Source organism: Nannobrachium achirus (assembly GCF_963921795.1).
Source record: "Nannobrachium achirus genome assembly, chromosome: 15".
Classification (NCBI taxonomy): Eukaryota; Metazoa; Chordata; class Actinopteri; order Myctophiformes; family Myctophidae; genus Nannobrachium; species Nannobrachium achirus.
Genome location: NC_137822.1, coordinates 282,013 through 354,101, shown reverse-complemented (window position 1 = coordinate 354,101; position 72,089 = coordinate 282,013). Strand labels below are relative to the sequence as shown.

The 72,089-nt window shown below is 42.4% G+C and overlaps 3 protein-coding genes across 3 annotated transcripts in view; 2 read left to right on the top strand and 1 right to left on the bottom strand.

Moving 5' to 3' along the window:
* The window catches only part of agpat2 (1-acylglycerol-3-phosphate O-acyltransferase 2 (lysophosphatidic acid acyltransferase, beta)), a 32,543-nt gene extending 11,749 nt beyond the window's left edge, over positions 1-20,794 (top strand). Inside the window, exons 2-6 of the mRNA XM_080742703.1 lie at positions 1,726-1,859; positions 12,150-12,325; positions 14,858-14,953; positions 19,846-19,918; positions 20,610-20,794. Of these exons, the coding sequence (XP_080598829.1) occupies positions 1,726-1,859; positions 12,150-12,325; positions 14,858-14,953; positions 19,846-19,918; positions 20,610-20,782 (652 nt within the window). The 3' untranslated portion in view covers positions 20,783-20,794. The remainder of the gene's footprint in view (positions 1-1,725; positions 1,860-12,149; positions 12,326-14,857; positions 14,954-19,845; positions 19,919-20,609) is intronic.
* Positions 20,795-25,386: 4,592 nt separating this feature from the next.
* On the bottom strand, positions 25,387-57,406 carry egfl7 (EGF-like-domain, multiple 7). The gene is made up of 9 exons (XM_080743143.1): positions 57,161-57,406; positions 47,938-48,275; positions 44,682-44,804; positions 40,583-40,695; positions 39,467-39,562; positions 37,063-37,281; positions 30,069-30,145; positions 27,891-28,053; positions 25,387-25,872 (listed from the first exon to the last, which is right to left on the bottom strand). The coding sequence occupies exons 2-9, from the start codon at positions 48,018-48,020 to the stop codon at positions 25,853-25,855; spliced, it is 894 nt and encodes a 297-aa protein (XP_080599269.1). The 5' UTR covers positions 48,021-48,275; positions 57,161-57,406; the 3' UTR covers positions 25,387-25,852.
* Positions 57,407-63,770: 6,364 nt separating this feature from the next.
* Positions 63,771-65,042, top strand: LOC308299119 (uncharacterized protein; the record flags this gene model as incomplete). The annotated part of the gene is made up of 2 exons (XM_080742843.1): positions 63,771-64,479; positions 64,961-65,042. 2 exons carry the CDS (start codon positions 63,771-63,773, stop codon positions 64,999-65,001), a joined length of 750 nt encoding a protein of 249 aa, XP_080598969.1. The 3' UTR covers positions 65,002-65,042.
* Between the last annotated feature and the right edge of the window lie 7,047 nt (positions 65,043-72,089).

Below are 72,089 nucleotides of genomic sequence, written 5' to 3'. Positions count from 1 at the left end.
CCTTGACTCTTAATTACATGAAAAACATCAGATCATAATACGATACATAATTACAATCTAGCATATAATTCCACCACAAATCCTCCTCAGTTCCCTTACTGAATAGCGATTAAAGATGAGGTACAGTCTTACAGCTAAATCAATGTAATCAGAGGAGGAAGTGTGTGAGTGCATTTATTTTACGACGGTTTTTGAAATGTGCGTCAGATAAAGTTCAGAGTGACATTTTTCTGTGCAAAATGTTGACACAGAGCAGGACAAACTCATGTCTGTGTACTTCTATCATCCCTCTTGGATCATTGATTTGACAAATTGAGCAATCGAGACGGCTTATTAACTCATTAAGTCCTGAGGCTGATTCTGCAAATTTTACAGTTTTCTGAAGAACTTATGTTGCTTATCAGTGTTCTTTTTTTTCATGTGAAGGACCTCCCAAAAGTATATGTATTTGGCTACGGCCACGGACGCCGATCTAAAAAAATATGTTGTTCCAGTGACCCCCAGAAACAAAGATGAGTTAAAAATGTATATATTCAAAGATTTCCACAAATTGGCATGTTTTTTTCCCAAAAATGGCAGATCTATACAAGCTCATAGTGCGGCATGGAGTGACGCACTATGAGATGTCTATTTTTTTTTATAAAATAATGGTCAAAGTGTTTACACAGATGCTTTCCCATGACTTTTCTAAATCTTATAACATGGAGCCGGGCGTACGGGTTTGTAGTCCTGGGATTACTCACGGTTGCATGAGAGCGCTCTTAACCTAAAAAAGCAGAAAGGCGACTCAAGTCGTCCTTGGCGCCGGCTGTTGTCCTTGTTGGTGAATGAGTTGAATGAATCTTTTGGAGTTTTATTGCTGTAGCCTATATACTGTATGCTGTCACTGTGTCGGAATCGGCCTGCTTATTATAGTATGTGAGACAGATGGTAACACTCCTTTGATAAGACTCCTTGGAGCGTTTTGCTTTCTTCAGGCTAATCATTAACCAGCCAAGAAACAAACAGAAATGCTTTAGCCTAGATTTAGCACTCTGGTTTATCCATGCTCGCAATTGTATTTGTATCATATTAGGTCTAGGGTAGAAACTCAGCCACGCTTAATCACCTCCCAATGTTGGGGCATTTCATTATAGGTGAATTATTGTTTTAAACCTAAGGCTCGTAACGCTATGAGCTTGGAGATCGGCAATTCTTTGCTTTGTTGGCTTAAAGGAGTAGTTCACCCCCAAAATTACTTTTTTTCTATTGATTACTCACCCCATGGAGACTTGAGTTCAATAATATATTTTTGTATTTGTCACATTCCTAAGAGAAAAAATGTATTGTAGTAAATTAACCACCATTGATTCCGGATGGGGACCCAAATGCATTTGGTTCCCCATCTGGATTCAATGGGGTACATTTATTGTAATGATTGTCTTAGGAATGCAACAAAAAAAATATATATATTGAACTCAAGTTTCCATGCGGTGATTTTGGCGGCGAACTACTCCTTTAAGTAGTTAGTTTGTCTTCTGTATTTCTATGCCTTCTTACATTTTTATTGTTACTACGTAGCTTACTTTATTTGAAATAATATGTGAATATTTAATTAGTTATAACCTTGGCTCATACATAGGGATGGCAATGCTTTATTGCACTTCTACGAGGTTGTAGTGTACTGTTGTATTACACAATAAACTGTATGTTATCTCTACTCTAATGAGCCTTTTCCTCCCTCAGGTTAGTCCGCGGCCTGGTTCGTCACGTGAAGTACTTCCTGGGTATCCGCTATAATGTTAGCGGATGGGAGCATCTGCAGACGGAGGGACCCTACGTCATCATCTCCAACCACCAGAGCTCCCTGGATGTCCTAGGTGCGTATTGGGTTTCAAAATAAAAACGAATTGCATTTTTATAGCGTTTTTCCAAGTGCTCAAAGCGCTTTACGTTTGCGTTAGAGATGGGGCGATAAGAAAATGTCATGTCACGATTATTGTGACCAAAGAAATTGCGAATTACGATATTATCACAATAATCAAAATATCTCCAACATTGGGCGGAACATTTGCCCAAAAATGGCAGATCTACAAGCTACAAGCGTTGTGAGCTTGTAGATTTGGTAGAGAGTGAAACAAAAGACTGTATCAAGTACATTATTTCCAGGTAGGTTTATTGAGTGTTTTTGATCCCAGTGCATGACGGAAGATAATTTCACGATAACTGTAAATCTCCACAATACGATTATTGTGAGTGTTTTTTAATCACGATAAACGATAACTATTATCGTCCCATCCCTAGTATATGTGTGTGTGTTGCGCACGTGAGCTCGTAGAGCTTGTAGATCTGCTATGTGAGCTATATTATTAGTTTTCTGAAAAACGTATGTTGTTACATAAGTGGTTCTCAAAACCTTTTCATGTCAAGGACCCCCAAAATGATGTGTATTTGGCCGCGGACCCCCATCTCAAAATATTTGGTTGCAGCCAGGGATCCCCAGGAGAGTGCGTGCGTGCGTGTGTGTGTGTGTGTGTGTGTGTGTGTGTGTGTGTGTGTGTGTGTGTGTGTGTGTGTGTGTGTGTGTGTGTGTGTGTGTGTGTGTGTGTGTGTGTGTGTGTGTGTGTGTGTGTGTGTGTGTGTGTGTGTGTGTGTGTGTGTGCGCGAGATCCACACACTCTACTCCATATTTAACTTCGTATTTTCACATTCCCCTTTTGTGTACTTTAAAGATCCCCCTTTAGAGTACTTTGTAGACAGCATCAAGAAAAAGCTAAACTGGAATATAGATTTTTCCCTTTCCAAGAGTCAGACTCAATAAGCTTGTGCATAGCCATACAGTACATGATGATACTAAAGGATGAGATCAATCCAAAATGCATTATGCCTGGCATCAGGGGCTTCCATGAATTTGCACAAAACAGTGTGAACTGAATTCATAGCTGGCTGGTAGGTTACTGAATAGGGCTGTCATGATTATGACATTTTTTAATTGTGTTTTTGTCATTGATAATTACTTTTCTGTTTGGCTTTTAGGCTTTGAAGTTAACATGGTAGATATGACACATAACCTAAATATACAAAGAAATGACTGACATATTTGACAACCTTCTACTTAAAAAAGAACATTGATAGTGGAAATAGCCGATCTACAAGGTCACAACGTTGTGAGCTTGTAGATCTGCTATTTCCAAAAGGTTTACTTTAAAAAAATATATATGAGCATTTTTCAACATGGAAACAATTATGGCGATTATGAAAAATAATCACGATTATGTCAAATAATTGCGATTTGACGATTAAATTGTGACAGCCCTATTACTGAATGTTCATTTTCTTTGACTAAAACTATGAAAAAATGTTTGTCGTCTACCCCTTTTCACTGACAAAAACTGAATAATAGCTGAGCTATGATGACTAAAACGAAGACTAAATATATTGACAGTTTCATCAACAAATAGAAACTAGACTAAAATGTTGGAGGGACGAGTGGTGAAGAGATCAGTAGAACTAAAAGATGAGTTTTTGGTTGCGCTCGGGTTGTTGTGCTGACACGTGAGCTTGTAGATCTATTTTCAGCATGCAACCAAGTGTAAAATCAGTCATTACGATGCTGGGGCCCACCATAATACTCTTTTTCTGTACTGTAGATTTAGTCGACTAAAACTAGACTAGACTAATTTGTTTTCAGATAACTGAAATATGACAAAAATTTAATTTGATTCAAAAGACTGACAAAAATTGCTGTCAGAATTAACACTGACATACAGATGGTTGCATATGCTTGCATCGTTGCATGTTCTTCATTGTTTATTCAGCCTTCATATTTAGTCATTTGGAGGCTGCTAATTTGGTACAGGGCTAGTTTGTTTCTGTTGAGTTGTTCCGATACCAGCTTTAGAAACGCAGCCTCAAACCTTATGGGTCCATTTGGTTCCATTTGTACACTCTCAAGAGTTGAATATCTGTAAGGGTCCATTTGGACCCCCCTCAAGGAACCCAAAGTGTCTACTTTGAGAGCCACTGTCTGTCCATGATTACTTTTGATTTCAAGGTTCAAGTTTATTTGTCTCCCTCGGGAGAAATTGTAGACAGAGCCACATCTGCATTGTACAAAAAACACTTAAAGACAAAAAGACAAAAAAAAGACATATTGCACCCACCCCTATGGTACATTGCCTCTACTCAATCTATTGTTGTAACATTTTAATTGACATAGGAACAAATGAGTGCTTATATCTATTATACTGGCAGAAATGTACACACTGGTATGATCGGATCGGTACTCTTTAGAGCTGTCGCGATTGCTGTCAACGATTATTGCCATTAACGATTTAATTTTGTTTTTGACAATGGGCATCGGAAAATTATGAATAAAAACGTAATTTCTGCTTGCCTTTAGGTTTCATAATCAAAAATCGCACAGGGCTAAGAAATTCATTAAACATTTAATCATTTTCAAAATAGTAGAATTGGCTGCTTTTGACAAGCTTGTAGATCAACTATTTCTGCTATTTTGCACTTTTCAACATGGATGATCAAGATTATAAAGATTATGCAAAATATTAAATAATTCAATTATGTAGTGTATGGGTATCGGGAAGGTACATGTTTGGTTTCCATCACTGGGAGAGATTGAGTGTGTCTGTCCCTGCTGAGTGATGTGAGCTGGCTGAAGACCAGCGAGAGACATACAGAGAGGGAGAGTCGGTTCATGTAATTAGGCCTGAGGAAAACTCTGCAGGAGCCTGATCCTGGGGTCTGGGTTACCATACCAACCCCCGCACACACAGCCAATTAAATCAGCTGATCCTACATGGGACGTGATAGTGATGATCAGGGCGTTTCTGTTTCCATGTGCTTCACAGCGTGGCTTTGTGTATCTGAGAAAGACACTCCCAGTAACTACTGCTCCCGAGCAGGTCGGTGTCTTGCATGGTTGTCTCCGCTAGCGTATCCATGTTTCCCGGGTGCTGTGTTCCTTGTTCTTGCCTAAACCCTAACTTAAGTGGGGAACATAGAACCTGGGGAACACAGGGATGACCCCCGCCATCGGTATGCGTGAAATGAATGGGTGAATGTAAAGTGCCCACTGTAAACGTGCTTTGGAGAAAAGGGCCCAACCCAAAAGAAATTGCAATAGTAATGTGACTTTTTATTGGTCAAAATACCCTCCTGCATCATATATTAAAAGTTGTGAATTATTATACTTAAAGTAGCATGTGAGGGGTCTTACTAGGGATTTTTCATGATTCTGAATCCATTGCAAGCATTTGTTTTGCACAAATAAACATTCCTTGGGTTAAAAACAGACCCACAAATCTATGGTTCATAGAATAGAAAGTGAATGAGCCCCAAACTTGAACCCCCTGAATTTACCTTGATCCACTAAATATATAATTCACAACTTCTAATGTTATTTGGATGACCCAAAGGATCATAAAAAAAAACCTGAATGATTACTATTGCAATTTATTTTGGGTCAAACCACATATTGACTGGACTAATAGGAATACAGACCATTTAGCTACTGCTGCGTTTAACGATCATAAGAACCCTAGTAGCATCCCTGTTCTGGGAATGCCATGATGGGTGAATATTTCCAATAATAAAAAAGGCAAACATTCTGCGAAAATAGATGAAAATACTATAGACAAGCTCACAACGCGTTAAGTGTGATTACTGTCTATACCAGTCAGAATCAAGCATTCAACCAAACTGTCTATTAATGCAGTGTTGTTTTTGACAGCAAATTTTGATTTAGTTTTAGTCAGTCTTTTGAATAAAATGTCTTTTAGTTTTAGTCATTATTTAGTAACCTGAAAAGTGTTAGTTTTAGTCTAATTTTAGTCGACTAAGTATCATAAGATTTTAGTCGACTAAATCCACTGTTGATTTAGTCAACTGTAGAATTTTATTTTGGCAGGCCTTGATGGCATCATAATGACTGATTTTACACTTGCTTGCGTGCTGAAAATAGCCGATCTACAAGCTCACAACGCGTCGCGCTGCGACACGTTGTGAGCTTGCAGATTGGCAATTTTCAGCACGCAACACCTGAGAGCAACCAAACATAAAATGACTCTCTTCTCCACTAGTCCCTCCCTAACGTTTTAGTCTAGTTTTTATTTTGTTGACGAAATTGTCAATATATTGAGTCTTAGTTTTAGTCATCACAGCTTAGTTTTTATTTTGTTTTTATTTCGTTTTCGTCAGTGAAAATAACTCAATCGACAACCATTTTTTGTCATAGTTTTAGTCAACGAAATCAACACTGTATTAATGAAAAGTGTTTAAGCAGCAGTTTGTGACTGCGGCTCTCATGCGCACCGCTCTGTGTCCCCTGCTGTGCTGCTCACTGCCAGGTGCATCGACTATCGACTCTGTCTGTCCTCCGGTGTCCTGTTCTGTGTTTTTACAGACATCTGTGTCTCATCTGTTATTTCCTCTGTTACCCACACACATACAGTGAGGTGTGGAGGAACATCCTGTTAGTCTGTGGCCGTTCTGAGACTCTGCTTGTGGTGTTTACCTGATGCTACTGGGAGATAGATAGATAGATAGATAGATAGATAGATAGATAGATAAATAGATACCTTTATTATCCCACAGGGGAAATTCAGTTGCCCAGAGGCAGCACAGCAGTTTAAGGTTACAAGTTACAAAGAAGTAAGAAAAAGAAAAAGAGTACTGTAGTGTACAGTCCAAGAGCAAGCACAAAAAAAGAAGAATATAAACATAGTGTCGAAAAGCTATTGCAAAGAAACAAAAAAGGAAGAATATATACACATAATACATAATACATACATGAAACATTCAACACACATAAGTGACACGTCACACACAAACAAAAAAATCACACCCGTGTGAACTGAGCGGTGGTCGTGGAGGCTGCGCAACAGCAAAACAAATATATATATATTGTGTGTGTGTGTGTGTGTGTGTGTGTGGGTGGGTGGGTGTCTGGCCTGGCCTGGCCTGAACAACAGTGCCCCTCCCTTAACATGTGTGGTCACAAAAGGTACTACATACAGGCTACATACACCATACAGACAGACACGCATACAGACAGACAGACCCACACACACGGCCACGTATAGGAGCGTTGTGACCACCGCTCAAAAGCTATACTCAAAGCACAACTTAACAGACACATGAATGTGCAGAGAATGTGTGGGTGGGCATCTTTCATGTGTCATCCTTCCGTCATTCCAATTATTTTTTGAGCGGTGGTCACAACGCTCCTATACGTGGCCGTGTGTGTGGGTCTGTCTGTCTGTCTGTCTGTCTGTCTGTCTGTATGCTTGTCTGTCTGTATGGTGTATGTAGCCTGTATGTAGTACCTTTTGTGACCACACATGTTAAGGGAGGGGCGCTGTTGTTCAGGCCAGGCCAGGCCAGACACCCACCCACCCACACACACACACACACACACACACACACACACACACACACACACACACACACACACACACAATATATATATATATTTGTTTTGCTGTTGCGCAGCCTCCACGACCACCGCTCAGTTCACACGGGTGTGATTTTTAAATATATATTTAAGGGGTGCAACAGTTAATCTAAATTTAATTGATAAAAAAAATAGATTTGATGATAAAAATAATATTTGTAGCCCTAGACCACACATGGGCAACAAAAGACTAGAGTCCTCAAAGAAACCTCCCACCCAAAACAAAACCTCTAAATTGGGTTCTGAGGGCAATTATTTTAACTCAATTTTCAATGCATAACTGTAACTGCATCAGTATCAGTCTGACTTGAGTCCATATTCATGACATGATGACATGACACGATGACATAATAAATAAATAATAAAACTTTATTTGTATAGCACCTTTCATGACATGAAATGCAGCTCAAAGCGCTTTACAGAGCAGAAAATGAAGCACAAGTGTTTAACAGAGAAACAGTAAAATAAAATAAAAAATACAGAATAAAAATAAATAATTAAAATTATTACAATTAAGCAGAGAAATAACAATTTCAGAACAGTGCGGACGTCAATTAGCAGCACAGGGATTTAAAAATTTAGCTAAAAGCAAGAGTAAAGAAATAGGTCTTGAGCTGTGCTTTAAAGCTATCCACAGAGGCTGCCTGTCTTAGGTGTAGTGGGAGTTTATTCCAAGCTGTCGGTCCGTAGAAGCAGAAAGCTGCTTCACCATATTTTTTATATTTCATTGTTGGCGCCTCAAGTAGGTCTGCACTAGAGGACCTGAGTGGGCGGGTTGGAACATATCTATGCAGGCAGTCATAGAGGTACGAAGGTGCCAGACCATTTAGAGCTTTATAAACAAGTAAAAGTATTTTAAAATCAATCCTAAAAACAACCGGGAGCCAGTGTAGCGACGCTAAGACTGGAGTAATATGTTCTCTTATCTTAGTTTTAGTTAAAACTCTGGCTGCCGCATTTTGAACAAGTTGTAGTCTGTCAGTTGTTTTCTTTGGCAGACCAGAGAGAAGTGCGTTGCAGTAATCCAGCCGAGAGAAAACGAAAGCGTGGATCAGCGTTTTTGCATCGTTCAGCGACAGATAAGCTCTAATTCGTGCAATATTTCTAAGGTGAAAGAAGGCAATCTTCGTGACATGATTAATGTGCGTATTAAAATTTAATTCAGCATCAATGATCACCCCCAGGTTCTTTACAGAGGTGTTACTTTCTTTAGCCAGGTTACCAAGTCTACTTATTATTGATTCTCTTTGGGCAGTAGAACCAATTATGAGAACTTCTGTCTTGTCCTCATTTAGCTTGAGAAAGTTCTCACTCATCCAGCATTTTATGCTAGACACGCACGTCAGCAATGGGTCTAGAGCACAGGGGTCATCCGGAGCCACCGAAAGGTACAACTGGGTGTCATCAGCATAGAAATGGAAATTCACACCGTGAGCGGAAATAAGTTCTCCCAGCGGCAGTATATAGAGGGAGAATAATAAAGGTCCAAGAATTGAGCCCTGTGGAATACCAGAGCAGATCTTGTGTTTGTTTGACTCAAAGTCAGCTAGATTAACAAAGTAGCTTCTGCCTGTTAGGTAAGAGTAAAACCAGGACAGAGCAGTCCCAGACAGTCCTACCCAGTGTTCGAGACGTTGTATTAGAATTGTATGGTCGATTGTGTCAAAAGCCGCCGTTAGGTCCAGCAGTAGGAGAACGGACACATCTTTGTTGTCAGCAGCCACCCTAAGATCATTAATAACTTTTACAAGTGCAGTTTCTGTGCTGTGTCCTTTCCTGAAGCCGGATTGGAATTTGTTGTGCACCTTATTGTTCTGCAGAAACACATCCAATTGATGAAAGATAATTTTTTCAAGGACCTTGCCCAGAAAAGGTAAATTAGAGATGGGTCTATAATTACCCAGCACGGACGGGTCAAGGTTGGGTTTCTTGAGTAAGGGTTTAACTACAGCCGTTTTCAGTGAGTCTGGAAAGACACCTGATTGTATAGAGCTATTTACTATTTTTAGGATATCTTCAATAACACAGTCTACAACCTCTTTGAGAAACGGCGTGGGTATTGCATCCAGCGAGCAAGAAGATGATGTCATTTGCGATATGGTTTTACGAAGTTCCTCTTCATCAATTGCACAAAATGATACTAGGCTCCCCCTAGATTTATCGACACTTTTACACATGGCACCATTAACCGCATTTGCATTTGTGACAGTATTATTCAGAATACCAGCTCGAATGTTCTCAATTTTGTTGTCAAAGAAGGATGCAAACATGTGTTATCAGTGATCCATGGAGTGGTGCATTTCAGGTCTTAGTCTTATCAACTAAATAAGTTATAAATTAATAGGGTCATTTAATAAGTTGGCCTGGCATTGAAGTTTTAAGTAATCGTTTAATTGTAACCTCCGAGTGCACCAGCGTGACGCAATCCTAGCTGCAAAAAAGAAAAGGAAAAAAAGAAAAGATTAGCATTTTGTGACAGAAGGCAAAATCAAGGACCCTACCCTATTGTAAAGTAGTCTGTCACGTCTGCCAAATTCATGCAGTTTTAACATAATTCAGAGAGAGAGATGAAGCAACACATAAAAATGTGTTGCAGCTAATTAAAAAAAAGCATAGATTTCATAGATGGCTTCATAGACAGCACTATCATTGTGTAGTGTTGTATTAACCAATTAAACCCTCAAAACTTGCACTCTGCTCTTTTTTCTTCCCTCTTACGTGTCTTGCATGCGCCCCTTCGCGCGCGTGCAAGACATTTATTATTAAGAAGTACATTTTATTTTTTCCCTCCATTTCTACTGTTTCTTGGGCTGGATATGGCAGCCTGTAATGGTTTTTCAAGTGCAGCTAAACGTGGCATGTTAGTAAATGTAGCCACAATTAACAATAATGCATTGCACGTGTGCAGCTGATCTGCGGAACTTGTATCAAGATGGGGAGAATATAATTATAATACCTTGTTAAAGTGACCATTTTGTTAAATTTTGCATTTGTAGTTATTTTACTGTAATTTAACAACAATAATCAGCACAGATAGACAAAGAGACATTCATGGATTTATATTTAAAGTAACTTTTATTTTCCCCCCTGGACCCAGGGTATGGCAGCTGCATACCCCTGCCATACCCAATTGACACCCTGGGTTAGAGTGTTTAAAAGAGTGTTCATCCCCCCAAACATGACTTATTTTCTATCAATTACACAGAATACACACCCCATTTTGCATTCCTGAGACATTTGATGACTAGCGTAAAAAGATGCTAATGTCTCCAGTAGGTTACTCCGCAAGTCTCCTGCCGTTTAATGTAAAAGAAATTTACAATCACAGGCGGCCCCCTGGTAGTAACTGAGTAACTGAGGTGTCCTGGACCCCCTAATGTGTGGCCGTTCGCTCACTTTATTGAAGTCAGTATTCTATGGCCCTCTGGAAGAAAAATGCTGCCCATCCCTGCCCTAGACGCGAGCTACTACTAGTGCATCTCACTTGGGTCTTCTTCAGTCATACCGATCCATGCCAGCATTGTATTCTATTTGTTACCACATACACTGATTTGATTTCACATTCATACACATAGTATTAAGTGCTCCCAGCTAACACGGTCGGTCCTATTTGAAAAAGCATAGCGATCTGCTATTTTTTGCTATTTTTATTTGAATCCTGCCCTGAAAAGTAACAGTTTTGTTTTGAGACCATGGCTCCTTCTGTTCAGCCAGTACATCACCAGACCTTATCCTCCAATGAAATCCATGCTTCGATAAGGCTGTGTGGAGATAAGAATGGAATGGCCAAAGTTCATCTGGGACGGACCACTTATAAGCCACATTCAACATTGCGTGACACTGGCAAACCATTGAGGAAAAATACAACCTCTTCTCTACATAGACTGTATGTAGAAAAGAGGTTTTAGTTTTCCTTCCATTTTTTAAATATACCTGGACACAATATTTTTATACTTTGGCTATTCAAAAATCCTTGATCTACAAGCTCACAGCACGCCACAAAGTGACTCTGTGTTCTCTTCTAGGGTCCCTGGAACAAAATTGGGGTCCGCATTAACAAATGACTGTCAGGTTAGGAATCCTTGACATGAAAACAATTTGAGAACCAGCTGTAGGGCTGTCACAATTATTACATAATCGTCTAATCGCAATTTTTTGACATAATCACAATTATTTTTGTGATAATCGTCATAATCGTTTACATGTTGAACAATGTTTATATGTTCAAACATTTAAAAAATAGTGGAAATAGCAGATCTACAGGCTCACAACGCGTTGTGACGCGTTGTGAGCTTGTAGATCGGCTATTTCCACTATCAATGTTCTTTTTAAAGTGTAAAGTTGCCAAATATGTCCTTAATTTCTTTGTATATTTAGGTTATGTGTCATATCTGCCATGTGCAACTTCAAAGCCTACAAGCCACACAGAAATGTAATTGTCAACGACAAAAACACAATTAAATCTGTAATCGCAATTATTTGAGTGACAATTAATCGCCACGTAAAATGTCATTATCGTGACAGCCCTAACCAGCTGCATCTCACTACCCAACTTAGAATTGACACATCACGATGACTCTTATATGAATTTTGTCCACCACAACTGGCCTAATTTATTTCAAAGTGTGCGTGTGGGAGTGTCCTTGCAATGTAAAAAGGTTGAGAAACACTGATTTATAGATGACGTGTTGTTTGTCAGGCTTGATGGAGATCCTTCCAGACCGCTGTACCATGATCGCCAAGAAGGAGCTGATCTACGCGGGCACGGTGGGCATCATCTGTTGGCTGGGCGGCATCGTCTTCATCAACCGCAAGAAGACCAACGACGCCAAGACTGTCATGGCGGACGCCGCCAAAACCATGCTGGACGACCAGGTAAACCTTCCCATGCCACGAAAATGATAAGATTGCCGTCGGGCAGAAACCTCTTTTCGGGGGTTCGGTGGTGCAGTCAGTAGAGCTGTCACCTCACAGCTAGAAGGTCCTGGGTTCGATTCCCGCCAGGGACACTGTGGGTGTTGGGGGGCGTGTTCTCTCCTCCGCGTCATCAGTGCCCATTCCCTAGGTGGGGTTGGCAAAAGGGCCTTTCTGTGTGGAGTTTGCATGTTCTCCCTGTGTCCCCTAGGTAACCCTGGTCTCTATAATGCCTCCCCCTGGCCAGCCGGGGCGCCTGATGGAGGGGAAAGGAACTGGTTGGAATAACGTGTTCCTTCCACGCGCTACGTCCAACTGGGGGAACTCCCCCTGTCAGGTGAAAAGAAGCAACTTGGGCTCCTCATGCATAGAAGGAAGTATGAGGCCTGAGTCTCCCCAGGTTGGCAGAGGGAGTGTAGCGCCCAGGATAACATTAGATAATTGACACCGGGTGAAAAATGGGTTACAAAATCGTAGGATAAAAAATAAACCTCTTATCTCCAAATTTTAACTTTTTGTGTTTCCTTTTTTCTTTATTTTCTTTCTTTATTTTTTAAATGAACTCCCTACTGCACTGTGTCCCAAACAGTGGGTAGTGAGCTGTGATCCATTTTGTGGTACAGCATGCATTGGCTATTTTAGAAACCATTTTGTAAACACGTTCCAACACTTTGAAACATGCTGAATATGGTTTGAAGTGGTTAACCTTGGTGACTGTACTTCCTCTTTCTGGCGGATCCATTTCCTCTCTTGGCCGCTTCAGGACTTCCTTGTGTTCGCATCTTGAAACGATCTGTTCGTGCTTTCAAACTAGAGTTGATTTTGACAGGAAATCTTGATTTCGACATAGTCATAGTTAGGGTTGTCACAATTATTACATAATCGTCTAATCGCAATTATTTGACATAATCACGATTATTTTTCATAATCGTCATAATCGTTTCCATGTTGAAAAATGTTCATATATATTTTTTGAAGTAAGATTTTTTGGAAATAGCAGATCTACAAGCTCACAACGCGTCGCGATGCGACGCGCTGTGAGCTTGTAGATTGGCTATTTCCACTATCAATGTTATTTTTTAACTATGAAGTTGTCAAATATGTCAGTAATTTCTTTGCATATTTGGTTATGTGTCATATCTACCATTCAAAAGCCTAAAAGCCAAACAGAAATGTAATTGTCAACAACAAAAACACAATTAAATCGTTAATCGCAATTATTTGAGTGACAATTAATCGTCATGTAAAATGTCATAATCGTGACAGCCCTAGTCATAGTGTTTTGAATACAAATCTATTTGTTTTAATCACGTTTTAGTTATCTGAAAAGTTTGAGTCCATGTTGACTAGATATACGACTTTAGTCGACTAAATCTACAGTTGATTTTGTGGACTATAGTTTTGGCAGGCCTTGATGGCATCGTGACCCGTGACGCCTGATTTTGCAATTTCATTGCATGCTGAAAATGGCCAATCTACAAGCTCACAATGCGTCGCAGCGCGACACATTCTCTGTAGAGGGCTGTGTGGAGTAGCTAAAACTTCCTGTGGAATATTTTCTTTTCTGGCCAAAAAGTGGGTATTTGTATTGTATGTAAATTTTGATTTGTTTGTGTATAGCAGTGGTTCTCAACCTGTGGGTCGGGACCCCCAGAGGGGTCCCCAAATTATTTTGGGGGGGGTCCCCAGATGTTTAGCTAAATGTTAACATTTGTTTTCTCAGTAAACCATACAGTATAAGGTATACAGGTTATCTGCACATTTCTAAAGTGACCATTTAACGACTTTAAAGACCTTTTTAGTATCTCTGATCAAACAGTGGTCAAATTGTAAAATATTAGAGGCAGACATTTTTTAAATAGCAGATCTACATGCTCACAACGCCTCGCGTTGCGAGGCATTGTGAGCATGTAGATCGGCTATTTTCACAATGGAATACGAGTCAAACTAAATGTTATGTCAACTCCTACAATTCCAAGTGCTTGTGCAGGGTGGGGGGGTCCCCAGTTCAAACATGGTTATTTTGGGGATCACGGTCGGAAAAGGTTGAGAACCACTGACCCTATAGGAAAATGAGACGCTACATCTCAAGGGACAATCCTTTCTGTAAATTCTGACCAAAAATGTAGTCGGGTGTGATTTCAGAAAAAAGGCCTTCTATAAGGAGGCTAGAGGCATTTGGGGGTAAAAGTGGGGTACTAGGCCATTTTACATAATCTGAAAAAAGAAAAGTTTTTAACCTTCCAATTTGCATATCAAAATGGCTGCAGATTTTGCACTATTTCTTCAATAACTCCATAACAAAGCATGCAAAACTGACAAATAAAAAGTACATATCTATGTTCTGAGGGTTAGACAATGTGTGTAAAGTATTTTTAATGTAATTACTCCTAAATATGCAAATTAGAGGCCACCATTACAGAAAACGGTGCCTCTAACAATTTTTTTCTGAAATCCCACCCGACTAATGTTTCTCTAAATTGTGCTCCACAGATTCGGCTGTGGGTCTTTCCAGAGGGCACCCGCAACCAGAGAGGCGACCTGCTGCCGTTCAAGAAGGGCGCCTTCCACCTGGCAGTGCAGGCACAAGTTGGTTAACTCTGCTTTAATCCATCTTTATTGCTCTCTTTTGTTCTGTGTGTGCCTGCATGGGCTTGTTTTATTTGTTCCCCGCCAAGTAGTTCTCTCCTTTAGCATTTTCTTTAATCCATCAAAGGAAAGGTTTGAGAACAAAGGAGGTTTATTTGCCTAGTGGGCATGCCAGTGAGACGCGTGTATTACCACCCTCCCTGCCCAAAAAGGGTGCGGACACTTTAATTTACCTTACTTTACTTTATTTGTTTGTTATGACGGGACAGTGCCAGTTAATGAACACAGAAACATGAGTATAACGCACATGAGTGCATGTGTAAACTAGCCGGTGTTAGCATAAGATACTTTTCATCCACAGTCCCCCGACATTAAACACTAAACCAGGGGTCTTCAACAGGGTTTTTTTTTTTTTTTTTTTTTATTAACCACTTGAACCCTAGCGTCTTTATTCTGAGACATTTAGCCACAAATAGCAGATCTACAAGCTCACAACGCCCTGCAGATATGTTTGCCAAGAGTTTTGGTGTAGAGGGGAAAAGAGCAGACTGAGTACAGAGTGAAAGTTCCAAGTTTATGAAGTATTGACGGTTCAAGTGGTTAAATATCTGAAAACACAAATTGACATGAGTCCAAAATACACTGATGATCGTGCTGTCAAACAATGAAACTATATGGAATCCCTGCTTCATCTCTCTCTCAGCTAAGGGGTCCTTGGCCTGAAAATGTTGAAAACCCGTGTACTAAACAATACTGACATAACAAGGCATAAGAGGACAGCATACAAATACACAGTACATTTCAAACACCGTAAAAAATAGGAAAATAAGAACTTTGAAAAGTAAGAAAAGATTAAGACTATTACTGGGTTTATTCAAGGGCCCTTATGCCTTTTATTTTGTCTACTAGTAGAGGTTTCATTTTGCCAGTGTTGTGCTGTTTTTAGACACACGAGGGAGCTAGCAACAATACACATAAAGACTGTAGTTTATGAATGGATGATATGTTTTCTACTGATACTCTATTTAGTCCTGGGTTGAATTGATAACATTGGTACGGTGTCATTTGGAAAGATGAGACCCTTTCCCTTCTGAACATCACCCTCTGGACTACTTGAGGAGACAATTATTAAGTTCTTCTCTTCTTTGAGATTGCCCTGAGAGAGCAGCAACATCACATACAATTGATTTCATGCCAGGTTACTTTGCAGGCAGGCAGTTTTCTTCTTCTTGTTCTTTTGTATAAAAGAGAGCCTTTTTAACCACATGAACATGTCATAATAGCCAACCATTCGTCAAAAATAGGCAAATATTTAGTATTTGGGCTATAATAGTATATGGGCTATTTTTGAAAATCTAAAATGTCAGACGCTTTCCCAACCAAAAACTAAAAGAGCTAATAGAATATGTGTTGTGTGTATATTTGGGTGGTCTTCTTTAATGCAAGTTTAACTTGTAGCGTCCATTTAAGATCATGCAAGTGAAGTGGTAGGGATTAAAAGGTATTTTTCAATTAAACCTTGGCTATAAAACCACAAGCAGGCCTCCCTGAGGCAAAAACAGTGGGTATTTTGTTGCGGGTCCAACAGGCATCAGCGAGGAACCACAAAAAAATGAATACCTGCTGCTCCCGATTAGCACAAACCCCCGAGTCATATTAGAGCTGTCATATAAACTGACACAAGACACTTAACAGGACCCCCAAAAAGAGCATTGCTGTTCAAGGTGATGCCTTATTTATTTTTGGATGAATAGAATCTCTGTTTTGGTGTTTTTCGAGGCTGCAGATTTCGGTCTCGTTCGCCAAAACGACACGTCACAACATGTACGCGTTTGTACTCAGCCGGCCAGATTGAGTGGAAACAGGACAGCCGCCCCCTAGGGGGCGCCACGTTTGGCTCTGCCAGTCCTGACGGAGGGCCACTCAGGGCCTCTTTCTGGAGCACTGGAGCATATGGGCTGTGTCAGGGGTGTCGCACCAAATTCTGGGCCCTCCGTTGGGAACGCATTATTATTATTATAATTATTATTATTACGCAGTATTTTGTGCTTTAACTATTTAAAAAATAGCAGATATACAAGCTCACAGCGCGGCACCGAGTGCCGCGCTGCGAGCTTGTAGATCTGCTATTTTTGAAGAATCGTCTTTGAATATGTCAAATCCTTTTAAGGTTTTTTGAAAAACCTATGTTTCTATGTCAGTGGTGCTCAAACCTTTTCACGTGAAGGACCCCCAAAATGGTATGTATTTGGCCACGGACCCCCATCTCAAAATATTTAGTTCCAGGGACCCCACAGAAGCAAAACTTTAGTTACAAATGATCGCTTAAAAAAGTACATATATTCAAAGATTGGCACACATTTTCACGACTTTTCAAAAATAGCAGATCTACAAGCTCGTGAGCTTGTAGATCTGCTTTTTTTCAATAGTTAAAGCATAAAATAATTAAGGCCCCTCCACCTTGGGCCCTAGTAACTCAGTCCCACTTTTCCCTGTCTTGTGACGCCCCTGGACCTTATTCTGCACCGTCCTCGCGCCTCTATCCTCACTTGAACCAGATGTATTAGTTGGTCCGCCATTTTGCCACTTACACAGGTCATCGATATGTCCGCACACAGACAAATGTGTCCATGGCAAAGACTTGGCCTTGTCCTTGGCAAATTTTAGATTTTCTGTTTTACACACCAGCATTGTAATGTTGTTATTAGTGTTGTTGCCCAACAGGGCAACACATTATAGTCCTAGGAAAACTTTATAGACTTCTAGGGTAACTTTTCCGCTGCCATTGGAAATGGCAGGGATAGGGAATCAATGGGAGTGGGAATCAGTAGGGAATCAATGGGAGTGGGAATCAGTAGGGAATCAATGGGAGTGGGAATCAGTAGGGAATCAATGGGAGTGGGAATCAGTAGGGAATCAATGGGAGTGGGAATCAGTAGGGAACCAATAGGAGTGGGAATCAGTAGGGAACCAATGGGAGTGGGAATCAGTAGGGAATCAATGGGAGTGGGAATCAGTAGGGAATCAATGGGAGTGGGAATCAGTAGGGAATCAATGGGAGTGGGAATCAGTAGGGAATCAATGGGAGTTGGAATCAGTAGGGAATCAATGGGAGTGGGAATCAGTAGGGAATCAATGGGAGTTGGAATCAGTAGGGAATCAATGGGAGTGGGAATCAGTAGGGAATCAATGGGAGTGGGAATCAGTAGGGAATCAATGGGAGTGGGAATCAGTAGGGAATCAATGGGAGTGGGAATCAGTAGGGAATCAATGGGAGTGGGAATCAGTAGGGAATCAATGGGAGTTGGAATCAGTAGGGAATCAATGGGAGTGGGAATCAGTAGGGAATCAATGGGAGTGGGAATCAGTAGGGAATCAATGGGAGTGGGAATCAGTAGGGAATCAATGGGAGTGGGAATCAGTAGGGAATCAATGGGAGTGGGAATCAGTAGGGAATCAATGGGAGTGGGAATCAGTAGGGAATCAATGGGAGTGGGAATCAGTAGGGAACCAATTGGTGGAGCTTCACATGACAGTTAGCTTACTGTAGAATATAGTCAGCAACCACACTCGCAATTTTAAATTGCATCTTTCTAGTTTTGATCATAATATCCAATTACTGAATGTCTAGTCTCCAGGTTTTCTTTAGGATATGTATCACTGATTGAATGTGACACTATGGCACATTATGAGTCCACTAGTACTAGTGGTTCTCAAACGTTTGATTTGCCAGGACCCCCATAGCTCTTGAGAGTGTACAAATGGACAGGTCCATTTGGTTCCATTTGTACACTCAGAGTTACAGGCCTGTTATGGTCATTCAAAGCTATCTCTCTGGTAATATTCATTTTGTATGTCTGTGGCAGACATATATGTATTTTGACAAATGTCCACAACAAGCCAACATGGCGATGACCCCTATTCGCACATGTTGTTCTCACTAGCAGCTTTTTCAGAGTGCATTTGTGCTTTCAGAAAAGAGGCTGATGTGAAAGGTTGTCATATATTGTCTCAAAGCCTCTGCCAACAGAATATGTCATGGGCAAGGGAAAGTAAAATATTACTTTTTCCAATTATTTTTTATCATAGTTGGTAGGTTGACTATAGTTTATGTAGCTCCATCTTCAGAAATGCAGGGATTGATTGATTGAATACTGTATTTAGAAGTTTGCATAGGAAAAGTTACATGACAGTCTACTGTTCACAGGTACATGGCCAAATAAAAAGTATAAACACTGCAAGCCTCCCAACTTGTTTCAATTGGCTGGGGTCCTTTTAAAAATAACTCATAACATTGACTGACAGACAAATAAAACGCAGTACCATGCGGAAAATAACATCAAAAGAAAACAGTCATAAACAAAATGAGAGAATAAATGGTATTTACAGTAGAAAGGATGGAGGTAAGGATAGGTATTTTTTTACCAGTTTCTAGTAGCAGCCGCCTGTAAGTGACTTTTCAGAGCGGTTTTAAAGGAGTGTAGGGATTTACACGATAATTCGAATGAACACAAACACAGGGTGTTGTGATGCCGATATTGTTCCTATACAATATATTTCAATTCTATTTACGTGCATGAGCAAAGCATCCAGCGGCTACATTCATTAACATGGGAGCGGAAGCAAAGCTTCATCCATGCACTTATGCTTGTAATCTGTGTGGAATACAGAAGTAAACAATGCAAGTGTATGAAACAAGGACCTGGGATACAGGCATAGTGTTTTGCATGTGAGTGTGTGAGTGCTACAGTATGTCAGTGACATTCTGTTACGGTCCATGTTTGATTTAATAATTGCTGCAAATGGATAATTTCATCAAATCCACTTTTAGTTTTGATTTCATTATCTTAGTTTTTTGTGTTAACCGTGTTTTTTTCCCGTTTCCCTGCCAGGTACCCATCATACCTCTTGTGTTTTCATCGTATAGCAGCTTCTACCTCCGGAAAGAAAAGCAGTTTAAATCAGGTACTTGGGATCGGCACTTATTATTTATAAGCTATTCATAATCATAACTCAGTATTGACGTTGGTATTCTAAAGTCCCTATCAGAGTCGGTACCGCGGTGAAGAGCTATCCACCGCGGTGTAGTCTTTTTGAGTCATAAAACTACAACATTACGTCATTCCTCGCAGTGAAGAGCTTTCCACCGCGAGTCCCGACACATCTCTCTGTTTTTACTATCAGACAGATAGGCTCTTCACCCCGTTCACTGATTGGTCGATCTAGACCAGTCAGTCACGGTGAATAGGACTTCACCGTGACTGACTATGATGGCTTTCACTTATTTTCTGACTTGAGGTGGAACGCTTTCCACCTAAAATTTGCGGTGGATAGCTCTTCACCCTGGACTCTGATAGAGGCTTAAAATGGATAGTTCCATTGCTTGATTCTGCAAAAAAGAAAAATAAGTAGCACTGCATGTACCCCCAGAACAGAATATTTGTTTTAATATAATAATAATAAAAATAATAACAATAACACTTTCAAGATTTCTTCAAACATTTTCAAAAATAGCAGATGTACAAGCTCACAGCGTGTCACTTTGTGCCGTCGTGCTGCACGCTTGTACATCTGCTATTTATGAGAACCACTGTTCTAAATCCTGTATCTTTCGATGTCAACATGTCACTCATCACGCGTTACGCCTCTTCAACAGGAACCATCAGGGTGAAGATTCTTCCAAAGATCGACACGAAGGGGCTGACGTCGGAGGACGTGACCGCCCTCTCCGAGAAGGCCTTCGACGTGATGCGCGCCAACTTCCTGGAGGTCTCCAACCTCTCCAACAACGCCGCGCCCCAGAGCAACGGCCCCACCACGCGCCACTGAACAATAACTCGCCCCTCGGTACTCCTCTGTGCCCCCCCTAAACCCACCCCCTCAACACGTCAACACACTCTCCCTCTCCCCAGCTTGTTCCTATAGGGCATAGCAGTGGCAGCCATTTTGCGGTGCCACAGATTGAAAATCCATACATTTTTCCCCCATACAGATATTTTTCCGAAAATATTTATGTAAATGATTTTAAGCTGAGAACCAAGGCTCGTGGTGAATCATGAGCATGAAACATTTGATTATGTGTCGAAACGTATTCAAAAACCACAATTATTTTTTTAATTTATTAAATATAGTATATAATATAATTAAATATTTCTTGACACAGAATCACATTCTTACGGTCATGATTCACCAGGAGCCTGGACGGCTTGATTCCAGGCTTAAAATAACGAATACAAATATTTTCTGGGAAATCTCTAAGGGGAAAAATGAATGGGCTTTCCATCTGTGGCACCGCAAAATGGCCCGCCACCGTTATGCCCCTAATTAACCTGGCCAGGAAACAACATGACACAACGTTTGTGTGTCACGCATACCTCACGTTGTGTGTCATTCGAGAGCCCTGGTCCCCGAATCTGCCTCTTATGGCGTGGGTCTGTTTGTCCAGGACACGTCCTGATCCTCACGGTGGGTCTGTTTGTCCAGGACACGTCCTGATCCTCACGGTGTCAGAAGTGGGATCCTCTGTAGCAGAGCCGCTCGACACGCCAGTGAGCGGAGTGACGGACGGCGGTTCCATCGGTATGGACGCGCGTTCATCAATGCATGACTCTTTTTTTTTTTCTTTTTTAATCTGTCTTCCCATGTCTTGTTTTTTTTTTTTTTTGTTGTCTGGCTTTAATCCACTTTAAACCCTATTTTGAAAAATAATGGAAATGGCTTATCTACAAGCTCATAACAAGTGGCCTCGCAAGGCTTGTAGAAATGCTATTTCTGTTACTTTTTGGAACATTTTTTGGGAAAAAAAAAAAAAATAGGGAAGCCAGGTTGAAAGTGGTCAAAGGCCCTTTATTATTGTCTTACTTGGCCACTCGTGTATATCAATTCAATTTTGCCTTATGTTTTTCCTTCTCTACTGTGCATTTTATGCTCCTGAACCCTGGGTGTTTTTCCCTCCGTTCTGCTTCAAACAAATCACACATTTTGGATGTTACCCTGTTCCTCTGACGATGGCCCTTATCGTCTTGATCCCTCGCCCATGTATTCCCATACCCATGCCCCTCGTTGCTTTCAGTGAGTTCTCCCTTTTCTGCAATCCAGTCTCTTGCCTATTTATTTTGCGAAAGACAAGAGGAGCTGGCTCTCCAGGAGAAGTGTAGGGCTTGGGAGTTGAGCGGTTGACCAAGGTGTACCAGGGACGTCTTTAGATATTTCTCCAGTGAAGTCAACTATATCCATGTTTTGGCTTTTCAACTCACCCGCCAATAGCTCAATGACATTACAGTACATGACGCCAAAACGCAAGGGATTTAAGGTGATAACGCCGGTCCTTTTCTGAATTAGTGGACTGATGAATATTCAAGGTGCATTGTTGTTGTTGTACATACATTCTTAATTTTTTTTGTCTTACTTTCAAATGGAAGAGAAATAATCTGCATGGTACATTGAACAAGTGTCTTCTTGCCGTATTCTCTATATTCGTTTTTTTTTTTTTTTTTTCGCGCTATATTTATTTCCTCATCCAACAGACCTGATTTGATGTTTTAAAAGAAAATGTGGTTGGTTACACATTTCGCACCTCAGAAGCAACTCCATGTGAAACTTCTCAAGATGTGTCAAAGGTAATTTCATAAAGTGCAATGTCCATCGTTTCTAGCATTAGTGTTCCAAAGTGCAAGCTACCTGTTGTGCCATGTCAAAGTGTTATTTTTGTTCTTTGTTCTCTTCTTTTTTTTTTTTTTTGGGGGGGGGGGGTGTCAGATAAGCCACTATTACAGTATGCCGTGATGGGTCAGATATGCCTGATTTACACTTGGTTGCACGCCATGTCTCGCGTTGCAGCGAGAAACGTTGTGGGCTTTTAACCCACTTGCGTGCAAATAAGTATGAATCGCCCTCTCAGTTTACTGTTTGCATTGATAAACATGGAAGTTGCTCTTGCTGTGAAGGTGTGGGCGTTAGCAAGGCAGGCGTCAACGTGGATTAGATCGCAAACATTCAGCTCGTTTGTTTGTTCCATTTCCGATCGACTTGACATTTATCTGCTGTGACCATGGCTTATTCCGGTCAACATCACAGGCATCTTCATTACTCAAATGTATTTTGTTAAATAAAAAGAGAAGGGATATGCCTACAGTTAGAAGGGAATTTTATTAATAACAAAACATGTTTTGTTAATCAAAAAACTAAAAAAATCCAACTGAGAAAAGTTTGTGCCAGGCATGGCATTACCTATATTCTTATTTTAACATAACGCATATTTATGTAAATAACTGATTACTCATTCTGTAGGTTGTGTCCCTATGTTTGAGTTGGGTTTTCATGTCACTTTGGCCTGTTGGACAATTATTACACTTATGAGAGGATTTATATTTTGTAATATGTATCGACGATGACATTTAACCTGGTATGAGTGAAAGAAATATGAATGAAAGTGCAGCATCTCGGTTTAATTTGTCTCTGGGTCTTAACTTCATTTCGCTCGCTGACAAATATTTAAGTTTGCGAAGATGCATTAGTTTGTCCCCCCTCTCCCCCCAAGCACCATCTTACGAATGTATTTCAGCATTCAGGATATTTGTGTACTAATGGGATATAAAAACTATTTTATTGTATTTCGGTGGGATGTTGTCTGTCTTGCATACAGCTGGTATCAAGTATAGGAAATGTATTTATATTCGAACATTTAAATGTAAGATTCGCCCCCCCTACATTGACTCGATGTGCACAGAAACGGATCTACTAACGCGGAGGCCTGTATACTGCTCCTCATAGCCGAGTGGTTTTATTTATACGTGCTGGGCTCATGGCATCGCGGTTTCCCATTTGTGGGTCGCAGGCCCATTTTTATGGGTCGCGAATAAATATCAATTTACTTTTAGTTTTTAATTTACACAAGATTTGCTAAAATGTCCCCCCTCCCCCCCAAAGAATCAAAAATAATCAAACTTTTAAGAAGTAGGGCCTTAGTTAAAATAGACGATCTTCAAGTGTGAGCTTGTAGATCTGCTATTTTCACTATTTTGGGTCCCGGGGAGGTCCCAAATGTCTCTCTTTGGGTCTTGAGCTAAAAAAGTTTGGGAACCACTGCTCTACTGTATCTTATGAAGGTCAGGCAGAGGTGTCCATTGGGTATGGCAAGGTATGGCAGCTGCCATACCTTGGCTACAGGGAAGAGAAAAAAAATGTACTTCTTAAAAGAAATTCATCAAGCCTGTTGCTAAGGTATGGCAACATTAGTGGTGTCTTGCACGCGCGCCTTTGCGTGTGTGTAAGACACCAGTCATGTTGCCATACCTTAGCTTTTGCTGAACTGTCGCCACTGAAGGTCAGGGTTTAATTTTTGTTCCAAGCCAGCACCTCCTTGTATTGGAGGGAAATGCCTCAATTAATAACAAATAACCAACTTCTGTGATGTTTGGCTTTTCTTTTCTTTCATATATTTATAAGCATATTACGTTCTGCTTAACATAAACTTTTTTTTTTTTTTTTTTGTTCCACAAGATTTGAATGTTCACCATTATTGCTACCAAGTTGGTTTCTTCCAAAATGTAAACCGTCTTCTTCTTTTGCAGTTGTTCTCTCTCTATCTCTTTCTCTCACACATATATTTTCTTTTACATTTTTTAAGTTATTTTGTAAAATACAATTTCCTGGTTTGTAAGCTTTGTCTCATGAACTGAAAATGACTGATGGCTAACGAGCTCGGCAAACAGCCCTGCTGGTTGGCTTGGCCGTTGACAAAATTCTATTTAAAAGCTATTGGAAAAGACTCATAAAGTGTTCACATTCTAAATAAAGCACTTTTCATGTTGAGTTTAGATGGTGTATTTGTATAAAAAAAAAAGAGAAGAAATGTTGTGATTTTCACCAAAGCTATTAAAACACCTTAAACCCTATATACGTCGTCGACTGGAGGACCCCAGGGTTCTGTCCTTGGCCCACTCCTTTTCTTTCCCTGCGTAGTCTTCTTTTTTGCTGGGTCGATTCATGGGTTACATTTGTAGTCCTATGGTGCTTTTAAGCTGTGACATCATTTTGTAGTCAGACCTCCATGCAGATTTATTGTCAATATCTGTCCCTCGCTATTTCAACAGATCCGAGACAAAAATAACGACTAAAGTATAATTCTACCACTTTCCTTTCAACAACAAAGAGAAGAAAAATGAGAAAATAGTAAAAAGATTCGCTTTTTTGGGGGGCAAAAGTTCTCCTCTGCCTACAAAATGATGTCAGACTTAACAGCCCCATAACGGGCCATGTTGAAGACCAACACGGGTGTTCTGATATAGAACGTTAGTTCTATGCCAATCAGACAAATTGAAACACCCGTGTTGGTCCTCAACATGGCCGTGTAGTCATGTCTACGTAGGTTTTACAGATCATACATTACCCAAACACACACACTCAAGATGATATCGATTAGCACGTTTTATTACAAAATGTTACAAAAACAAAGTACAACGTCTATTGGACAAAGTGAGAAGTAAAATAAAAAAAGTAATCATAACTTAAATAGATAAATATGTATGTTCATGTCTGCCCCTGGACATGGGGGGGCAGACATCAGCTGCACTCATCTCAAACATTCATGGAAACAGGACACAGAGACACAGAAATGGCCAGTTCCACTCTGAAGCATGTTTTTATACTTTGTCCTGCGACACGTCGCCGTACAATGAAGTATAAAATAATGAAGCATGGACCTTATGTGTGACATTGTAATCACTCCCCTACTGTACCAAGGATACTGTTACAAAATGGCCGAACGCGGTCAATTCTCCCAAACAACAAAGCAGAGTGGAAGAAACAGTCAAACTTTCCCAAGAGCAAACAATCCACCAGCCGCGATGTCACAGTGTCGTGTGAAGAGCCCTCCGGTTTCAGCTGTGTCCAGTTGTCTTAATTTTCATGACAGCCACCTACAGTAGAAAGAGGAAATGATAGTTTATTATATCGTCGTTGTCGGGTGGAAACCTTGTATGTTTTGTATTTATCATTTAAAAAACAAACTAAACTAGTGAAAACAGACGCGAGGCGTCGTGTGCTTGTAGATCTGCTGTTTTCACTAATTTTGTGCGACAGCCTTGTATGATGAAGCAGGGCTTTGCTTTGTGAAAAAACGTACAAGTTTGAAACTTGGAGATACGAGGTTTCTGCCCGATAGTGACGATATGTTAGTATATAAATCATAAAACCTTTCAGAAATATACGGTTTCTGAACCTTTTAACTTTTGATGTATAACTCAACGTTCATGTATAGAGCGGTAGCAAGAGGGAGGAAGAGAGAAGCATGGCATATCTACTGACTGAAAAACTAAAATACAGTATAATGTCACTCTAAAGTATGTATGCTTATTAATTACATGTCATGCATGCCCTCACTCTGCACAGCCCTAATATGTGTCTTATAATAATAATCTTATAAGACACACACACACACACACACACACACACACACACACACACACACGCACACTCACTCACACACACACTGGGTCAGCAACTATATATCATCTCTGTTGGGTTGAAACCTCATATTTCCCAAACTGTTCTTTTTCAGGATTCAAATAAAATACTTTTTTATAAAAGAAGAACATATTTTTGTGTAACGCTGTAGTGCAGTGGTTCTCAACCAGTGGTCCTTGAGGGGGTTCCAGGTGGTCCCCAGCTTACGGGTCCATTTGGTTTTAAATTGAACTCTCAAGAGTTAAACATCTGCATTGCTTAATTTACAAGAAGTCTACACAATTGGATGTAGAAGAATTGTTATTTTGATCAACGTTTGCCTGTTCATCTCTCCTTATGGTACCACATCAATACAGCATTGAATTCAAAATCCTATCCAACTAACTAACAAACTATTCAAAGTGTTGTTTCTGAGAGGCTAAACCTCATCAAATGGTGGTCCTCATATGCAGAATAAATAATGGACCTTGGTATGAAAAAGGTCGAAAACCACTGCTGTAGTGTGATCAAGTTGTAGGGCGTTAAAGGACAACTCCAGACTAAATAACATCGAGGCTAATTTTCCTACTAATCCTCCCAACTGACTGTCCATGGGGTCTATTAGGCAGAAATGCCCATTGTTGTCCAGTTTCCCCAGCAGAACCCAGCAGCCCATGAGCCTATTGCTTTTAAACTATTTGTTGCCGTCAAAAGTGATTTCTTTTTACATTAATGTGTTACTAGTTGTCATTACAAACACATCCATGCCATCGTTGCCCCACACAAGCCGCCACACTCTGATAAACAGATGTTATGCTGTTATGTGTTTTGCCAAGTCCCGGAAAAGACCTACAGTGGTTGGCCGGTACAGTCACTTTGATTGGCAGTTGTGCTGAATGCTCACCCCAAAACATGATTTATGAGACTGTGGCGGATGGATGGATGGATGTGTTTGTAATGACAACTAGTAACACAGTCATGAAAGAAGTAGGAAAATGAGCCTAGGTGTTATTTAGTGCGGAGTTGTCCTTTAGGACAGTGGTTCTCAACCTGTGGGTCGGGACAAATAATTTTGGTGGGGTCCCCAGATGATTAACTTAACGTGAAACATTGTTTTCTCTCTCCACAGTAAACAAACCAACATAAGGTTTAAGTGTATAGACTAGAGGCACATTTCTAAAGTGACAATTTAAGGACTTTTTAATACCTCTAAAATGTCAAACGAAACATTGGCCAAATTGTCAAATATTAGAGGCTGAAATTGTGATAATAGCCGATCTACATGCTCACAACGCCTCGCAACGCGAGGCGTTGTGAGCATGTAGATCGGCTATTTTCACAATAGAACCATGTTATACAAAATGTAATGCCTCAGCTCTTAGTGCTCGTCGGGGGGGGGGGGTCCCCAGTTAAAATGTGGTTATTTTGGGGGTTATCGCGGCCTGAAAAGGTTGAGAACCACTGCTTTAGGAGAGGAGGTGCCATCACTCACAGGTGCCGAGGCGCTCCTCAAGGAAGCCGATCTGCTCGCTGAGCGAGTCGATGCGGTCCAGCTGCTGGAAGGAGTGGGACAAGAAGGTGGTCTTCTCTGGTAGACCCTCGTCCAGAGACAGTGGGAACAGGCTGTTGAAGGGGGCCAGCACCAGATGGAGTTTCTGTACAGGGAAGAAATTAGGGGGTGTAATGATACATTTTAACAGCAATACGCATCACGATACATATATCATTAGTATATCATTAGTATAACAATTTTTAACAATTGTTTGAAAAATTGTTAAACTAATGATGTTTTACATGTAAAAACAACTTTGGGGTAGACGTAATAAGCTTAGGCTTCAGTCTATTCCTTTTTTTTCCAGGGAAAGGAAATGTCTATGAAATGTGTTTATGAAGTGTGTTTATGAAATTCAGTATGTTTCTTTTACATGGAAAAAAATAAAAATAAACGAAACTAAACATGGTTGACATGGTCTCTAGCAAATACAAGGACGTTATATTTCAACACGTATGGACAAACCCACACCTTGACATGAACACAGAGATTACACATATTTATCGATAGACCAAGAGTAGCTATATGGAATGGAAAAGTATTAGACCCCTCTTTTTCATTTTCTCCTCTTAAAATTGCTAAATACAAGGCACAAATACTTAGTTTCCACACAATCGCTTATTTGCATTTAAAACGATACGATATGCAGAGCCAAACGGTACGGTATTTGCTTTTGCATATCGATATAGTAGAACATTGAAAATTAAAAAAACGATTTTTCGATTCAGTTACTATATCGTTACACCCCTGGAAGAAATGCAATGAAAACCCCCTTCCATTCAGCCCTTCACTGCTGTATTTACTTTGCATTCCCACTGGAGGTACAAGAGCAAAGAAGAATGATTCTAAAGAAAGACACTATTTTCTTTTTTGTATAGTTTTTTGTAAGGCTACTGCGTGGGAACAAAGCAGTGGTGGTTCTCAAACGTTTTCGTGTCAAGGACCCTCAAATTGATCTGTATTTCCCAAACAATTATTCAAAATCATATTTTCAATACAAGAGCTTGTCTATTCTGCTATTCTTGAATAGCCAACAACAAATATCTACCAGATAAAGTGGTTAAACCCCACTTTGAGAACCGCTGTTCTAAAGAAAGACAGTAAGTATATATAGATAGATACAGTATTTCTTTTTTTCAAGGCTACTGCGTGGGAACAAAGGGTCTGTTTACGCTTGTTTGGCAAACATAACAAGGACTACATTTTTAGTAACGTCCTAGCCAAGGAGCAGAAGTGTTCCTTCCTGGATTGTGTCTGTCTGTTTTGGAACCTAACACAAACATTCATTTGTAATTCAGAGAGGGTGCCAAAATGTAACCAAATGGACCCACACAGCCCCGGGTCCATTTTGGATCCATTTTTTGTACACTCTCAGAGTTAAAGAGGTGGTGCCATAGTTTTGTACCTTTTCTGTTTTGTATGTGTCTATGGAGTTAACTTTACTCTAATAGATCCTAGGTGTGGTTATAATATGCAAATATGTCTTCCCTGTGTATTTTTGGTTACTTCCTCCGAGTCAAAAGGCCCAATTGAAATACACTGATATAATGACATCATAATATCATCCCCTCCCCTTTTCACCATCCAACAACACTGTGGGTGTGGCTAACTCCAGCTGGGTCGCCACCCACCTGACAACCAGGCATACTTAATGAACAGGTGGGTGTGGCCACATAAAAACATAATTGTAACACTTTCTTTCTTTCTTTTTTCTTTTTTTTCCCCACGATTTTGTAACCCATTTTTCACCTGGTGCCAATTGCCTAAGCTGTAATCCTGGGCTCTGCTCTCCCTCTGCCAACCTGGGGAGGGCCCCGAACTGAGCTCATGCTTACTTCAGCGCATGAGTAGCGAGCAGGCCGCTTCTTATCACCTGACAGGGGGAAGTTTCCCCGGACCTTTTGGCTGTGAGGCGACAGTGCTACCGACTGTGCCACCGCGCCCCCAATTGTAACACTTTCTGTACACCTTTTTTGAACAAAATCTTTCTCCAAGCATAATCATAATACCTGATTGATTATGTTGCAGGAGGGAAAAAATCACGGCACCTCATCTTTAAATGAACCCTTGAAGATTATTGCTGTGCATGTAAGCATGCACGTGAAGAAGAACATATACCTGTTCCAGCAGCTCAACTCTGTTCCGCAGGCTCTGGACCTCCTCTGTCACGTTCTCCACAAGGCCAACGCTCTCGTCTGCACACAACACATAGAGACAGAAACATACATTAACATATCACCCCCATCCATACACTATTATGTGACCCCCCCGGGGCCCAGTGCTGAGAGCCGGTGATTTAGAAGAGTGGGGGGGAAAAGGTGGGTTTGGGGACAGTAGATCAATGTGGTTTAATCCTCTTTTGTTTGGATCAAAAGTTCATCCGTTTTTTTTTAAAGCATCCTGCATTCCTGCCACATCATCAATCCTGTCCAGGATGATTCATGGGCCACACCGAGGCGCCCCGGAGTGCAACCCCAAGCAGAGACGCGCGCATGATGAAGAGAGTTCAGGCCTTTGGGAGCAGATCTACAGGGGCGTCACAAGGGGGGGGGGACTGAGTTACTGGGGCCCACGGTGGAGGGACCTTAATTATTTTAAATTACATTAGCTATTGAAAAATAGCAGATCTACAAGCTAACAGCGTGGCACCGAGTGCTGCGCTGCGAGCTTGTAGATCTGCTTTTTTTGAAAAAGTCGTGAAAATGTGTGCAAATATATGCACGAACATTTGTAACTAAAATTTTGCTTCTGGGGGGTCCCTGGAACTAAATATTTTGAGATGGGGGTCCGTGGCAAAATAAATATAATTTTGGGGGTCCTTCAAATGAAAAGGTTTGAGCACCACTGACATAGAAACATGGGTTTTTCAAAAAACCTCAGAAGGATTTGAAATATTCAAATACCGCGCTGTGAGATTGTATATCTGCTATTGAGCCTGTATATCTGCTATTCAATAGTTAAAGTACCCAGGGCCCAGAATTTGGTGCGACACCCCTGCGGATGATGACAAGAGTTTGGGCCTTTGGGAGCAGATCGACTACAATAGAGAACCACACACACACTGAGAGAGGGGGGGCAAACAGCTCCATCATCCTATGTGCCCTCACCCCGTGTCGGTTTTCAGGGGACAGAGGTGGGAACCGGGGGGTTCCGTGATCCCGACATGTCACCCGACAAGTGTCTGCTCTCCAGGACCCCCCCCCCCCCCCCCCTGAGGGGGGGTGGGGGGGGCCGTCTGGAGAGCAAGCGGTCAGATCAGAACACTGGAATAAAGGAGACCCACCCTCTCAGGTCCCCAGCCGGCCCGAGTCGGACCGGGAGAAACGGCTCAATCTCTCCCAGATGTGGGCCATTACCGAGACAAGAGTGAGTTGAATAACAGGGTGAGGGAGGAGGGGGGGTGGGGGGGGGGATACAGGGGGGGGGTGACCCCCAGCAGACAGGGTTGATGGAGCTGGAATGAGAACTCGAGTCTCGGCCAAGAGCAGAAGGAAGAGAGAGGGAGAGAGAAGAAGCAACTAAATTCTCTTTATACTTAGTTGCGTGTGCCGGGCAAAAAACAAAAAAAAGAGATGATCTACAAGCTCAAAATGCATTGCAATTGCGATGGGTCGTGAACTTGTGGATCGGTCCAAGGCCGTTTCAGTCAGGCTAAAAAGTGAGTTACTATAGGGAATTTACACACCATCACAATCCAATCCTTCAGAACTGACCAAGAGTTGCGGCGAGATGATGGAGAACTGGCTACCGTGGTTTATGTTTGTAATCACTATATCGACACCCCACGTTACACACATGCATATAAACAATTGGGGGGGGGGGGGGGGGGGGGGCTCTGTTGCCGTCTGCTCTGCATTCCTGCGATGATGTGAAAGCTGCTGCATGCCGATGAAACTCGGCCCAAAATAACTCCAGAGTTCACTTTAGCCAAGTTGAAGTGTTTTGTAATATATCCTCGCTGTCGGGCGGAAACCTTGTATGTCCAAAACCGTTCGTTTTGTATTTATCATTTTAAAAATGATTTAAACTAGTGAAAATAGCCGATCTACAAGCACACAGCGCCTCGCACCGCGAGGCGTTGTGTGCTTGTAGATCGGCTGTTTTCACTACTTTTGTGCGACTGCCTTGTATGATGAAGCAGTGCTTTACTTTGCGAACAAATTTACAAATTTGAAATTAGGAGATACGAGGTTTCTGCCCGACAGTGACGATATCCTCGCTGTCGGGGCAGAAACCTCTTATCTCCCATGTTTTAAAGATTTGTGTTTTGTCGTATATGAACGTCCCTACTAGGGATATGAAAATATCATATCACGATTATTGTGACCAAAGAGATTGGGATTTACGATATCATCGCGATAATCAAGATATCCCCAACATCCATTATCCTGGGGCGAAACATTTGCCAAAAAATAGCAGATCGACAAGCTTGTTGTGAGCTTGTAGATCGTCTATTCTTTGGCAAAGAGATTTGGTAGAGAGTGAAAAAAAGACTGTATCAAGTACGTATATTATAAGTACGTTTTACCGATAGAGGGTTTAAATGGTACCGGATATGCAGCTCGGCAAATAAGAGGTGAATTGATCCCAGTGCATGACGGAGGATAATTTCACGATAAATTAAATCTCCACGATACGATTATCGTGAGTGTTTTTTATCACGATAAACGATAATCGTCCCATATAGTCCCTACTTGATCACACTACGGCGTCACACACAAAAACATACAAAGTACTGCAGCAGATCTACATGCTCGAAACGCGTCGTTCCGCGCCACTTTTCGAGCTTGTAGATCTGCTACTTTTGCTATTTTTGAATGTGAATCCTGAAGAGTAACAGTTTGGGACATATGAGGTTTCCACCCGACAGAGAAGATATGTCTCTCTCTCTCTCTGTCTCTCTCTGTCTCTCGCTCTATCTGCGCTGATTAAGCAATAGTTGTACAGCATGTCCCTCCAGCGAGTGCACCTCTGCAGGGGGTTGAACAACCTCAGTCTGGCTAGAAACACATTCATCTGGTACTAAAACCTCCGTTTTGCGCTGAAAGAAAGAGATACTAGAGCAAGGGGTCTTCAACAGGGGGTCCGGGACCCCTAGGGGGTCCTCAGAGTTACTATAGAGGAGGCCGCCAAATCTTTGTGTGATAGGATCATGTTTTTTACATTAACCACTTGAACCCTAGTACCCCTATTCTGAGTGGAACATTAGCCAAAAATAGCAGATCTAGTAGGCTTGTAGATCGGCTATGTTTGGCAAAGAGGTGGCAAGTGGTTAAAAGACAACTTTAGTTTTTTACAACAAGGGTTCATATTTTAGATTGTAATTAAATAATATAAAAGATGAGTGTTAAAATGATTTCATTTACTTCTTTCTATTGTTTTAGAGATTCTTATTTCAGTGGTTGGGGGCATACTTACAAGTGGCTAAATATGTTATTTTACACAGAATAAGCCCATTCCCAAGATACAACGCAACCTTTCATGGTTGGATGTGACTTATGGGGGCCAGAAGTGATACTGTAAATAGCAATAAAGAAACTGCTGACTTATTGTGTCTAAAAATACATATTTAGCCACTTGTACGCATGCCCCCATGCGTACGCATGCCCCACATTTTAGCAAGGTAAACGCGATAAAACAATAGAACGAACCAAATGAAAATATTTTAACACTCACTTTTAATTTTCTCTGATTACAATCTAAAATATGAACCCTTGTTGTACAAAAACAAAATTGTCCTTTAAATGCCTGAAAATACACCACCCCAACATGCTGTCAAACAAGTCTAAGCGGTCTAAGGAAATCTATGAACATTTTTAATCTGCAACACAATTTTATTCAATATGTAGTGGGGGTCCCTGGTTCATCTCTCTCTCAGCTAAGGGGTCCTTGGCCTGAAAACGTTGAAGACCCCTGTACTAGAGGAATCGTGGACGACAAAGAATAAAAAAAATTGCACGGACGTGGGCCAATATCCCCTTTATATACTGCGTACACCCTTCATGATTGTTTCATCTCATTCCACATAGGAACGTTACGTCACCACCACCATCATCATCCCCCTCGAAACGTTTTTAAAGCTTCATTTTGCATGCACTCCTTAGAGGTGCACACACAGGGCTGTCTGACACGCGATGGGAATGAAAGAGGAATCTCCCCGTTTTTTTACGCCAACATATTATTGCTTGTTGCTAGGATGCCATAAACACACGTTGGAATGAGATAAATGCTTTTGGGAAGGGAACGAGTGTGGGAGTGGGAGAGACAGAGAAAGAGAGAGAGAGAGAGACAGAGAAAGAGAGAGATGTGTCCTGGATTGCTGTAAAAATAAAACGAGGCTCTGTGGCAGTAAACACTTTGTGTTCATGTATCAAATCTAAGAGGCTCCATCTGCCTACAAGTGTGATTAAATGTGTTAAATGGCTCAATATTCCCACATAACGTCGTTGTCGGGTGGAAACCTTGTATGTCCAAAACTCTTCGTTTTGCATTTATCATTTTAAAAATGAGTTAAACAAGTGAAAACAGCCGATCTACAAGCACACAACGCCTCGCGCCGCGAGGCGTTGTGTGCTTGTAGATCGGCTGTTTTCACTACCTTTGTGCGACGGCCTTGTGCGATGAAGCAGGGCTTTGCTTTGCGAAGAAACGTACAAATTTGAAACTTGGAGATATGAGGTTTCTGCCCGACAGTGACGATAAATTAGATAAAAGATGTAGAAGTGCTGCGTGGGTCCGTGAGTATGGCAGACTGATAACAAGTGCTCTTTGGAGAGAGGGTTTAGTTACTTTACTTACAGGACAAAAGTTCTAAGTTAATTTCCGTTGTAGTGGGCAAAATGGGGAAACATTAAGGTGGTGAACTAAGACAATGGAACCCATACAACTGTGCAAAACTAATGCTTGCAATGGATTCAAAATAATTAAAAACACCTAGTTAGACCGCTCACATCCCACTTAAAGCTATTTTTTTAGAGTAATTTTTTCCCTTACAGTATAGTGTATAGTAAGTGAATGAGACCCAGAATTACCCTAGCTGTCAAAGATTCTCCTAGGGATTTGGAATTTCAATCTGTGTTAGATATGTTACCTTTACGAACACATTGGTGAAGAAATCGTTTGGTAACAAATGTATTCACAGGTTTTATTAATATCCCCTGACTGATAAAAACAATCACCCAGCGTGTTACAGTCAGTGTGGCGTTTGCTTTGCTCTCACACACTGTATATTTACATTGCATCAGGCTCTGTTACAGTCAGTGTGGCGTTTGCTTTGCTCTCACACTGTATATTTACATTGCATCAGGCTCTGTTGTCTCAGACCTTATCAATGGCTTCCATCGGGTCCCTGCGTGTACAGTAGGACCACTACTGTACAGTAGCTGCAGTTGTCTAGACTCTGGACCACATCACAGCTGTTCACAGTGCATTGTGGGAATACATTTGCGGTGTGACTGTGCCCTTAGGGCAGTGGTTCTCAACCTGGGGGTCCTGAAATTATTTTGGGGGGCCCCCAGATTACTTAATGTGCAACACTGTTTTCTCACTCAACAGTAAACAAACCAACATAAGGTTTAAGTGTATGGCACATTTTTAAAGTGACAATTTAAGGACTTTTTAATACCTCTGAAATGACAAATTATACATTGGCCAAACTGTCAAATATTAGAGGCAGAAATTTTGAAAATAACAGATCTACATGCTCACAACGCCTCGCAAGGCGTCTGCTATTTTCACAATAGAACTGTGATATACAAAATGTAACTCTTAGTGCTCATCAGGGTGGGGGGTCCCCAGTTAAAATATGATTATTTTGCGGGTCGCGGTCTGAAAAGGTTGAGAACCACTACGTTAGGGGCTAGGGCACAGCCTCAAGTCACCGGAACAATATTCTACCTATGAGGGCGGATTCCACCGATGGATTTCAACGGGAATGGAGCGGTTTGCTGACATTTGCCGATTTCTCCAAAGTTCCGCTCCGTTCCCATTGAAATGCACTGGCAGAATCCACTCTCATAGGTAGAATATTATTCTGAGGTGACTGTGCTCTAAGAGTTTCTACATTGTGGTATTGCTAATAGGTTATCCGAGTTACTTGGTCCACCACTGCTGCTCCTGGTGTCTGGACCACATCACAGAGGCGTCTGCAGGCGGCACCAGTCGCAGTGCATTATTACTCACGGTACGAGTTGAGAGTGGCATAGCGCGTACCAAAAGTAATAATGGACCGCGAAGCTGGCTATGTTCCCATCTTCTGTACTCCGGGCTGCAATAACACACACATTCATGCACAGTACATGCACCAGGATTTAATTTGTAAAGGAAAAACAGAGGGAGGAAGAGGGGGGCATTTTCTTAACCACTTAAGGCCCTCTATACTTCGTCGTACAACAAAGCATATTTGAAATATTACAATATATATATACTGTATACAAATTTGCCCAAGATAAGGAGGCCAGGGCCCATGTGGTTGAGATATTTCTTTTCATAGAAGATGGTTGAGAAGATATTGGAGAAGATGCATGTTGAGAAGATATTTCTGTACTAGTACAGGCGGCGGTGATGTCAATTACTGCAGGGGTCTTCAATGTTTTCAGGCCAAGGACCCCTTAGTTGAGAGAGAGATGAAGCAGGGACCCCTACAACCCATAGACACCATATAGTTTCATCGCTTGACGGCATCATCAGTGTAGTTTGGATTTTTGTCAATTTGTGTTTTCAAGTATTTAACCACTTGAACCGTCAATACTTAATAAACTTGACTTTTCACTCTGTATACTTAGTCTGCTCCTTTTCTCCTCTACGTCACCAATCCTCTTTGCCGAAAATAGCCGATCTACAAGCTTGTTGTGAGCTTGTAGATCTGCTATTTTTGGCTAAAGTGCTATGGATGCTATAGGGTTCAAGTGGTTAATATATAAAAGGGGAAAAAGATTTGGAGGACGCCCTGTAGTAACTCTGAGGACCCCCTAGGGGTCCCGGACCCCCTGTTGAAGACCCCTGAGTTACTGTATCTCTAAATGTGGGCACTGTTTAGTATCAGTGATGTCAGGTATATCAGACAGACATTCGGTCGTTTATTAGTAGCATTATATAATATATGTTTTTTTACCTGAACCACTGGGGCGGGGTCTGTGTTCATGGGTGGTTATCTGGCTGTTCTGGGTGGGGGGAGGACGGCGAGGCGCGGCGGGGGCGTCGGGGCGCATTGCGTGGCAGGAGCGCCCGTCCCCCGCCAGCGCGAAGCCCTCCGTGCACGCACAGCGGTAGCTGCCCGCCGTGTTGACGCACCGCTGGGGGCAGGGCTGCTGCTCGCTGCACTCGTCCATGTCTAGGAGAATGAGAAACATGACACATGATGACCAGGGGTGTTAAGCAGTGGTTCTCAAACGTTTTCATGTCAAGGACCCCCAAATTGACACTTACGTATTAGCCAGCGGAAACCCATTTGAAAAGATATGCCAGGGACCCCCATAAAGAGAGGTTTTTACGGCTTTGGCAGTGATTCTCAACCATAGGGTCCTTGAAACCATAATTTCAAGGACTCACAGTTTGACATGCATTTGGCTACGGACCCTCATTTAATGGCATTTCTATCTTGACTCTGAGACCCCAATTTATGTTGTAAAATCAATGTTAATTTAACTTGGCAAGTGTACAAAAAGTGTACAAATGGTTCCATCGACCCTTTAGGGTCCATTTGGTCCCATTTTGTACACTCTCCGAGTTACAGACCCATAAGGGTCCATTTGGTTCCTAACTATCATTTAGCTGGGGACCCCCTGGAACTCCTTCAAGGACCCCTGTGGGTCCCCGGACCCCACTTTGACACCACAATTTTTAGGTATTTGTACTTTACTTGAGTATCTCCATTTTTCAATACTTTTACTTAATATTGTATTGTACTTCCTCATTACAATTAAATGAAAACTTTAGTTACTTGTTACCTTGCAGATATAAATGATTATATCATACATGAACCACTTTACCCCTGTTTTATACCTAGGCTATTTGAAAATAGTGTTTCTCGATTAATCGAAAAAGCAGTTGATCAAATAATCGCACATCACAAGGACGTAGTGGATCTGCAGTAAATACAGATTGAGCAGGGGGGGAAAGCGTTACGGTGCTAACAGTACTCTTCTAGTACTCTCTGTCTAATACACCGAAATATCCTCTGTGTCAATAGGCTATAACTCAGAGCATGCACAAATGTAACCCAAATGTGTTCACTATTGACAAGCATAGATTGGAACAATAATAAATCATGTCTGCGCGTAAAATGTGCATACATTGTGTTTCTGTGCATGCATGCATGTGTGCATGCTAGGGCATTAACGAAAAAGTCGACAAGTCGACTTCATTACACAAGTCGACTCCCACCAGAGAAAGTCGAAAGTCGAAGTAAAAAAAAAAAAAAAACGTTCTATTGTGAAAATAGCAGATCTACAAGCTCACAACGGCTCGCAACGGCGTTGTGAGCATGTAGATCGGCTATTTTCACAATTTCTGCCTCTATATATTTGACAATTTGGAAAATGTTTAATTTGTCATTTTAAAGGTATTAAAAAGTCCTTAAATTGGCACTTTAGAAATGTGAAGATACCCTCTATACACTTAAACTGTATGTTGGTTTGTTTACTGTGGAGAGAGAAAACAATGTTTCACATTAAGTTAATCATCTGGGGACCCCCCAAAATAATTGGGGGGTCGTGTGTAATGTGATGACGTCATCAAACGATAAAGTCGACTTCAACTCAACTTTTTACTGAGTCGAGTCGACTTGCAAAAATCACAAGTCGTTAATGCCCTAGTGCATACATGGGCAACTGGCGGCCCGGGGGCCACATGTGGCCCCCACCTTCACTTAATGCGGCCCGCAGGTTAATACCAGAAAACTGATATATTATTGATTTCAGCTGTTACAATTCCAAACATGACCTGCTTTAATTCAGTCATTCTATATTAGTAGCTTAATGACTAGTGTATAGTAATAAAATGTATTTCTTTTTTATGTCTAATGTATTTGTATTTAGGTTCATAAAGTTAACATGAGTATATAAGTAAATGCATTTGAAATTAGATAAAAATGTTACATTTCAGGATTCCAATTCAAAAACAACAAAAAATAATTCAGGATTCCAATTCAAAAGAAGCGAAAATAGCCGATCTACAAGCTCAAAACGCATCGCAGCGCGAAGCGTTTTGAGCTTGTAGATCTGCCATTTTTGCTTCTTTTGTATGAGATACTAGAATGACAAAGTAGGACGTAGCAATATGCAATGTGGCCCTCTGGAATGAAGGTGGAAATATAGTGGCCCTCACCATCATCACAGTTGCCAACCCCTGCCCTAGTGCATGCATACATGCTTATCTTTGTGTGTGTGTGTGTGTGTGTGTGTGTGTGTGTGTGTGTGTGTGTGTGTGTGTGTGTGTGTGTGTGTGTGTGTGTGTGTGTGTGTGTGTGTGTGTGTGTGTGTGTATGTGTGCGCGCGCGTGTGTGTGTAATGTTGTACCTGTTTGGCATTGCAGTCCTGTCCAGCCCATGGGACATGCACAGTGGTTGGGTCGTAAACAGGTTCCACCGTTCACACAGGACGGGCCACACACTGCTGTGATAGAGAGCGTTTAGGTTTAAAAGCACATCTCCACACCAACAACAATGCAGAGATAATACAGTATATGCTAGAGCAAGGGTCTTCAACAGGGGGTCCGGGACCCCGAGAGGGTCCTCAGAGTTACTACAGGGGGTCCTCCAAATCTTTGTGTGATAGAAACCTTTTTTTCTCCTTTCTTTTATTAACCATTTGAACCCTAGCATCCATATTCTTAGAACTTTAGCCAAAAATAGCAGATCTACAAGCTCACAACGCCTCGCAGCTTGTAGACCGGCTATTTTTGTCAAAGAGCTTTGGTGTAGAGGGGTAAAAGAGCAGACTAAGTACAGACTACAGAGGTCAAATGTTTTAATGTATTGACGGTTCAAGTGGTTAAATATTAGAAAACAAATTGACATGAATCCAAAATATGCTGATGATTGTGCTGTCAAAAGATGAAACTATGGAATCTATAAAGGCTGTGGGGGTCCCTGCTCCATCTCTCTCTCAACTAAGGGGTCCTTGGCCTGAAAAAGTTGAAGACCCCTGTGCTAGAGCATCGCTTCTCAAACATTTTGATTTCAAGAAGGAGCCCCCAATAAAAAAGAGTGTACGAATGGAACCATTTGGTGCCATTTGTACACTCTCAGAGTTGCAGACCTTGACGGCTTTAGTCTCTAACCGAACCCAGTGGTCCTCAAGGTGGGGTCCAGGGACCACCAGGGTTCATTGAGGCACCCCCCCCCCCCCCCTTGTCAATGATGTTTAAGCTGTCATTACAATATTACTAGTACATCTGCAGTAGTTGATGCGGTGGTGATCTCCCTACTTGTGTAGGACACCTACTGGTGAGAAGTAGTACTGCAGCCTAAAGCAGGGATTGCCTCTTGGATGAGCTAGACATTTGAACTCATGCGTGAGACAGAGAGAATCCCAGGCAAGGCATATAAATGATGGATTGCAAGTTTGAGTCGATCTACATCCAACCCTGAACCCCCGGCCATACTCAGAGCACTGTCCTGGGCTTCAGCTTACCTTGGTTGCAGTTGTGAGAGTGAAACCGACGCCACCCCGGGCAGCACTCTGGGTAGGAGTGTGAGCGAGGCGCTGCCTTGCTCACCTGCCGGGAGGCAACCTTATACACGGTCCTGTTCAAACGGGAAACAAGCCGGGTTTTAGGGTTTACCAGCCATTCATTATAGCTGTCACCACCAGTACGTGTGGTTTAAGCTACACTAGTCATTTCCATGTCATATCAAGCCACAAGAATGCTAATGAGAGCATGGAAAGGCACGAGGATATCGAGCCGCGTGTATGCCACTGCCAAAGCCCAGGCCAAGAGGGAGCGGGTGACGTGCGGAGGGAGCGCTCGTTTCGCTTCACAACGATAACCTAATCTGTCCACCATGGCTTGCCAACTCGGACGGTGCGCTCGGAGCGTGCACTCGCTCAGGTTATTGTTAGGGTTAGGGGTTAGGGAGAACATTTGGCCCAAGATTTGGTATCAACATTCGGCAGATAAATTGCTAAATCTCTACGAGCAAATAAATGGTTAAAGTTGTGCAATTTCCCACGGTTTGTTAAGAGTGCGTCTCAAAGCGAAAGAATGAAGAAAGTGAAAGTGAGCGTAGGAGAGTGGAGGGGAGCGGGAGGCTGGAACAAGGAGAGAAAGAGAGAGAATGCGGGGAGGGTGGAGGGGGGGGGGGGGGTAGAGGGAGAGACAGTGGTGTAAAGTAACTAAGGACATTTACTCAAGTACAGTTTTGAGGTATGTCATTTACTTTACTGGAGTACTTGCACCTCTAATCCATTAGTACTATACAGTACATCTCAGAGGCAAATATTATACTTTAACTCACCACTATTATTTGAAAAATTGTGAAATTCTGCATATCGGTAATTAGTTACTTTCTACTTTTTGTACATTAAGTACAATTGATACGTTTACTTAAATGGATAGTTCACCCCTTGAATTCATGTTTTTTGTGTGGTTTTTATCACATTCCTAAGCCAATCATTTCAGGAGACTCTTTGTGTCTCCATTGGAGAGAGAGAGAGAGAGAGAGAGAGAGAGAGAGAGAGAGAGAGAGAGAGGGAGAGAGACAGAGAGAGAGAGAGGGAGAGCGAGGGCAGAGATTGAGAGTGCGTAAGCATGTAGGGAGAGGTTGTCCAAGATCAACAAGGCCGCGGTCTCTGCGGGCGGGCCGCTCATTTCCCGTAGTTACACAGACCACTTAGATATTTAGAATCCGACCAAATATGTGATGCGATGCCCTGACCCACTTCTGTACTTCTATGTGTGCTGGGCCCGCTGTGAGAGCAAGACCAAAACACACCAAGCTATAACTAGAGCTATAAATAACCTCTCTGTCGTCGGGCGGAAACCTCATATGTCCAATACGGTTACTTTTCCCGGATTCAAATTAAGAAATATATCGTCGTTGTCGGGTGGAAACCTTGTATGTCCAAAACCGTTTGTTTTGTATTTATCAATTTAAAAATGATTTAAACTAGTGAAAACAGCCGATCTACAAGCGCACGACGCCTCGCACCGCGAGGCGTTGTGTGCTTGTAGATCCGCTGTTTTCACTACCTTTGTGCGACGGCCTTGTATGATGAAGCAGGGCTTTACTTTGCGAAAAAACATACAAATTTGAAACTTGGAGATACGAGGTTTCTGCCTGACAGTGACGATATATGTCGTTGTTGCCGGGAGGAAACCTTTTATGTCCAAAAGCGATCGTTTTGTATTGATCATCTTAAAAACTATTTAAGCCGATTACCAGTAAGACTCCCTAATCGGGAGATAAGCGATCGTCAGGTGCATGTATACACACTGCAAAAAGCAACCTCATGGTGGCGCTAGAAGAGGGGCATGTGAGAAATCAGGGGTGGAGGTTGTGGTTTGGCAGCCAAGGAGTGTGCGTGCAAAGTTTGGCACGGATAGGGGCAACGGTGCCGGAGATAAGAGTAGGGCCAAAAGTGTGACGTGACGTATAACTATAAGTGGTACAACAACATGGTTATTGTAGTTCAATCATTATGTTATGCTTTAGCTATTGAAAAATAGCAGATATACAAGCACACAGCGTTGCACTCGGTGCCGTGCTGCGAGCTTGTAAATCTGCTATTTTTGAAAAATCTTGAATATGTGTGAATATGTGTGAATATGTGTGAATATGTGTGAATATGTGTGAATATGTGTGAATATGTGTGCAAGTCTTTGAATATTTTGACCCGATTCTATAAACGTCTTCTAAATCCTTCCTCTAAATCAGTGGTTCTCAAACCTTTTCATGTCAAGGACCCCCAAAATTACACGTATTCACAGACCCACATCTCAAAATATGCTCTTCCAGTTATTGTAGTTCCAGTGCTTGGTACTATAGACGGACCTCGAGCCTCGACTCTTATCTGTGTATGTTGTTTTACTGTTGATAGCATTGATATTATCAGTATAGTCCATGGGCCCGACGGGTTGTCGGTATCAAAAAGGTGGCAAAGGTTACCATGCATTTTTGAAAAGCTCTATATCTGTAGATTATATTTTGGTATGATAACCCTTTCTTAGACCCAGCTAAATTGGTGTTATCAGCCTCTAAAGTTGGTGTCCCATTAACATTACATTACAGGACAAAAGGTAAAAATATTAATCTGCTTTTAGTAGCATAAGAGGGGTCAAACTAGGGGTTTGTCATGATGCCGAATCCATTGCAAGCATTTGTTTTGCACAAAAAACATTCCTTGGGCTATACATGGCCTCAGAATACGATGCATGTATGGGTGTGCATTCATGTTAGTCAGAGGCCTTAGGGTTTTATTTCTCGTGTTAATCAGTCTAAAAGCGCCAAATTTTGCACAGATGTAGCCCAGGGCATGCTCTAATGATTTAGCTAGGGTGCCCGAGTCGGCGACCTTTGGGGTCGCCACAGCTCCAGAAAAACAATGGTTTAGTGATGAAAAGTGATGAGTCATCACTTTTCTGAGTTTTGTGGATGTTTTCTGGAGCCCGAAGGTCACCGACTCGGGCGCCCTAGCTAAATCATTAGATAATGCCCTGGGCTACATCTGTGCAAAATTTGGCGCTTTTAGACTGATTAGCACGAGAAATAAAACCCTAAGGCCTCCGAATAACATGAATGCACACCCATACATGCATTGTCTTCTGAGGCCATTTATAGCCCAAGGAATGTTTTTTGTGCAAAACAGATGCTTGCAATGGATTCGGCATCATGAAAACCCTCTAGTTTGACCCCTCTTATGCTACTAAAAGCAGATTAATATTTTTACCTTTTGTCCTGTAATGTAATGTTAATGGGACACCAACTTTAGAGGCTGATAACACCAATTTAGCTGGGTCTAAGAAAGGGTTATCATACCAAAATATAATCTACAGATATAGAGCTTTTCAAAAATGCATGGTAACCTTTGCCACCTTTTTGATACCGACAACCCGTCGGGCCCATGGACTAGTATGGTTAAGACTGTATTACAGACGTGCAGTACACTTTGGGTGGAGCTGTGGGTTACGGTTGGCATGTCACAGTATGTATACATGGCTATAGTGATAACCTCCTGGGTAACAGGGAGAGTGGGCACTGAGAAACAATGTCAAATTGGCTATTTGGTCCAAAATGTAAGCTTGCTGTTTTTGAAAAATCTTGATTTTTTTGGGGGGCAAATCTTTGTATATATCGTTTTTAAAGCGATTATAATATTTGCCTCTGCGGGGTCCCTAATACACAATATTTCAAAATGGGGGTCCGTGGCCAAAATACATAAAATTCGAATGGTCCTTGACATGAAAATGTTTGAGAACCACTGATCATAGAAACATGTGTTTTTTCAAAACCTTAGAAGGATTTAGAAGAAATGTAGAGTCAAAATATTCAAAGACTTGCACAAATTCTTATGATCTTTCAAAAATAGCAGATCTGCAAGCTCGCAGCGCGGCACTCGGTGCCGCGCTGTGAGCTTGTATATCTGCTATTTTTAAATAATTAAAACATAAAATAATGGTTAAAGTGGTTCAAATCTAGAGTGATTCGTTCAAGGTCTTAATGAATAAAATACATTAAAACAAGCATAGAATAAACAACTAAAGAGTGTAAGCCTGGACTCAGAGAGCTCTTACTTGTAGGTGCTGCAGAGGCGATGGCCCTGACACAGGGTGATGTAGGGCTTGTGCACGGGCTGGATGTACGACTCTGTCGTCGTGACAACGCGCTGACGCACCTCGTGGCCGCACACTCTCCTCCTGAGAAGTGCGGGAGACAAAGTTAATCATGAAATAAAACTCTTTATTCTCTATTTTAATTTGTAATTTTTCATCACGTTCCTACGCCAACAATTTGATGACCGAAATTATGACCAAATTATTGGCTTGGGAATGCGATAAAAACGAAAAAATCTCCATGAATTCAAGGTGTCATGGGGTGCGCTATTGATAGAAAATAAGTATTTTTGGGTTTTGTGAGGGTCAGTTTAGCCCTATATACGTACATTGGCTATTTGAAAAGAGCTTGTAGATCTGCTTTTTTTTTTAAACATGTCAATGTTTTTTGAAATTTTTGAACATTTTTTTATTTTTTTTGTTTTTGGGCTTTTTATGCCTTTATTTGATAGGACAGTAGACTGACAGGAAATGGGGAGAGAGATGGGGAATGACATGTGGCAGGTCGTCCAGATCGGGAATCGAACCGGTGACGCCAGCAGGCATCATAGCCTAGTATGCGGTATGCGCCTTGACCACTAGGCCAGCGGGCGCCCCATTTTAACAACAACGAATCTTGTCCGGGGGTTCATTTGGGGCGTCCTTGACATATAAAAAAAAAAAAAAAAGAAGTAGTTTGAGAACCACTGGGTTTAGCTAACCGAGCAATTAGCTGTGGGCTTCCAAGAGAGACTGTGCAGCAGGATGAGCGGTGACAGTCTCTGGAATAAGAGAGGCATCTCAACGGATTTACCCAAGAATGCTGAGGCGAGGACAGATCGCTGTCGAACGCGACAGTGGGACGTGCGCAAAGCTCTAGTCTACACATTCCTCTCTCCGCTTCACCAAATACTAACAAACTGCAGATTCGGAGCTCTATGTTTCTGTGTGCCCCTGAAAGATAATATCGTCACTGTCGGGCAGAAACCTCGTATCTCCAAGTTTCAAATATGTACGTTTTTTCGCTAGGTAAAGCCCTGCTTCATCATACAAGGCCGTCGCACAAAGGTAGTGAAAACAGCCGATCTACAAGCACACAACGCCTCGCGGTGCGAGGCGTTGTGTGCTTGTAGATCAGCTGTTTTCACTGGTTTAAATCATTTTTTAAATGATAAATGCAAAACGAAGAGTTTTGGACATGCAAGGTTTCCACCCGACAACGACGATATGTTTTATTACTCTTGTTTGGCCTATTATATCTGTACATGAGTGTATCTCAATACATGAACCAATTACTGTTATATATACTTTGTCATGCAACGATTTTGCTAAATGCTTACATTTAAAACATTTTTACATTTTTCTTTACAATTCTTGAAAAATCTAGATTTTCTTTGGACCATTTTTGCCTATAATGCCGAGCCTAAAATAAGGACACCAGTTTGAAAGTGGCTGCAAGTTGATCCTTGGCCCTTGTCATTTCTCTCTGACCTTTTCTAAGGTTTTCAGTTTATTCTGGCGTCTGTTTGCGAGGGCCTGAAAACGTAAATGAGTAGTTTATGAGCACAGGGTTGGTTTGAGGTCAGGGCCATGGCGGTCTCTAGATGTGTAACGTTATCTGAGCGTTCAACATACTTTTACAGAGGGCCAGGGACGTGCAGAGAATGTTAGAGAGGCAGGGGCTGAACTTTGGTGGAAATATCAAAAATAGCAGACTTCCAAGCTCACAACCCGTTGCTCTGCGGCGCATTGTGAGCTTGGAGGTCAGCTATATTTTCGGTGCATTATACCACTCGCATAATTTCTACACAGAAAGGGCAATTCTTTGCTGCATCAAGTTCAGGAGAGTCAGGACAGGGCAACTCTCTTGAATGCTGCCTTCAGGTATGGCATGGAAAGAGAGCATTTGCATTTCTTTCACCATAGTGAAAACTGCATTCATGGTCTGGAGAGAGGGCACTTTTTACAGATGAGTAAAATGGCAGGGGCTCGAGCCTCCTTTGATGTCTATGTGTGCACGGCACGTGCCTGCCGAGGGTGAGGTTAAGCATTTAGGGGTTTTGCAAACAAAGCAGCCTAATTTAAGCCTGAACTAAAGATGTTTAACTACTGACTATTGAGCCAGCACCTACGTGGTCACCGTGAGCCAAAGCAGGGTTCAAGACCCAAAAGAGAAATGAGACGTTTGCCCGGGGACCCAAACAAGTGCAAATATAGCAGCTCTACAAGCCCACAATGTTCTGCTTTGTGTCCCGTTTGTGAGCTTGTAGATCTGCTATTTTCACTACTTTTAAATTTGTATTTATTTATTTGTAGAAATGACTTAATTATTTTTGTTTCATTCATGAACTACTTGAAAAGGATGTTGGAATAGGTTTTTAATTGATGAAAAGGTGTGATTTTGTGGTTTAAACTTTTTAAATCTTTTGAAATAACATGTTTTGTTGTAGGAAACAGGAAAATAAAGGGGGGATATACCGGTATTTAGTACTCCCGACCCATAGAAATTTGGTCCGCGACTCAAACATGGGTCCCGAGTCCCGACCCATGTTTGAGTCGCGGACTCAAACATGGGTTGGTTACCAAACGTCTCCATGTCAAGGACCCCCCAAGTAGCCACCTAGTAGCCAAATGGCTTTAAAATACAATGAACGCCTCGTGTCGTGATTCATTTTTATTTATTTTTTTGCAATTGTGTACAATAGCTGCTTTCTAAGTTTTGAGAAATTGTTTTGACCACAACGAGATGCCCAAAAATTGTGACGCTGCGTTGAAAGTGGTCGACCTAGCACAATAATAATCTTACGCACCAAAATGTAGTTGTTATATAATGATAATGATAATGATTATTATTATTAATAGATTTTCCTCCTATTTTCTAATTGGCCCCATTTGTTAGAGTGGCAGCACCATTTGAACCCCACTGCTGTTTAATGTCACTGTTGGGCAGAAACCTTGTATCTCCAGGTTTGAAATTTGTATAGTAAAGCCCTGCTTCATCACACAAAACTGTCGAACAAAACGAGTGAAAATAGACAATCTACAATCACACAACGCCTCGCGATGCGAGGCGGTGTGTGCTTGTAGATCAGCTATTTTCACAATTTTAAATCGGTTTTAAAATAATAACAAAAAAGGCGGGTGTTGGACATACAAGGTTTCCACGCGACAATGACGATAAGTGATCATGGTTATATAGGAATAAACTCAATATAAAGAGCATAATATGAGCTGTTACCCATGGTGACCAAACAGGTGATGAGAGGCCATCGTCACATGGAGGATGAAGACAGTGGAGGACACGAGCAGTGCTTGGTACATGTCTTCTTCTTCTTCTTCCTTTCCACCTTCTCTCTCTCTCTCTCTTTCTCTCTCTCTCTCTCTCTTTCTCTCTATCTCTCTCTCTCTCTCTCTCTCTCTCTCTCTCTCTGTCTCTCTCTCTCTCTCTCTCTGCCAATTGGACGGGAGGAGACACAAGGAGGACAGACGAGGAGGGGACGTCAGTGGCGTCTTCTTTTAGGCAGATGATGCTGTGTTAGGACTTCTTCTCCCTCCAGGGGCGATGACTCCACCTACCTGAAACAAGAGACAGATCAATGGTTAGTTTGGATTGATTGATGTTTTTTGTATTGACAAGGACGCAGACATACAGATCTATGAAATAAATAAATAAATAAATCTATAATAAAAACGTTCAAATCGTCGTTGTCGGGTGTTGTATGTCCAAAACCTTATTTTTTTGTTATTATAAAAAATAAATAAAAAAAACATTTAAAATAGTGAAAATAAACGATCATCGAGCACACAATGCCTCATATCGCGATGCGTTGTGTCCTTGTAGATCTGCTACTTTCACTACTTTTGTGTCAGACAATTTGGAATGATGAAGTAGGGCTTTATTTGATTTGAAGTTTGGAACTTAATTGGAGATACAAGGTTTCTGCCTGACAGTGACGATATACAGTAGTACAGTTTCTACCTTTACTATACAACTAAAACAGCACAAATGTAAGTGGAACCTTTAGTGAGAAAGTGACACATGTACATCCAATCGTCACACATTTCACTTCCACACATACAGTATAAAATGTATGCCCAAATTCCCCAGAAACATTTTCCAAAAAGACATCAGCTATTTTTGCCGCATGACACCATCGTAAAACAAAATGTAAAACATGCCAGGGCCTAAGTGGTTAAGCCAAGAAAATGACGATAAAATCGATGCCAATCATCCTCCAGAAAACTACACTTTTACAGCATTCTCATTTCCAGTGTCCTTGTAAACGTATCATCTCTCCAGGCTGGCCAAGTTTCTACCCTTTGAAGCCAGACCACTGGAGAGAGATGGGCTCCGCTCTGGCCAATCCCAACAGACCACTGGAGAGAGATGGGCTCCGCTCTGGCCAATCCCAACAGACCACTGGAGAGAGATGGGCTCCGCTCTGGCCAATCCCAACAGACCACTGGAGAGAGATGGGCTCCGCTCTGGCCAATCCCAACAGAAACTCAGCCGTACCAAAAGCAGTTGTCATTGGAAAGGAAAATACGACCCCATGGACTGGCACTCTGTATGATCTGTGTACAACACTCTGTATGATCTGTGTACAACACTCTGTATGATCTGTGTACAACACTCTGTATGATCTGTGTACAACAAAACACTCTGTATGATCTGTGTACAACAAAACACAAGGCTAGCCAGATTGTCTTTTGGGGGAGCTTTACGGAACTGTAAACAGTGTTTATACGGTATATTCAGTAGCAGAAGAGACATTCTTTTTATTAAAAAATAGAAACAATGGCCAATCTACAAGCTCACAAATTGTGCACTGAAGGTTTACGTGGTTTTAAAAAACTGTTCCCCTGTCTTTTTCTTTTACAAATGGAACCTGGTCTCTGCTCTGCAAATATTATTTACACTGATTAAGGTTCAGTAAAGTATCCCTGAAAAGACATTCAGGTGATCCTCATGTTTTGTTATATAATGCAAATAAGTCAGCTTTCCACACTTTGAGAACCAGTAAATGTTTCACTAATTTCAGAAACCTAAAATAATAAGTGTGCTACCTTTCAACATGAGATGAGACGAGTGCATTGAATGTAGACATCAGAAATATTAAACTGTGTCAGAATCTCAGCTATCATCGTCAATTCATACACCACTGCCTGTATACCATTAGGAGCTGGGGTCAGATATGGACAGCCTGATAAGAACCACATGTGAATATTAGGAAGAATGAATGTAATATTACTTCACATAGAGTCGTAGAAATGGCAGAGACGGCAAAGCACTCCCTTCCTATGTTGAGTAAGAACTTAACCTGAGAAATATATGCATGTATTAAAGGGGCTAGGATCGTATTGATATCTAATATTGTTTTGTTGATATTTATCAATCACCGGCCATTTTAATGTGATCAACACTGTTACTGTATGTGTAGGCATTGACATAAATTGACCTCAAGGATGGAGGGTGGTGAAAGCAGCATAGTGGGAGGTACAGCTGCCCAGATTTAGCACTGTTACACATCCTATCCTCTGATTTATGACTGGCAGTAAAAATTCCTTATGCCATATTTGCACGTCATGCTTTGTTTTAGAGCACTTACTTTGGTTATCGCTGTGTGTGTGTGTGTGTGTGCGTGTGCGTGTGCGTGTGCGTGTGCGCGTGTGCGTGTGCGTGTGTGTGTATGTGTATGTGTATGTGTGTGTGTGTGTGTGTGTGTGTGTGTGCGTGTGTGTGTGTGTGTGTGTGTGTGTGAATGATGGAAAAGGAGGGAGTTATATGTTTATCTCAGGAGGTTGGGTTACCGCTCCCCCAGTCTGGTGGGAACCAATTTTGGTTTAAGAAAAAAATTGATATTTTTATTTATTGAAAACTGCAGTGGTGGAGAGTAACTAAGTACATGTACTCAAGTACTGTGCTTAAGTAAAATTTTGAGGTATTTTTACTTTATTTACTATTTTTAATTCTTTTACTTCTACTCCACTACATCTCAGATCCAAATATTGTACTTTTAACTCCAGTACAATTACTGGAAACTTGAGTTACTACTACTAGTTACCTTTAGTAACTAGTAGTATTACAATACAAACATTAACCACTACATGGCTACACTTCAGCCATTTGAAAATATGCAATCTACAAGCTCACAATGAGTCGTGATGCAACACATTGTGAGCTTGTAGATCTGCCAAATATTTGTATCCATTTGATACATTTGAAAACGTGGGAACTGTGAAGTAGGACATTGTGCACAATGACTAGGCTATACTTTCCACTATTGATTCCTAAAGTACATTTTGATACCAATACGTTTGTACTTTTATTCAAGTAAATGTTGAATTCCAGTAACCTGTAAGGGTGCCCACACACCAAAATAGTAGTGGAATCCGCCAATGCATTTCAATGAGAATGGTATTCCTAAATTGGAGTATTGATACTCTTAACTTGAGAGAAACATGTGAGTACTTTTTCCACCACTGCTTGAGAAAATTCTATTCCCCCAGACATGCATGGCATTTTCCCCTGGTACAAACCTCCCCTCTCCCCACACTGGCTGGGGGTCTGCCCGGGCCTAGAGTACGGTTGTTCAGGAAGTGGCTTTGTGGTATCAGCCCCGGTTTTAGTGGTTTTTCATGCTGAACTTGTGACCCACCTCCAACACCCACCCACCCACGGAGGCCCCCTGTACAGAAATAGGCACACATGTACTGTGTGTAGGCAGCCTGTACGCAAGCATGCTTGTAAGCTCACAACTGAGGAGTTCCTATACATTAAAACCAAATAAAACTATAAAGGCTTGCTTTGTACTTCTATGTGCCACACGCCCGGTGCAGAAAATAGCAGATCTACAAGCTCTTCACACTCACTGCACGCGCACACTGTGGACTGTGAACTAACAAGGAGCAATACAACAAGACAAGGAACGTGTGTTCGTAATTCACAGTTCTCCCTCCTCTATTTCATTGGCCGGTGATTCTCAATGTTTTAATGTCAAGGACCTCTTAACTCTGCACAGTATACAAATGGAACCAAATGGACCCGTACAGGTCCATTTGGTTCCATTTGTATACTGTCAGAGTTACAGACTTACGGGTGAATTTAGGACCCCCTCAGGGGACCCTGTTGGACCCCACTTTGAGAAGCACTGTCACAGGCCATAGTATGATTTAAACGTCACGTGGGATCAAACAATTTGTTGAACTTCCGTCCCGCAAGACAGCTCTCTGCATGGAAACACAAGTCTGACTAATGAAGATGGTGTTGTTGCATGCAGGGAGTCAAACTTGAAGCTATATACTGTACTCTTGGCTCTCAGCATGGCGCTCATGACACTCTAGTTCAGCGGGGACATTTGTGGAGAGCTAAAGGCTGCCTGGTGTGACAGTATAGGTCAGGGAGAGAGAGAGAGAGAGAGAGAGAGAGAGAGAGAGAGAGAGAGAGAGAGAGAGAGAGAGAGAGAGAGAGAGAGAGAGAGAGAGAGAGAGAGAGAGAGAGAGAGGGAGAGAGATCTGCAAGAGGTAACTGATGCTATATAAGCCCAGTGTGGGTTGACAGTTTGCATGCTCCTCTGGTTCGCTGCTGCTGGCTTGACGCCTGGAGGTTGGACATGCACATGCGTTCATTCACAAACAGTGGTGGAAAGAGTACTCGCATGTTTTACTTCAAGTAAGAGTATCAACACTGCAATATAGAAAATAGAAATACTCAAGTCCAGAACTCAAAATGTACTTGAGTAAAAGTATGAAAGTGTACTTAAGGTACCAAAAGTACTAGTGTGTGTGTCAGTGACTGTGTTTGTGTAATGAGAGCAAGTGCGTGCACTCAACTGTGTTTGTTTGAACGTAGACATACGACAATGCAAAAAGCCACTCACACTAAACTCTTAATTAAAGTGCAATCCCATCAAATAGCTTTGGATGTGGTATAACCGTTTCTTCACTGTCCAAGTGCCCAAGGATGATTTCAGACTTGAGGCATGCATTGATTAGGCTGCAAATACAACATTGTAAATGATGGAGAATGTTGTCATTGTTAAGAGGACTGCACGTGGTGGAGTTTTATGACATTCTGCATGGATGGATCTTGGACTAGTTAAATATTGTGTCATCGAAAGTGTTTGTAATTGGCCATTATCAGCATCATAGCCTACTGTAGTCATGCATCTAAAATGGAAAGTAAGGGTAATTGGAGTTTCAAACGCACTACTACTATGGCCATCAGGGGGAGCTGTTTTACTGGACAGGTAATGTCTGTGTCCGCCATGGGTGGAAAAAGTGCCTACTCACATTTTCTTATTTAAGTAAAAGTATCAATACTGCAACCTAGAAATACAAGTAAAAGACCGGAATTCTAAATGTACTTGAGTAAAGGTGAAATGAAAATATTGCTATCAAAATGTAGTTACTTAAAGTAGGCTACCAAAGGTAGAAAGTAGTCCCATTTCACAAGTTTTCAAATGCCTACTATCTATAAAATCTTTAAAAAATATTTTAAAAATAGCAGATCAACAAGCTTGTGTGTCAAGAGCTTGTAGATCTGCTATTTTCAAATGGCTGAAATGTATAGTGCTGTCACTGCTGTGGGGCTGAACTGGTTGTATTTTAATAATAATCATAAAGTAACAGGTAGCCTAGCTAAAGTTTTCAAATAATTAGTAGTGGAGTAAAAGTACAATATTTGCCTCTGAGATAGTGGAGTAGCTTCGTAAACTTAGAAAATTAGAAATAGCCTACTCCTGTAGGCCTACTCCATGCAGGAAAGAAAAAGTAGGCCTACTTCAAAATGTTACTTTAAGTAGGCTACAGTAGCCTACCTTAGTTGCTTTACAACACTGGCGATCAAAAGCAATTAACACGCAATCTCCCTCCCTGCTCAATCTCTCTCTCCATCTTTCTCTCCCTCTCTCTCGTTAGCTTAACCCCATCTCTCTCGCCCTCCCCTTCTCTCTCTCTCTCTCTCTCTCTCGCTCTCTGCTAAATAAACGTTCCCACAACAAGATATAGGATAACATAGACGTTAGTTGCTCATCAAATAAGCACCGGTCAAGTCGGCAATAATCAACTTAAATATAATCGCACAGCAACTTACAACACAACTTTAGATCAATTCCACTGGGAAAAGTGCACGAACAAAGCAAAGTGCCGCTTTATATATTCCACTCGCGAGTGATAATATCCCACCCTGTTAGTGTTGCTGTTGTGAAACTCCGTTGTGTTGTTTGGTTCGGTGTTCCACGGAAATCCACGCGCAGCGCAGCTGCAGCCTCCCACCCAGAGCTATCGGACTGTCACCAGAGCGCAGCGCGCACAGCGCATGCATGTGTGCATGCATGGGGGGTAAGGTGGAACAGCTGGTAGAGTCTGGGTGGGTGTCCTGCATCTGTATCATGCAACACACTACACACACACACACACACACACACACACACACACACACACACACACACACACACACACACACACACACACACACACACACACACACACACACACACACACACACACACACACACAGGCTAGATGGGGGACACGCCAGTGACGTCACTGAGTTATAGCAGTGGTTCTCAAACAAATTTGAAGGTCTCCTTAACTTTGACAGTGTATAAATGGAACCAAATGGACCATAACGGGTCCATTTGGTTCCAGTTCACTGCCAAAGTTACAGACTTGTAAGGGTCAATTTTAGACTCCCATAAAGGAACCTTATAAGACTGAAATCCACTTGAGGACCACTGAGTCAGAGCACTGTTTCCCAAGCACTGGCTCAGACACATTTTGATGGGTCCCTTATTTTTTCCTACCGTATATTTTGTTTTTATGTTATTTCAAAAAACATTTTCAAAAAAAGTAACCTAAAAACATACGATTTCTATAGATTTTCATTCCAGATTATTACTTTTTTCCAACAGTAAACAAACCAACATACTGTACATAGTCTGCACATTAAATGAAGTTACAATTATGTGAACCCTAGTTTGTGCATGATGTCGTTAGACGAGATTAAAAAATATATAATAACTCCAAAAATTCCCCCAAAATCAGCAATGTCCAAAGAAATTCCATAATTAAAAAAATATTTTCCAAAGTTTCCAAAGTTTCCAAAACAAATACAAATGTTAAAATGTGCGAAAATAGCACATCTACAAGCTTACAATGCATTGAATTGTGAGCTTGTAGATTGTAGGAGGTTCCAAATGAACCCTTAGGGGTCTGTATTCTCTGAGAGTATAGACTAATAGCAATGGAAATGGAAAATAGATTGCTATTCGTTGTACAACATGGTGGGTAGGTTTATTGGGGGAAAACCCCCAAACATTTCCAAACTTAAAATAGACCTATACAAACAAGGATCATTGCCAGAGTCAAATAGGAGCCTACTATTTACCCCACTACAATTATTTCACAGCTTTTGTTAATAGTTACTTTGCAGATTCATGCAGAAGATTCATTAACTGATATAGCCTATTGCGAACGATGAGTAACTACTATAGGTTTATAAGCTCAGCTGCAACATATTGATTGATGCCAATACCTTTGTCTATATATTTCTATTTTTACTCAAGTACATTTTGAGGACTTTTAACAGAGCATTTCCACATTGTGGTATTGTTATTTATACACGAATTGTTGGTTACAGTTTGGAACTTTTGAGTCAAAACTGTAGCCTACAACACAAACTTGTAGCCTCAATGAAGCTATACAACAAATGCACGTCTGACAAATTGTCCAGATTAATTAGCCTTATACAGTAGGTTAAAGCCATAATGAAAATTACTCTCTTTATGTGTGTGTTTATTAACGCTAATATAGCCTAGTAGTCCAGTCATTATTGAAAACGACCTACCTACCTTCACTTACTATACACTACACTATAAAGGAAAAATGACTCCCAAAAAATATCTGCTTTAAGTGGGATGTGAGGGGTCAAACTAGGGGTTTTTAATTATTCTGAATCCATTGCAAGCATTTGTTTTGCATGAAAAACATTCCTTGGGCAAGAAATGGCCCCTCAAAATGATGGTTTAGTGATGAATCATCAATTTTCACAGTCTTTTGGGGTCCGTTTTTAGCCCAAGGAATGTTTTTCATGCAAAACAAATGCTTGCAATGGATTCAGAATAATTAAAACCCCTCACATCCCACTTAAAGCAGATTTTTTTGGGAGTCATTTTTCCTTTATAGTGTAGTGTATAGTAAGTGAAGGTAGGTAGGTCGTTTTCAAAACTTTGCCCCGATGGGATTCCTTGGGACTTTTTTTCCCTCACTAAGGACATAACGAGGATATAGAATCAGTCACGTTTGCTACTATTGCAATTTGTTTTAGGTTTAGCCTAATTTTGGCCTAAAACTACTGGACACATACATTTTTAGAGCAAATCAAGGCCAAAAGTAGTGATGACCAACACACATGACTAAACTAATCACAGACATGAGAACTTCTTAACTGATATGTCCATGCATATGGCTATGGGCTTTGATATGTCCATGCATATGGCTATGGGCTTTGTCATATTCATTTGAATTGACCCTCAAGGCCAAGCAACATATTTGGCCAAACCATGGCGTCACATGCTTCCTGTGTTTGTTTATGCTACCAAAATAAAAGATAAAACGGGCAGCATCACAACATGACACTCAGTATAATATAGTATATCAGGAGGGTTTCCCAAAGCTTTTCAGATCGAGACTCCAAAATAAATCTGGTGTCTGCACAAACATACATTATGAATTTAACACTTAAGCCCTATTTTTGAACATTTCATGAAAACCCCATGTTTGGGGAAACAGCAGTATAGCCTATAATAGAGAAAAGCTTTGTGTGCATATCAGGGTTGCAAGATTCTGCTTGAATTAAGCAATGAAAAAAAAAACAGCCCAAAACAAGCGACTATAGGCCACAAGAGCACTCTAAATCTATACATCGGCTATTTGAAACGCACGTTGTGCGTTTGCTTGTAGATCTGCTATTTTCAAATTACATGAAAACCTGAATGAACAACATGAACAACCACTGGCTGAAACTAAAATTGAGGGAACAAGCCCCAACTGCACTTTAGAAAACAAGACAAGCCCCCCTGAAAAACACAAACCACAACTACCAACATTTAAATTGTCACTGTCAGGCAGAAACCTTGTATCTCCAAGCTTGAAGTGTGCATGTGTTTTTTGGTAAATGAAAGCCCTACTTCATCATACAAAAGAGTCGCAGAAAAGTAGTGAAAACAGCAGATCTACAAGCACACAACGCCTCGCGATGCGAGGCGTTGTGTGCTTGCAGATCGGCCATTTTCACAATTTCAAATCGTTTTCCAAAAAATTACAAAAAAGGAAGGTTTTGGACATACAAGGTTTCCACCCGACAGCCGCGATAAGCCACTTAAAAAACACAAAGTCGCTTATAAAAAGAAGACGTGGCAACGCTGATAAGGACATTTCAAAGCAATGGACAGTCTTACCCCGCAGGTATGCAGTCATCAGGTAGGTGGGTGTTTGCGCGGGACGGGCCGGCGCGGGCCGGGTCTGGAGGCAGAGCGTGGTGGTGGAGCCTGCTGCTGCCGGCCCGGTGGACTGGGTGGCATTGACTCTTCCGCGGTAGACATTCTTTCTTTTTAAAAGCTCGTCGTCCCACGGTTTTTTATTACTGGGGGGGTTTTTATTTTTAAAAAACCTCGCGGTGGCTTCTTCTCCTAATTGTCGGTGCTCCCCGTGAACCGGCCGCCGAGAAATGAGGTGTATTTGGGCGTCGCTCGCTTGCTTTTTATGCAGCGCTTCCTGTGGAACGCAGGAATTGGACGGACAATCCCCAAACCGGACTTCCTGTGAGTGTTTCGCGCTGATAAAATCCTGCTCCTGCACAAACACTCCCCATCCTGCTCAAACCGCTTTGTGAGGCTCATTTTCGAGCACTTTTCTAATCCTCCCTAGTCTGGTGGTGGTAGGCATCTTTAAAGCTGCGACCAGGAAACTGATTTTAACCACTTTAAAACCCTATATAGGCTATACGTTGTCGACTGGGGGGTCCCCCAGGGCTCTATACTAGATCCTCAAGTATTTTCCTCTGCACCAAATCCCCTTTTGCCGAAAATAGCCGAGCTATACAATGATGCGTAGATCTTCTATTTTAGCCAAAGGTTCACACCAGAATAGGAACACTATAGGCTTTGTAGGTTGGTTGAGTATGTTAATACAATACACTGTAACAGTATGGTAGAGTATGTCAATACAATATACTGTAACAGTATGGTAGAGTATGTTAATACAATATAAATTAACTAGTGCATGTGCAGTGCTTGGATGTGGTCTACTGCTTGAAGCTCATGATCCCAATTTTGGGATTCCATCTGTCATGAGTGGTAGTGTGGTCTCTTACACGGGAGATCAGGTTTAAATCCTGGGACATAATAACGTTTACAGATTCCAGGGGGGGAGGGTACCATCATTAATTTGGCTGTTCGGTGCCACGAGATTTTGTGACTCTCAGAACTGAACCGAAATAATTTCGGCTCTAAAAGTGGAGTATGAATCAGCCCTGACTCTGAATACATTAACACACCCTGGGTGTTTTCTTTATTTGTGTTCAGAACGGTTACAACGTGCAAGATGATCAGCAATCAAAAACACCCCGATTGATTAGGCCATTATAGTGTCACTGTTGGGCAGAAACCTCGTATCTCCAAGTTTCAAATGTGTATGTGAAGCCCTGCGTCATCATACAAGGCCGTCGCACAAAAGTTGTGAAAACAGCAGATCTACAAGCGAGGCGTTGTGTGCGTACCTCGTGGTGCGACTAGTTTTGTTCATTTTTTAAATGATAAATACAAAATGAACGGTTTTGGACATAAGGATTCCACCCGACAACGACCCTATAACTGTGACATTGTGGCTGAAACCAAAAGGAGGGATTCTGCTGAGGATTTGTTTTTTGTGTGTCTTACTGTGGTACCAGGGAGGTGTGTGAGCGACACTCTGCAGTGTCGCAGGCAGCTGACAATGGGTTCTCTAAAATAACTGCCTCTGTTCCTTGTTCAAATCATATCCTGCCTTTATCTGACCAAACACGTGGGCCCTCCTCGGTTATCAAGAAAATAGCAACTGGGAGACAGGCTTGACAAAATGCAGTCATTTTATTTTTATGGCGGCTGAAAAGATGATTCTATTCGGCATGACATTTGAATAGCACATTTAGACAAAACATTAAGCCAGTGCAAAATGAACACATTATAAAAGGACATTTGAATAAAAAGGACTTAATAAAATCTAAAATGTGAAGTAAAAATAAAACAGCTAGATGAAAGAATATAGTTATAGTGCAGAAGAAAAACACCTCAGTAAGGGTCCAGGCACATACCACATATAGGCTCTGATGCCTGACAGTGGATTCGAATCCCGATCCCGACCGACGACCTTTGCTGCGTGTCACTACCCATCTCTCTCCCCATTTCCTGTCAGTCTACTGTGCTATCAATAAAGGCATAAAAGCCCCAAAACAAATCTTAAAAAAAACTGTGAAAAGCTTCAGCTAAAATAAATAGCTTTGATCTAATAATTGTGGTGCATAGGAACTAAACACTGCTGCTTCTGCACGTTCAGTTCTAATTCTGGGTCCAGAAAGCAGACCTTTCCCAGACAATCCGAAAGGTGTGGTGTGTAATGAGTTTGTATCGCTGAGGATGTGCATGTTGTGAATACGATGTATTACTCTGTAAAACATATCTCTCTGTAAGACCCACGGGACATAATTATTATGTGGTCTCTGCTTCTGTTTATTGTGTAAAATCAGAGAGAGAAAAGGGAAAGGGTGACCCGATGGAAGAGTTGTCAGCTTTAATCAGTCTGACTGGGACATCCCGGTAAGATTGACATTTTGCTGCCTGCATGTCTCCTATATCAGTGGTTCTCAACCTGTGGGGGTCCCCAAATTATTTTGAGGGGGTCCCCAGATGATCAGCTTAATGTGCAACATTGTTTTCTCACTCAACAGTAAACAAACCAATATAAAGTGTAAAGAGGGTATCTACACATTTCTAAAGTGACAATTTAAGGACTTTTTAATAACTCTAAAATGACAAATTAAAAATTGGCCACATTGTCAAATATCAGAGGAAGAAATTGTGAAAATAGCCGATATACATGCTCACAAGTAACGCCTCGCAATGCAATCTAATATATATAATCTAATGTTGATATCAAATGTTTATGTAAAGTTACGTTGCCGTCCCTTGAATTCCTTTAGCCAGAGATTTTGTCATCACGCATGCAGAGATGGATTAAGATTAAGACTCACAGAGGCCTTCTGCGGGCCAATTATCTTTTAGGGGTGCCTGGTTGTCAAGGGCCCCTGGGCACTGGGCTGGACCTATGGGGCTTTTAAGCCGTGACATCATTTTGTAGGCAGAGGAGAACTCTGCCCCCAGAGCATTTTCTGTCCCTCGCTATTTCAACAGATCCGAGACAAAAATAACGACTAAAGTATAATTCTAACACTTTCCTTTCAACAACAAAGAGAAGAAAAATGTGTAAATAGTAAAAATAATAAAAAGATTCACGGAAACTGGGGGCAGAAATTCTCCTCTGCCTACAAAATGATGTCATACTTAACAGCCCCATTGGCCCGGTCCATAATCCATGCATGCTTGCATGCATGCCACCGTTGAGCATTTGTCATGTATGTTAACCAACCACACACATGCACATGCACTTGCACATGCACACGCACACGCACACTCACACGCCCACACACACGCACTCTCACACGCACACGCACACGCACAATGACTTGAACTTCGCTCTATGTTTGTAACCTAATGTGCAAGTATTTTAGAGTGCTTTGTCTGTTTGTATTATTGCGTTGCTTTCGGTGCAGACCTATTGAATTAATGTACGCCACGACCCTCCCTGCGCACAAAAGAAAGTGTTTTCACTTTGATAACGAAAAAGTGTACGTGCTGGAATGCCATGGGGACCGCCTCAATGTGGGGTCGCAGGTAACTAAAACAACAGCTCAACACACACCTGCTACCTTGAAGGACAAAGTCTGTGTGTGCATATATATACAGTATGTACGTGTGTGTGTGTGTGTGTGTGTGTGTGTGTGTGTGTGTGTGTGTGTGTGTGTGTGTGTGTGTGTGTGTGTGTGTGCGCGCGCGCGTGTGTGTGTGTGTGTGTGTGTGTGTGTGTGTGTGAGAGAGAGAGAGAGAGAGAGAGAGAGAGAGAGAGAGAGAGAGAGAGAGAGAGAGAGAGAGAGAGAGAGAGAGAGAGAGAGATGCCTTATGCATAGTTCTTTCCTAGGAAAGATGACAGATACAGTAGTTGTTTTATTTTATATACATTTATAGCACTTTTCAAAAACAGGTTTACAAAGTGCTTCACATAAAGTACAGAAACAGGCAGTTAAAAAATAATACATTAAAAACAATGGAACAATACAGAAATAAAAAAGAAATTGAGAGAGAGAAAAAAATAAATGTCCATTAATTCTAGTTAAGCCATTGCAGGGCTTAAGAGATCCTCACTGTTTACATTATGTGCAGTACAATTGGAAAATACTTCGTAATACGCGTCTGCAACGCCCTGTGATCTTGGAGATCTGCTATTTTTGACGCATATATTAGGTCTGTGTGTGAAAGAAATTAAGAGTATGCGCGTGTGCTCATGCATGGGTGTGTGTGCTGTCGGGGGGGAATGGTATCCTTTTTTTTAAGAACTACATTGAACCAACTCTCTCTCTTTGAAATCAGGACTTGGCCGACAACATGCAAAGTTTTTTGTTGTCGGTCGAGCTCCAGATTTGGCCCAGAAAAGATGCAACGCGGTGGTGGCAGGGTTGGGGCGGGACCGGGGGGGGGGGGGGGTGAATGAAGCATTGCAATACTTCCTCTCAGAGAGGAAACAGGAAAAGGCTGAGCGACTGAGATTCTGGAGCCTGCTCCTTTGGAACAATAGAAATCCCACTTGGACAGGAAGCGGACATGCGTCAAAGGGGGGTCCGACAGATTTCGCCCAAAGGGCAGAAGCAGTGACCCTGAAGGGGGCATATATGAGCATGAACAGAAGGCAGCAGCAGCCATACCCCCCCCCCCCCCCCCCCCCAAATGCTAAGCCCTGATTTTTCTTTTACACGTCATGGTACGGCGGAGTCGTGCGATGACAGAAATAGCAGATCTACAAGCTCACGGCGTGACGGGTCCGTGACACGTTTGTGAGCTTTTGTTGTGGAGGGCCGGGCCAAAAGGCACCGACATACAACAAAGTAAATCTAAGCGCCATTCGCACCAGGCACTAACTATGAAGATAACTGCAACTATATCGTTCACCATTGTATTTTGTTTTTAGTCGGTGTGAACATCCACTTGTGTCGCCATCCACTTGCCTTTTACGTCAAGTGGATGAAAATATATAACTATATGTTTATTTAATCATAATTAGTGTGGTTGCCCAACAGGTCCTAGGGAAACTTTATTTATTTCTAGGGTAACTTTTCCGCTGCCATTGGAAATGGCAGGGATAGGGAATCAATATGGAATCAGTAGGGAATCAGTAGGGAATCAATGGGAGTGGGAATCAATAGGGAATCAATGGGAGTGGGAATCAGTAGGGAATCAATAGGGAATCAATTTGTCGAGCTTCACATGACAGTTAGCTTACTGTAGAATATAGTCAGCAACCATCAGCAACCACACTTGCAATTTTCAATTCCATTTTTCTAGTCAGTTATAGTTATAGTGCTCAATGGCCCTTTAAAGATGCAGTAAGTAGTGCTCTATATAATATTGTGATAGTAATCATTGCTATATAAAGGCTTTGTTTCAGTAACAGGGGTCTCCCCGTCTCTCCAGCTCTTTAATAAATAGAAAACACTTTCAGGTCACCACTTTCATCCAATCGGGAGAGAGAGCCCATTTATCAGCTTACATTTTCATAGTGTTCCAGTTCAAAACGGGTCTGCTGCTCATTGTTTGTGTGTCATCCCGTCCAACTTGACTCGTTCATCCTGCATCCTGTATGAGTTCTCCATTCTCGTGATTGGAAGAAACTGGTATCCTGACCTGAACATGTATTTGCTGTGTATTAGCTGACCAAAGAGCTGAGAGAGTGAACAAATACTCTATAGCCAAAAGGCAGTGCTCCCCGCAAGACGTGCTCCCCATAAACTAAACACACGGCTTTACCTCCGACTTCAGTAAATAAATACTTAGCAGTCAATTTTTTGTTGAAAACCCGGCATTCAGCATTGACTTTTCTTTTTTTGCCACTTTAGCCATTTTTGATGGGTAAGGTAAGGCAGGTTGTCTTGACTTGTGACCAGTCTGACCACCAGCTTGTTATTGAGACAACATCCAGTGATCACATACATGTGCTGATGTACGCATTGCGTCCATATGTACATGAATAAAAAATGTCAAAAATAAAGCAATGAATGCAGCATGCATGAAGTAACATTTTAATTTGCCATTGGGGCCGATCAGAGTGAACCAAAGGGCCACATACGGCCCCCAGGCCGTACAATGCTGCCCAGATCTGCTCTATAGCATCTATATTTAACCCCTATCAAAAACATATCACTGATACACCTGTGTGAACATTCAAATGAGGAATAAACAGAGAATAATATTCAGAAGGATAAGAAGGATTATGAGAAGAGAAGAGTTATGAGAAAGCAGAAAACACATAAAAACGTACACAGGGAGAGGAGAGGACGTCCCATAGAGTAAATTTACTGGTGTTGCTTACAAGCATGTTGGACTGGAGTTTCTCCACAACATATTGCTTGTTTATTGTCTGGACACACAATGGCCTTTAATAGTGCGACGATTCGTAAGAATCAAAGCGAGTTCAGGGGGCGGTCCCAAGGGAGCGCGCGCGCGGAGGGGGGCGGGTCACTAGGTCCTGCCCCCCCCCTTACCCATAGTTCTTAGGGAAGTCAGATGGTGGGACTCAGTCTCATTGCATAGCACTGCTACTGCTACCACGCTGCTACTACACGCTGTTTCTCTGCTCATTCCACTACCGTGTTAACTGTCGATGAGGTTGGTTGAAGTGTTAGTGTTAGGTTGTGTGTTACTCACCATGTTCAGCATGTCCGCGGCGGTATCAGACGAGGAGGGAGAAGTCTTCGACGAAGCGGAAGTAGAGGAGGCGATCCCGGATACCGGTGTTCCGGCGGCTCAGCTGGGGACGGTCGTTCCCCCCACCCCCCGCAGGAGTATCAGGCTGAACCCGCAGACCCCGCAGATAAAAATAGCCGACTGGCCAGTGAACAAAATACTGGAGGTGTTGTATGCAAATGGGCTGTCTGCCCCCGCCGGGCTTGACCATGAAGGCTTGTTTCAGTTCCTGGTAGAGGCCGAACGAGCAGCTCAAGTGGAGCCACAGACATCCGGAACACCCAAAGCCAAAGCCCGGGGAAAAAGAGTGGCGAAAGTCAACAATACCGGCCCAGCAAAAAAGAAAAAGCCCGCAGAGGGCAATCCATCCAACGAAGGGGCGCCCGACAACGGCACCCCCGCAGGCACCGTGGATCCCACGGTCCTGTTAGCGCTGACGGATATCAAGAACGCCTTGTCCGGGATGAGCCAGCGCCTCGACTCGCTCGAGGCAGGAAGCGAGGCGGGCCCAAAGACCGGAGTCATGGAAGCAGCCATGCATTTGCCCTCCGACATGCACAACCTGCCACGGAAGAATCTGGGAACGGCCGTTCCCGCTCCAGCCACAGGATCAGCGTTCCTGTCCCCAGCCGCCGCCATCCCCGACGCGCTGCGCAGCCAGATCCTATCAGGTAAAGTGCCGTTTCTCTTTGCTTGCTGGTTAGTAAGGTTAGCTGTTTCTAAAAATGCGCTGCTTGCCTCGACAGGTCAGGACGTAAATCTGGTGAAGATTCTGCTCTGCGCGGCAGAGTCCTCAGCGGACCGCTTTGTGGATTGCGGGGACTTTTCAGTGATCCTTAAAGATAGCGACCCCAGGCTCTCCAGAATCTTGACCCTAGCAGAGTTCATTGTAGCATTCGGTGTCTACAGAGACACTATGTGCGAGATATACCCAGAGCGCAGAGCTGAGCTCGATGCGTATTTGTCCATAATTGCCGATATGGCGTATACTTACGGGGGAGGGCTGTTCTATGAATATCACAAAAGTTTCTCTTCCAAATCTGCAATGCATATCCAGCGTTTCAATCAGCGGATCGACTGGTCCGTCCAGGATCTAAGCTTGATAAGCCGCCATTTCTCAGCCCATCCCCCTTTGTCCTGCTCGCTGTGCAGCTCATTCAGCCACAGAACCGAGCTGTGCCCCAAGGCTCTAGCCCACGAGGCACCGACCAAGCCCACCCCAAGCGGCCAGCAGCAGGCGAGGGGCCTCGGGCTTCAGGCTCCAGCCTTTACGAGACAGGTGCCGTACGATCCCAATCGTAAAGTTCCCATATGCATTCAATTTAATGAGAACGTATGCACCTTTCCACGCGGACAACCATCCCCGGTCGGTCTGTCCCAGGAGGTCTCGCCCAACGCCCAAGAGTGGGAAATAATTAAAGAGAATCACCCATCAACTCCCGTGGATGTCCCGGCTCTTACTGCTGCTCTTTCTGAACACCCAAACAGATGCTGGGTTAAATATTTGATTGTGGGGCTAATGCGGGGGTTTTTAGCAGGGCTATGCTGGCTACCAAAAACATCATTTGTGTGTCCAAACCTCAGGTCTGCGCTGGCAGAGCCCGAAGTAGTTGACGAGCTCCTAGGGAAGGAAGTTAAGAAAGGTCACTTAATCGGTCCGTTCGCTAGGTCTCTTTTTAGCCTGTTCAGAGTCAGCCCGATAGGAGTAGCGACAAGGAAATATTCGGGAAAAAAGCGCCTCATATTTGACCTGTCCGCGCCCCATAACAGCCCCACTCCTAGCATTAATAGCTTGATTCCGCTAGCGCCGTTTTCTCTCTTTTACGCATCAATAGATAACGCTATTCAAATGATCAAAAGTGCGGGGCCGGGGGCCTGGCTGGCAAAAGCGGACATAGTGGATGCATTTAAAGTGATGCCTCTCCACCCCTCGCAGTGGCACCTATTCGGAATTCAATGGCGCTCTAAATTCTATTTTGCGGTTAAACTGACCTTCGGGTGCCGCAGCAGCCCGAGGATTTTTGACACTTTGTCAGAAGCGTTGTGCTGGGTTCTGTATAACGAGTACAAACTCCCTTTCGTTTTGCACCTGTTAGACGATTTCCTCACTATTGATTACGCGTCGGCGCCTCCGGCAAGGTGCATTTCCATTGTACGTCATGTATTCAATTCTCTAGGCGTACCATTATCCGAAGAGAAAACAGTGGGGCCGGCGACTCGCATCGAATTTTTGGGCATTATGCTTGATAGCGTGCGCATGCAGGCGGCCCTACCAGCAGAAAAATTGGTGCGCATTAGGGGACTCGTAAAGTCTTTTTTAGACAAAACACAGGCAGCAAAAAGGGAATTATTGTCTCTCTTAGGCCATTTAAATTTCGCTATGCGCATCATTCCCCAGGGCCGCTCCTTCGTTTCCCGGCTTATCGACCTGTCAAAATCAAAAAAGGAGATGAAAGACATGATAGAGTTAGACGAGGGGAGCCGCTCGGATCTTAAATTTTGGGCGCTTTTCCTAGAGCAGTGGAACGGTATTTCGTTTTTCTATAATTCAGAGATAGAATCACCAGAGTCTATGCAATTCTTCACGGACGCAGCCCTGTCCGTGGGGTTCGGGGGTTATTGCAACGGGGAGTGGTTTGCCAGCAGGTGGCCAAAGGAATTTAATGACTTACCTTCTGTATGTAAATCTACTGCTTTGTATGAGATTTATCCGATAGTAGCGGCAGCATCTCTCTGGGGAGGCGAGTGGGCTCGCAAACGGATATGCGTCCTGTGTGATAATGAAGCAACGGTGCAGGTCATTAACAAGGGCCGCTCGTCGATTGCTATGATTAATAAATTTGTAAGACGCCTTACCTGGCTATGCCTCCAAGGTAATTTCATTATTCAGGCAGTCTTTATTCCGGGGAAAGAAAACAGCATTGCTGATGCGCTGTCCCGCTTTAAATTCCAGGAGTTCCGCACGCTGTGCCCAGGAGCGGCGGAGCTCGGCTGGCAAGTTCCAGCTTTCTCGGAGCTGGTACTGGATTAGGCCAGGAAAGGCCTCTGGCCTACCTCATGGATGCTGCCGCGAAGTACATGAGGAAAGGGCTGGCGCCCAGTACAATTAAAGCATATGATTCTGCATGGTGGTTCTTTCGTTCTTTTTGTGCCAGGTTCACATGTCCCCCCCTCCCACTTAATATTCCCCTGATCTGCGCATTTATTGTACACTCGTATGAGTCTAGGAAATTACAGGCCCCTTCTATCAAGGCGCTCATTTCGGGCGTGCAATTCCACCTGCGTTGCCTCGAACCTACCGTCCCAAGCATTTTAAGTAACCCGGCCATCCAGCTCCTGCTCAGCGGTCTCAAAAAAGATCAAGCACAAGGCAATGACCGCAGATTACCCATTACTATCACGGTGTTGCACGGGATGGTGGGGAAGTTAAGGGGAGGCATGTATTCTCAGTATGATAATCTCTTGCTAGAAGCAGTGCTTCTAATGGCTTTCTATGCTTTTCTTAGGTGCGGGGAATACACAGCAAACTCACTGGCTTTTGATCCAACTAGGGATCTCTGTTTTTCTGATCTATCTATGCAGCCCACGCATTATACCATTCTGCTAAAGCATTCAAAAAATGATAAATTTAGTGAAGGCACCCCAGTCGTGGTAGCAAGAACTAACACTGTGTTTTGTCCTTTCACCTCCATGCTCAAATACCTGGCGGTCCGCCCGATGTCTTCGCTGAATGAGCCCCTGTTTCGCACGGACGGCGGACGCCCAATGACGCGCGCCTGGTTCAGCACCAAACTGAGAGAGATTTGCCAAAGCTGCGGCCTCTCACCGTTACTCCACACTCCTCACTCCCTAAGGATTGGAGCGGCTACTACGGCAGCGTTGTTGGTGCCCTCGGCTACCCTTAAATCGCTGGGCAGATGGTCATCGGCGGCCTACGTGCGCTACATCAGATTCTGCAAACCTGAAATCCTGCACGCACAGAGACTGATGAGCAATCACGGGGCCCAGCTGGAGTAATCAAGACGGCAATCGAACAGACTCTCTCCGATCAGCTGTGAGGTCGCGGCGTCATCGATAGGGCGTGGGCTGTTATCTATACAGGATTGGCATTATTGATAAGTGTGTTCGTCTGTTTATGCATCGCTGCGAGTTATAAATTCTATCATGCAAAAGCTAGGTGGTTGCTGGGGTGTTAGTTAGGTAGGATGTGAAGCTGTTGACGCTGTAGTTATATGAATTAAAGGTTTCATCGCTGCTTTTGGTTCTGCTGTCTATATATATATACGTCCATGTTGCTGCTTCCGTTTCTCTAGGGTGTTTAGTATGGCTTCAGTCAGATTGCAGTATATAGTTATAGTCAGCAGTACCACCTTTCCTCACCGTTGGGTTCGGTCTGCAGCTGCTAACATTCTTAATTATTAAATTATTTTAGCAGTACTTATAGCGTTTTTTGGCAAGCTGCCAATATCATTGCTTAATATTTTGCTTAGTAATATTGGCTAGCACTGGCATGGGATTCTGAGATTTTGGCGTGCTTTGGGGGTTTGTAGTTTTGGGGGGTATCGGGCCAGGGCTCGCTGTAATTAGATTATGCCCTCGATGCTCATGGTAACATGAGGATCGTGGGTTCAGCGAGCCATGGCCCGAGGCAGAACCCCATGCCAAACCATGCTAACTTAGGCTATAGATTCTATGCTGTCTTATAGTAGAGCTAAGGTAGACTGCCAATACTATGCGCTTAGATATAGGCTTAGATTCTATGCTGTCGCTATAGTAGGGTGCTCAATATGCCATGTTGTGTGATGCTTGCTTTCTGCTTCATTCTGGTCAATAAAGTATATCTTAACCCAAGTGATCGTCTCCTGAAATAGTGCGACGATTCGTAAGAATCAAAGCGAGTTCAGGGGGCGGTCCCAAGGGAGCGCGCGCGCGGAGGGGGGCGGGTCACTAGGTCCTGCCCCCCCCCTTACCCATAGTTCTTAGGGAAGTCAGATGGTGGGACTCAGTCTCATTGCATAGCACTGCCCCGCCACCACCCCAGCGCCACCTTCAGGTTCTGCCTTAGATCCCCCTCGGGGGGTATCGGGCCAGGGCTCGCTGTAATTAGATTATGCCCTCGATGCTCATGGTAACATGAGGATCGTGGGTTCAGCGAGCCATGGCCCGAGGCAGAACCCCATGCCAAACCATGCTAACTTAGGCTATAGATTCTATGCTGTCTTATAGTAGAGCTAAGGTAGACTGCCAATACTATGCGCTTAGATATAGGCTTAGATTCTATGCTGTCGCTATAGTAGGGTGCTCAATATGCCATGTTGTGTGATGCTTGCTTTCTGCTTCATTCTGGTCAATAAAGTATATCTTAACCCAAGTGATCGTCTCCTGAAGTGTGTATGTCATGTGGTTCGGTTTCTTTTCCCACCTTAGCGCGTGCGCATGTGCACATGCGTGTGCGTGTGCGTGAGCATGTGAGTGTGCGTATGTGTGCGCATGCGTTGGAGACTTAGGGTGTTGTGGCCATAATAAACATCTTCCATGTCTCCAGAGTTTGATTCTGAGACGGTCCAAGATAGAGAGCACTGATATGTGGTCTTCATTCATCAACACAGTAAATCCTTCTGTGTTGATTTAACTCCTCAGGTTCCATGTTTAACTACCTGATCCCATGAACCCTGGCCTTCCTATTCTGGCTGAACATTTCAGATCTAATAAGGGTCCAGGTATAGACCCCAGGGGGACTCCGGACCGGTCAATAAAGTATAGGGTTTAAGAGGTTATGTCCTACAGTAGGCTATAGATATACTTTGTTGTATGATGCTTATCAAAAATAGCTACAAGCTATTATCTATTATCAACAAGCTCACCACGGGTGACTTTGTAGCGTGTTGTGAGTTTGTAGATCTGCTATGTTGGCAGTTTTGGGCAACTTTTGTTAATTCTTGTTTATAATGACAGGCTGAAATAGGAACGACAGGTTGAAATTAATTGAAGTAATTCTGAGGATATCTAACCTGACTGCGCCAGATAATGGCATGCAGTGCGTATGCCTGGCTGCATACCGCTCTGCTTACCATCATCTGGGATCTCTCCGGCAGACCCGATGTAAGGGGCGGGCCATTTTTTCAAATTCTTTAGCAGGTGATTGGATGTGGCCGTCTCTATCACAGTCTGGGAGTGCCAACTCCAACCACTCATATTGGCCTGTCTGCATCCACGTGGTCTGCAATCAGACTATTGGCTCAGAGCCGCTCAGAGCCCGCCCGTAGCTGCCGCTGATTCGTCCGGCCTGGGACTTTACGAGCGTTATCAACTCCCCCCGAGAGATCTCAGATGGTAAAGTAGGGCGGTAGCCTACGCACTACTGCCACCATCTGGTGCAAGTCAGGTTAGAGGATATCACTGTGAAGGGACAAACAGCTAACTGTTAGAACACAACCTACTGTATACCTGTCGCGTTGTGAGCTTGTAGATCTGCTGTTTTCACTACTTTGAGTCCTCCTGGGCAAACATCTAATCTCGCTTTTGGGTCTCGACCTGAAAAGTTTGGGAACCACTCACTGCATAGCCGGAGTCACAATGTCAGTTTGGATCCGGCGTTGTGTTTAAGCCTCCTTGGCTGTTCGTCTGTCCTGGACAGAAATAAAGGAATGTGAAGGCACAAACATAGACAGCAGAACTGGCTGTGTTTACTGTTCTCTGGAGCTTTTATTATGTGATACTTTAATAGACTTACGTTGTGCGTCAGTGTCTGTGCTGTGCACACCGGATTAGATGTGAGCACAGGATTTAGTGCGGGGGATAGTATAGGATATTAACATTCTGTAGTCTATAGACTTACTAGTTACTACTTGTTACTAGTATGGAAACCAGCAGATCATGTCCGTCTGTCTGTCCGTCCATCCGTCCATCCATCACATGTCACACTCACGATGTCACGCAACAGGGCGCGCTCTGCTGGCGCACAAGTAGGCCCATACATGGCCATACATGGCCACGAGTGCAGGCTAGTCTTCGACAGAGTGCAGTCTAGTTTTGGTCAAAGTTGATCCCATGCCAAAGCGCCAGTGCTTGCCCAGCAGTATAAGCTGTCACCCAGGCGGATGCGTGCACGTGCCCATGTGCGCGCGCCCATGTACACAACCTCGCCATTAGGGAGAGTCCGCTTCTTGCCCTTAGGGCGTCTTACTATTAGTGATGCCCGTTGGGAACTGATTCTTGGCTGGCTATGATGTGGTACACACTATGAGGGTATAGCAAGTGCAGTACACATTATCATCAGTATTGGTATACCGGACTTGAGTGAGTCTTATGGACTTGAATTTATAGACCTCTCCCGGGTGGTGCACCCATATCGTCCTATAAGAGTCTCCCTCTAACTAACGGTTTGTGAGTGATGGTTCAGTGAGTGTGTTTTGGGACGAGTATTCCGTTACCTTCCATAATGTTAGATTTAGCTACAACTGTCCTTTAGCTTTTGTCGAAGGGACGGTAGAACATATTTTTGCTGATTCACTTGCAACCCAGCGTCTACCGGTATGCTCGTCAGACAACGTGATGCCCATGGACAGCTTATTCTGTAGTGTTCCATGCTGACCAGACAAAGAGGATATCCTGTACTCCCAAGGCCTAACACTGCACCCCTATCCTCAACCCCCAACCCGCTCACCCCACCGTACACACACACACACACACACACACTCACGCACGCACGCACGCCCACACAGTATCAATACTGCAATGTAACAGTGTCCAAATTCTCTGTTGCAAGTAAAAGTCTGGAATTCAAAATGTACTTGAGTAAAAGTGCAAAGGTATTAGTGTCAAAATGTACTTGAAGTACCAAAAGTAAAAGTACTCATTGGGCAGAATGTCCCATTTCAAGTTTTCAAATAGCAGATCAAAAATAGCAGATCTACAAGCTCACAATGCGTTGCATCGCTACGCATTGTCAGCTTGTAGATCAGCAATTTTCAAATGGTCGAAATGTTGCCTATTTAAGTGGTTAATGTATGTTTTGTGATAATAATCAAAATCTACAAAGTAACTGGTAAAGTTTTCAAATAAATGTAGCGGAGTAAAAGTACAATATTTGGATCCGAGATGTAGTGGAGTAGAAGTAAAAGTATTGGAAATTGGAAATAATTATAATAATAAGTACAGTACTTAAAGGAGCTATAGTCAACTTTTTCATTGTAGGGCCGACATTTTGTTTACATCCTAGTCTATAGACTAGAATGTAAACAAAGTGTCTGACAATGGCCAAAATGATTATTTTATCATT

Coding starts and splice junctions, on each gene's coding strand:
- egfl7 (XM_080743143.1), bottom strand. CDS start 48,020: ATGTACCAAGCACTGCTCGTGTCCTCCACTGTCTTCATCCTCCATGTG. Junction 44,805..47,937: donor CACCTGTTTGGTCACCATGG/GTAACAGCTCAT, acceptor CGCACTTCTCAG/GAGGAGAGTGTGCGGCCACG. Junction 39,563..40,582: donor CTCTCACAACTGCAACCAAG/GTAAGCTGAAGC, acceptor TCTCTATCACAG/CAGTGTGTGGCCCGTCCTGT.